Source organism: Neoarius graeffei, chromosome 8 (genome assembly GCF_027579695.1).
Source record: "Neoarius graeffei isolate fNeoGra1 chromosome 8, fNeoGra1.pri, whole genome shotgun sequence".
Lineage (NCBI taxonomy): Eukaryota > Metazoa > Chordata > Actinopteri > Siluriformes > Ariidae > Neoarius > Neoarius graeffei.
Window position 1 is genome coordinate 7,219 of NC_083576.1, and position 72,089 is coordinate 79,307.

Sequence of the window (72,089 nt, forward strand, 5' to 3'; positions counted from 1 at the left end):
TTGCCTGGCATCTGTGGGGCATCGGGGATGGGGCTTGGGAAGGACAGTGCACAACACGGCCTGGGCCTAGGCCAGGACGTGGATCTTTGTGGAAACCTAACCAGCCAGTGCCTCCCGGGTCCTGTCTGGATGTTGTGCGGTGCCAGTGCATATCCCCTGTTTGTGTTTCTCCTGATGGGCATAATAAACTACAAAAACTATACTAGGAAGAAATAAAAAAATCACTATTAGGCCTAAAGGGTGGAACAAAATTAAAAACATAAATGTCCAAGGGAAATAAAGATAAAGGGAAACAAGGGAAATATCCTGTCAAGGCAAAATGAGTCACAAAGTTAAGGGAAAGTAATTGCTTAGTCATCCCCCCAACAAGGAAGGGGAGGGGCCTCCTCAAGGAAAACAAGCCACAACAAGCCACAAGACCAGGGAGAGACACAAAATGCCAGCGGCCTCCAATGGATTTCAGGAACTACATGGTCAAGGGAAAACAAGCCACAGAGATTGACTACCTGCAGTAACGGCCGAGTATCCTGTGCTGTCTAAGCTACACAGTAAGTCAAGGCAAAACAAGCCACAAGTCAAGGGCAAACAAGCCATCAAGGCAAAACAAGCCACAAAGTCAAGGGCAAACAAGCCACAAAGACTGAAGTTGCAGCTTAAGGCTAAAAAACAGGACAGCCACTGAATAACTGTCTTCTCTTTGTTTCGAGGATGTGGTGCTGCAGTTTTTGGAGGTCCGTCTGACATATAATGACTTTCTGGTTCTGAGTGCTGTTGGCAGACTGGGGGAGCAGTAATTGGTAAGCCAAAAAAAGTCTGCTTCTAGACTGAAGAGAGCTTTGATTTATTGTTTTCAACAAAATCCAGCATTAATCTTCCAAAAGTCTATTTCTGGACTGTAGAGGGCTCATTGCCATCTTGTGGCCAAACCGTGTAATTGCATTTAAATACCATTTCTTTAAAAACGGAATATTGGCCACCAGCCTTTGTTTTCTAAAAGTCTATATTTAGACCAAATAAAACCCAAATACTTTAACCCTAACCTTAACCCTAATCCTAACCTCAACCCCAAATCCTAACCTCAATTTTAATTCTAGCCATAACCCCAATTCTAAATTTTAACCCCAACCCCAAATCATAACCCTAACCCATCCCCAAATCCTGGACTTGTGATTGGGCATGGGACACAAGCTCGGGTTTGATCACCCTGTGGCTGGCCGCCTTTGATGAGGGTGTCTGGTGTTGAAAGGCCGAAACACCCCATGATTCAAAGGAACACCACTGATGATGTGTCCTAAAATTGACGGAGATACAATCCCCACGCCACGCTTAACATCAAAGGAGAATGGAAGGATAGTCCAAATACACGTTGGGGTGCTTGCCTGGCATCTGTGGGGCATCGGGGATGGGGCTTGGGAAGGACAGTGCACAACACGGCCTGGGCCTAGGCCAGGACGTGGATCTTTGTGGAAACCTAACCAGCCAGTGCCTCCCGGGTCCTGTCTGGATGTTGTGCGGTGCCAGTGCATATCCCCTGTTTGTGTTTCTCCTGATGGGCATAATAAACTACAAAAACTATACTAGGAAGAAATAAAAAAATCACTATTAGGCCTAAAGGGTGGAACAAAATTAAAAACATAAATGTCCAAGGGAAATAAAGATAAAGGGAAACAAGGGAAATATCCTGTCAAGGCAAAATGAGTCACAAAGTTAAGGGAAAGTAATTGCTTAGTCATCCCCCCAACAAGGAAGGGGAGGGGCCTCCTCAAGGAAAACAAGCCACAACAAGCCACAAGACCAGGGAGAGACACAAAATGCCAGCGGCCTCCAATGGATTTCAGGAACTACATGGTCAAGGGAAAACAAGCCACAGAGATTGACTACCTGCAGTAACGGCCGAGTATCCTGTGCTGTCTAAGCTACACAGTAAGTCAAGGCAAAACAAGCCACAAGTCAAGGGCAAACAAGCCATCAAGGCAAAACAAGCCACAAAGTCAAGGGCAAACAAGCCACAAAGACTGAAGTTGCAGCTTAAGGCTAAAAAACAGGACAGCCACTGAATAACTGTCTTCTCTTTGTTTCGAGGATGTGGTGCTGCAGTTTTTGGAGGTCCGTCTGACATATAATGACTTTCTGGTTCTGAGTGCTGTTGGCAGACTGGGGGAGCAGTAATTGGTAAGCCAAAAAAAGTCTGCTTCTAGACTGAAGAGAGCTTTGATTTATTGTTTTCAACAAAATCCAGCATTAATCTTCCAAAAGTCTATTTCTGGACTGTAGAGGGCTCATTGCCATCTTGTGGCCAAACCGTGTAATTGCATTTAAATACCATTTCTTTAAAAACGGAATATTGGCCACCAGCCTTTGTTTTCTAAAAGTCTATATTTAGACCAAATAAAACCCAAATACTTTAACCCTAACCTTAACCCTAATCCTAACCTCAACCCCAAATCCTAACCTCAATTTTAATTCTAGCCATAACCCCAATTCTAAATTTTAACCCCAACCCCAAATCATAACCCTAACCCATCCCCAAATCCTGGACTTGTGATTGGGCATGGGACACAAGCTCGGGTTTGATCACCCTGTGGCTGGCCGCCTTTGATGAGGGTGTCTGGTGTTGAAAGGCCGAAACACCCCATGATTCAAAGGAACACCACTGATGATGTGTCCTAAAATTGACGGAGATACAATCCCCACGCCACGCTTAACATCAAAGGAGAATGGAAGGATAGTCCAAATACACGTTGGGGTGCTTGCCTGGCATCTGTGGGGCATCGGGGATGGGGCTTGGGAAGGACAGTGCACAACACGGCCTGGGCCTAGGCCAGGACGTGGATCTTTGTGGAAACCTAACCAGCCAGTGCCTCCCGGGTCCTGTCTGGATGTTGTGCGGTGCCAGTGCATATCCCCTGTTTGTGTTTCTCCTGATGGGCATAATAAACTACAAAAACTATACTAGGAAGAAATAAAAAAATCACTATTAGGCCTAAAGGGTGGAACAAAATTAAAAACATAAATGTCCAAGGGAAATAAAGATAAAGGGAAACAAGGGAAATATCCTGTCAAGGCAAAATGAGTCACAAAGTTAAGGGAAAGTAATTGCTTAGTCATCCCCCCAACAAGGAAGGGGAGGGGCCTCCTCAAGGAAAACAAGCCACAACAAGCCACAAGACCAGGGAGAGACACAAAATGCCAGCGGCCTCCAATGGATTTCAGGAACTACATGGTCAAGGGAAAACAAGCCACAGAGATTGACTACCTGCAGTAACGGCCGAGTATCCTGTGCTGTCTAAGCTACACAGTAAGTCAAGGCAAAACAAGCCACAAGTCAAGGGCAAACAAGCCATCAAGGCAAAACAAGCCACAAAGTCAAGGGCAAACAAGCCACAAAGACTGAAGTTGCAGCTTAAGGCTAAAAAACAGGACAGCCACTGAATAACTGTCTTCTCTTTGTTTCGAGGATGTGGTGCTGCAGTTTTTGGAGGTCCGTCTGACATATAATGACTTTCTGGTTCTGAGTGCTGTTGGCAGACTGGGGGAGCAGTAATTGGTAAGCCAAAAAAAGTCTGCTTCTAGACTGAAGAGAGCTTTGATTTATTGTTTTCAACAAAATCCAGCATTAATCTTCCAAAAGTCTATTTCTGGACTGTAGAGGGCTCATTGCCATCTTGTGGCCAAACCGTGTAATTGCATTTAAATACCATTTCTTTAAAAACGGAATATTGGCCACCAGCCTTTGTTTTCTAAAAGTCTATATTTAGACCAAATAAAACCCAAATACTTTAACCCTAACCTTAACCCTAATCCTAACCTCAACCCCAAATCCTAACCTCAATTTTAATTCTAGCCATAACCCCAATTCTAAATTTTAACCCCAACCCCAAATCATAACCCTAACCCATCCCCAAATCCTGGACTTGTGATTGGGCATGGGACACAAGCTCGGGTTTGATCACCCTGTGGCTGGCCGCCTTTGATGAGGGTGTCTGGTGTTGAAAGGCCGAAACACCCCATGATTCAAAGGAACACCACTGATGATGTGTCCTAAAATTGACGGAGATACAATCCCCACGCCACGCTTAACATCAAAGGAGAATGGAAGGATAGTCCAAATACACGTTGGGGTGCTTGCCTGGCATCTGTGGGGCATCGGGGATGGGGCTTGGGAAGGACAGTGCACAACACGGCCTGGGCCTAGGCCAGGACGTGGATCTTTGTGGAAACCTAACCAGCCAGTGCCTCCCGGGTCCTGTCTGGATGTTGTGCGGTGCCAGTGCATATCCCCTGTTTGTGTTTCTCCTGATGGGCATAATAAACTACAAAAACTATACTAGGAAGAAATAAAAAAATCACTATTAGGCCTAAAGGGTGGAACAAAATTAAAAACATAAATGTCCAAGGGAAATAAAGATAAAGGGAAACAAGGGAAATATCCTGTCAAGGCAAAATGAGTCACAAAGTTAAGGGAAAGTAATTGCTTAGTCATCCCCCCAACAAGGAAGGGGAGGGGCCTCCTCAAGGAAAACAAGCCACAACAAGCCACAAGACCAGGGAGAGACACAAAATGCCAGCGGCCTCCAATGGATTTCAGGAACTACATGGTCAAGGGAAAACAAGCCACAGAGATTGACTACCTGCAGTAACGGCCGAGTATCCTGTGCTGTCTAAGCTACACAGTAAGTCAAGGCAAAACAAGCCACAAGTCAAGGGCAAACAAGCCATCAAGGCAAAACAAGCCACAAAGTCAAGGGCAAACAAGCCACAAAGACTGAAGTTGCAGCTTAAGGCTAAAAAACAGGACAGCCACTGAATAACTGTCTTCTCTTTGTTTCGAGGATGTGGTGCTGCAGTTTTTGGAGGTCCGTCTGACATATAATGACTTTCTGGTTCTGAGTGCTGTTGGCAGACTGGGGGAGCAGTAATTGGTAAGCCAAAAAAAGTCTGCTTCTAGACTGAAGAGAGCTTTGATTTATTGTTTTCAACAAAATCCAGCATTAATCTTCCAAAAGTCTATTTCTGGACTGTAGAGGGCTCATTGCCATCTTGTGGCCAAACCGTGTAATTGCATTTAAATACCATTTCTTTAAAAACGGAATATTGGCCACCAGCCTTTGTTTTCTAAAAGTCTATATTTAGACCAAATAAAACCCAAATACTTTAACCCTAACCTTAACCCTAATCCTAACCTCAACCCCAAATCCTAACCTCAATTTTAATTCTAGCCATAACCCCAATTCTAAATTTTAACCCCAACCCCAAATCATAACCCTAACCCATCCCCAAATCCTGGACTTGTGATTGGGCATGGGACACAAGCTCGGGTTTGATCACCCTGTGGCTGGCCGCCTTTGATGAGGGTGTCTGGTGTTGAAAGGCCGAAACACCCCATGATTCAAAGGAACACCACTGATGATGTGTCCTAAAATTGACGGAGATACAATCCCCACGCCACGCTTAACATCAAAGGAGAATGGAAGGATAGTCCAAATACACGTTGGGGTGCTTGCCTGGCATCTGTGGGGCATCGGGGATGGGGCTTGGGAAGGACAGTGCACAACACGGCCTGGGCCTAGGCCAGGACGTGGATCTTTGTGGAAACCTAACCAGCCAGTGCCTCCCGGGTCCTGTCTGGATGTTGTGCGGTGCCAGTGCATATCCCCTGTTTGTGTTTCTCCTGATGGGCATAATAAACTACAAAAACTATACTAGGAAGAAATAAAAAAATCACTATTAGGCCTAAAGGGTGGAACAAAATTAAAAACATAAATGTCCAAGGGAAATAAAGATAAAGGGAAACAAGGGAAATATCCTGTCAAGGCAAAATGAGTCACAAAGTTAAGGGAAAGTAATTGCTTAGTCATCCCCCCAACAAGGAAGGGGAGGGGCCTCCTCAAGGAAAACAAGCCACAACAAGCCACAAGACCAGGGAGAGACACAAAATGCCAGCGGCCTCCAATGGATTTCAGGAACTACATGGTCAAGGGAAAACAAGCCACAGAGATTGACTACCTGCAGTAACGGCCGAGTATCCTGTGCTGTCTAAGCTACACAGTAAGTCAAGGCAAAACAAGCCACAAGTCAAGGGCAAACAAGCCATCAAGGCAAAACAAGCCACAAAGTCAAGGGCAAACAAGCCACAAAGACTGAAGTTGCAGCTTAAGGCTAAAAAACAGGACAGCCACTGAATAACTGTCTTCTCTTTGTTTCGAGGATGTGGTGCTGCAGTTTTTGGAGGTCCGTCTGACATATAATGACTTTCTGGTTCTGAGTGCTGTTGGCAGACTGGGGGAGCAGTAATTGGTAAGCCAAAAAAAGTCTGCTTCTAGACTGAAGAGAGCTTTGATTTATTGTTTTCAACAAAATCCAGCATTAATCTTCCAAAAGTCTATTTCTGGACTGTAGAGGGCTCATTGCCATCTTGTGGCCAAACCGTGTAATTGCATTTAAATACCATTTCTTTAAAAACGGAATATTGGCCACCAGCCTTTGTTTTCTAAAAGTCTATATTTAGACCAAATAAAACCCAAATACTTTAACCCTAACCTTAACCCTAATCCTAACCTCAACCCCAAATCCTAACCTCAATTTTAATTCTAGCCATAACCCCAATTCTAAATTTTAACCCCAACCCCAAATCATAACCCTAACCCATCCCCAAATCCTGGACTTGTGATTGGGCATGGGACACAAGCTCGGGTTTGATCACCCTGTGGCTGGCCGCCTTTGATGAGGGTGTCTGGTGTTGAAAGGCCGAAACACCCCATGATTCAAAGGAACACCACTGATGATGTGTCCTAAAATTGACGGAGATACAATCCCCACGCCACGCTTAACATCAAAGGAGAATGGAAGGATAGTCCAAATACACGTTGGGGTGCTTGCCTGGCATCTGTGGGGCATCGGGGATGGGGCTTGGGAAGGACAGTGCACAACACGGCCTGGGCCTAGGCCAGGACGTGGATCTTTGTGGAAACCTAACCAGCCAGTGCCTCCCGGGTCCTGTCTGGATGTTGTGCGGTGCCAGTGCATATCCCCTGTTTGTGTTTCTCCTGATGGGCATAATAAACTACAAAAACTATACTAGGAAGAAATAAAAAAATCACTATTAGGCCTAAAGGGTGGAACAAAATTAAAAACATAAATGTCCAAGGGAAATAAAGATAAAGGGAAACAAGGGAAATATCCTGTCAAGGCAAAATGAGTCACAAAGTTAAGGGAAAGTAATTGCTTAGTCATCCCCCCAACAAGGAAGGGGAGGGGCCTCCTCAAGGAAAACAAGCCACAACAAGCCACAAGACCAGGGAGAGACACAAAATGCCAGCGGCCTCCAATGGATTTCAGGAACTACATGGTCAAGGGAAAACAAGCCACAGAGATTGACTACCTGCAGTAACGGCCGAGTATCCTGTGCTGTCTAAGCTACACAGTAAGTCAAGGCAAAACAAGCCACAAGTCAAGGGCAAACAAGCCATCAAGGCAAAACAAGCCACAAAGTCAAGGGCAAACAAGCCACAAAGACTGAAGTTGCAGCTTAAGGCTAAAAAACAGGACAGCCACTGAATAACTGTCTTCTCTTTGTTTCGAGGATGTGGTGCTGCAGTTTTTGGAGGTCCGTCTGACATATAATGACTTTCTGGTTCTGAGTGCTGTTGGCAGACTGGGGGAGCAGTAATTGGTAAGCCAAAAAAAGTCTGCTTCTAGACTGAAGAGAGCTTTGATTTATTGTTTTCAACAAAATCCAGCATTAATCTTCCAAAAGTCTATTTCTGGACTGTAGAGGGCTCATTGCCATCTTGTGGCCAAACCGTGTAATTGCATTTAAATACCATTTCTTTAAAAACGGAATATTGGCCACCAGCCTTTGTTTTCTAAAAGTCTATATTTAGACCAAATAAAACCCAAATACTTTAACCCTAACCTTAACCCTAATCCTAACCTCAACCCCAAATCCTAACCTCAATTTTAATTCTAGCCATAACCCCAATTCTAAATTTTAACCCCAACCCCAAATCATAACCCTAACCCATCCCCAAATCCTGGACTTGTGATTGGGCATGGGACACAAGCTCGGGTTTGATCACCCTGTGGCTGGCCGCCTTTGATGAGGGTGTCTGGTGTTGAAAGGCCGAAACACCCCATGATTCAAAGGAACACCACTGATGATGTGTCCTAAAATTGACGGAGATACAATCCCCACGCCACGCTTAACATCAAAGGAGAATGGAAGGATAGTCCAAATACACGTTGGGGTGCTTGCCTGGCATCTGTGGGGCATCGGGGATGGGGCTTGGGAAGGACAGTGCACAACACGGCCTGGGCCTAGGCCAGGACGTGGATCTTTGTGGAAACCTAACCAGCCAGTGCCTCCCGGGTCCTGTCTGGATGTTGTGCGGTGCCAGTGCATATCCCCTGTTTGTGTTTCTCCTGATGGGCATAATAAACTACAAAAACTATACTAGGAAGAAATAAAAAAATCACTATTAGGCCTAAAGGGTGGAACAAAATTAAAAACATAAATGTCCAAGGGAAATAAAGATAAAGGGAAACAAGGGAAATATCCTGTCAAGGCAAAATGAGTCACAAAGTTAAGGGAAAGTAATTGCTTAGTCATCCCCCCAACAAGGAAGGGGAGGGGCCTCCTCAAGGAAAACAAGCCACAACAAGCCACAAGACCAGGGAGAGACACAAAATGCCAGCGGCCTCCAATGGATTTCAGGAACTACATGGTCAAGGGAAAACAAGCCACAGAGATTGACTACCTGCAGTAACGGCCGAGTATCCTGTGCTGTCTAAGCTACACAGTAAGTCAAGGGCAAACAAGCCATCAAGGCAAAACAAGCCACAAAGTCAAGGGCAAACAAGCCACAAAGACTGAAGTTGCAGCTTAAGGCTAAAAAACAGGACAGCCACTGAATAACTGTCTTCTCTTTGTTTCGAGGATGTGGTGCTGCAGTTTTTGGAGGTCCGTCTGACATATAATGACTTTCTGGTTCTGAGTGCTGTTGGCAGACTGGGGGAGCAGTAATTGGTAAGCCAAAAAAAGTCTGCTTCTAGACTGAAGAGAGCTTTGATTTATTGTTTTCAACAAAATCCAGCATTAATCTTCCAAAAGTCTATTTCTGGACTGTAGAGGGCTCATTGCCATCTTGTGGCCAAACCGTGTAATTGCATTTAAATACCATTTCTTTAAAAACGGAATATTGGCCACCAGCCTTTGTTTTCTAAAAGTCTATATTTAGACCAAATAAAACCCAAATACTTTAACCCTAACCTTAACCCTAATCCTAACCTCAACCCCAAATCCTAACCTCAATTTTAATTCTAGCCATAACCCCAATTCTAAATTTTAACCCCAACCCCAAATCATAACCCTAACCCATCCCCAAATCCTGGACTTGTGATTGGGCATGGGACACAAGCTCGGGTTTGATCACCCTGTGGCTGGCCGCCTTTGATGAGGGTGTCTGGTGTTGAAAGGCCGAAACACCCCATGATTCAAAGGAACACCACTGATGATGTGTCCTAAAATTGACGGAGATACAATCCCCACGCCACGCTTAACATCAAAGGAGAATGGAAGGATAGTCCAAATACACGTTGGGGTGCTTGCCTGGCATCTGTGGGGCATCGGGGATGGGGCTTGGGAAGGACAGTGCACAACACGGCCTGGGCCTAGGCCAGGACGTGGATCTTTGTGGAACCCTAACCCTAACCCTAACCCTAACCCTAACCCTAACCAGCCAGTGCCTCCCGGGTCCTGTCTGGACGTTGTGCGGTGCCAGCGTGTATCCTCTAGTGTTCCTCCTGATGGGCATGTGCTAGTTAAGGCAAAATAAGCCACAAAGTAAAGGGAAAACAAGAAATTGGCCGAGAAAGTCACTGGTATGCTTAAAGGGTGAAAGAAAATTAAAAACATAAATGTTCCTGGGAAATAAAAATAAGGAGAAAATGGTTATTACCTACTCATAAGAAAGTCCTAATTTGGGTTTATATTCATAAGAGAGTCCTAATATGGGAAAGTCCTAATTGGGGTTTAAAACCATAAATGTCTAAGGGAAATATCCTGTCAAGGCAAAACAAGCCACTAAGTTAAGGGAAAATAATTGCTTAGTCATTCCCCAACGAGGAAGCTACCCAGTAAAGGGGAGGGGCCTCCCTAAGGAAAACAAGCCACAAGGTTGCACAGTGGAGACTATACTAGGGAGAAGCAAAAATGTCAGCGGCCTCCAGCAGATTTCAGGAGCTACATGGTCAAGGGAAAGCAAGCCACACAGTAAGTCAAGGCAAAGACAAGCCACAGAGTCAAGGGTAAACAAGCCACAAAGACTGAGTGAAAGGAAAAAGAAGTCAAGGCAGGACAAGCCACAGAGTCAAAAGGAAAAAGAAGTCAAGGCAAAATAAGCCACAGAGTCAAAGGAAAAAGAAGTCAAGGCAAGACAAGCCACAGAGTCAAAAGGAAAAAGAAGTCAAGGCAAAATAAGCCACAGAGTCAAAGGAAAAAGAAGTCAAGGCAAGACAAGCCACAGAGTCAAAAGGAAAAAGAAGTCAAGGCAAAATAAGCCACAGAGTCAAAGGTAAAAGAAGTCAAGGCAAAACTAGCCACAAGACTGAGTAAAAGGAAAAAAGCTACACAGAAGCCAAGGCAAAACAAGCCATGAAGTCAAGGGTAAACAAGCCATTTCTAGCTTAAGGCTGAAAAACAGGACAGCCACTGAATAACTGTCTTTTCTTTGTTTCGAGGATGTGGTTCTGCAGCCTTTGGAGGTCGGTCTGACACATAATGACTTTTTGGTTCTGAGTGCTGTTTGCAGATTGGGGGAGCAGCAAGGGGTAAGCGATAAAAGTCTGTTTTTAGACTGAAAAGGGCTCACTGCCATCTTGTGGCCAAACCATGTAATTGCATTTAAATGTTATTATTTCTTTAAAAACAGAATATTGGCCATCAGCGTTTGTTTTCCAAAAGTCTACATCTAGACTAAACAAAACCCAAATATATGAACTCTAACCCTAACCCTAATTCTAACCTCAACCCCAAGAGGTACAAGCTGACTCCTAACCTTAATTCTAACCATAACCCCAATTCTAAATTCTAACCCCAAATCATAACCCTAACCCATCCCCAAATCCTGGACTTGTGATTGGGCATGGGACACAAGCTCGGGTTTGATCACCCTGTGGCTGGCCACCTTTGATGAGGGTGTCTAGTGTTGAAAGGCCGAAACACCCCATGATTCAAAGGAACACTACTGATGATGTGTCCTAAAATTGACTGAGATACAATCCCCACGCCACGTTTAACATCAAAGGAGAATGGAAGGATAGTCCAAATACACGTTGGGGTGCTTGCTTGGCATCTGTGGGGCGTCGGGGATGGGGCTTGGGAAGGACAGTGCACAACACGGCCTTGGCCTAGGCCAGGACGTGGATCTTTGTGGTAAACCTAACCAGCCAGTGCCTCCCGGGTCCTGTCTGGACGTTGTGCGGTGCCAGCGTGTATCCTCTAGTGTTCCTCCTGATGGGCATGTGCTAGTTAAGGCAAAATAAGCCACAAAGTAAAGGGAAAACAAGAAATTGGCCGAGAAAGTCACTGGTATGCTTAAAGGGTGAAAGAAAATTAAAAACATAAATGTTCCTGGGAAATAAAAATAAGGAGAAAATGGTTATTACCTACTCATAAGAAAGTCCTAATTTGGGTTTATATTCATAAGAGAGTCCTAATATGGGAAAGTCCTAATTGGGGTTTAAAACCATAAATGTCTAAGGGAAATATCCTGTCAAGGCAAAACAAGCCACTAAGTTAAGGGAAAATAATTGCTTAGTCATTCCCCAACGAGGAAGCTACCCAGTAAAGGGGAGGGGCCTCCCTAAGGAAAACAAGCCACAAGGTTGCACAGTGGAGACTATACTAGGGAGAAGCAAAAATGTCAGCGGCCTCCAGCAGATTTCAGGAGCTACATGGTCAAGGGAAAGCAAGCCACACAGTAAGTCAAGGCAAAGACAAGCCACAGAGTCAAGGGTAAACAAGCCACAAAGACTGAGTGAAAGGAAAAAGAAGTCAAGGCAGGACAAGCCACAGAGTCAAAAGGAAAAAGAAGTCAAGGCAAAATAAGCCACAGAGTCAAAGGAAAAAGAAGTCAAGGCAAGACAAGCCACAGAGTCAAAAGGAAAAAGAAGTCAAGGCAAAATAAGCCACAGAGTCAAAGGAAAAAGAAGTCAAGGCAAGACAAGCCACAGAGTCAAAAGGAAAAAGAAGTCAAGGCAAAATAAGCCACAGAGTCAAAGGTAAAAGAAGTCAAGGCAAAACTAGCCACAAGACTGAGTAAAAGGAAAAAAGCTACACAGAAGCCAAGGCAAAACAAGCCATGAAGTCAAGGGTAAACAAGCCATTTCTAGCTTAAGGCTGAAAAACAGGACAGCCACTGAATAACTGTCTTTTCTTTGTTTCGAGGATGTGGTTCTGCAGCCTTTGGAGGTCGGTCTGACACATAATGACTTTTTGGTTCTGAGTGCTGTTTGCAGATTGGGGGAGCAGCAAGGGGTAAGCGATAAAAGTCTGTTTTTAGACTGAAAAGGGCTCACTGCCATCTTGTGGCCAAACCATGTAATTGCATTTAAATGTTATTATTTCTTTAAAAACAGAATATTGGCCATCAGCGTTTGTTTTCCAAAAGTCTACATCTAGACTAAACAAAACCCAAATATATGAACTCTAACCCTAACCCTAATTCTAACCTCAACCCCAAGAGGTACAAGCTGACTCCTAACCTTAATTCTAACCATAACCCCAATTCTAAATTCTAACCCCAAATCATAACCCTAACCCATCCCCAAATCCTGGACTTGTGATTGGGCATGGGACACAAGCTCGGGTTTGATCACCCTGTGGCTGGCCACCTTTGATGAGGGTGTCTAGTGTTGAAAGGCCGAAACACCCCATGATTCAAAGGAACACTACTGATGATGTGTCCTAAAATTGACTGAGATACAATCCCCACGCCACGTTTAACATCAAAGGAGAATGGAAGGATAGTCCAAATACACGTTGGGGTGCTTGCTTGGCATCTGTGGGGCGTCGGGGATGGGGCTTGGGAAGGACAGTGCACAACACGGCCTTGGCCTAGGCCAGGACGTGGATCTTTGTGGTAAACCTAACCAGCCAGTGCCTCCCGGGTCCTGTCTGGACGTTGTGCGGTGCCAGCGTGTATCCTCTAGTGTTCCTCCTGATGGGCATGTGCTAGTTAAGGCAAAATAAGCCACAAAGTAAAGGGAAAACAAGAAATTGGCCGAGAAAGTCACTGGTATGCTTAAAGGGTGAAAGAAAATTAAAAACATAAATGTTCCTGGGAAATAAAAATAAGGAGAAAATGGTTATTACCTACTCATAAGAAAGTCCTAATTTGGGTTTATATTCATAAGAGAGTCCTAATATGGGAAAGTCCTAATTGGGGTTTAAAACCATAAATGTCTAAGGGAAATATCCTGTCAAGGCAAAACAAGCCACTAAGTTAAGGGAAAATAATTGCTTAGTCATTCCCCAACGAGGAAGCTACCCAGTAAAGGGGAGGGGCCTCCCTAAGGAAAACAAGCCACAAGGTTGCACAGTGGAGACTATACTAGGGAGAAGCAAAAATGTCAGCGGCCTCCAGCAGATTTCAGGAGCTACATGGTCAAGGGAAAGCAAGCCACACAGTAAGTCAAGGCAAAGACAAGCCACAGAGTCAAGGGTAAACAAGCCACAAAGACTGAGTGAAAGGAAAAAGAAGTCAAGGCAGGACAAGCCACAGAGTCAAAAGGAAAAAGAAGTCAAGGCAAAATAAGCCACAGAGTCAAAGGAAAAAGAAGTCAAGGCAAGACAAGCCACAGAGTCAAAAGGAAAAAGAAGTCAAGGCAAAATAAGCCACAGAGTCAAAGGAAAAAGAAGTCAAGGCAAGACAAGCCACAGAGTCAAAAGGAAAAAGAAGTCAAGGCAAAATAAGCCACAGAGTCAAAGGTAAAAGAAGTCAAGGCAAAACTAGCCACAAGACTGAGTAAAAGGAAAAAAGCTACACAGAAGCCAAGGCAAAACAAGCCATGAAGTCAAGGGTAAACAAGCCATTTCTAGCTTAAGGCTGAAAAACAGGACAGCCACTGAATAACTGTCTTTTCTTTGTTTCGAGGATGTGGTTCTGCAGCCTTTGGAGGTCGGTCTGACACATAATGACTTTTTGGTTCTGAGTGCTGTTTGCAGATTGGGGGAGCAGCAAGGGGTAAGCGATAAAAGTCTGTTTTTAGACTGAAAAGGGCTCACTGCCATCTTGTGGCCAAACCATGTAATTGCATTTAAATGTTATTATTTCTTTAACAGAATATTGGCCATCAGCGTTTGTTTTCCAAAAGTCTACATCTAGACTAAACAAAACCCAAATATATGAACTCTAACCCTAACCCTAATTCTAACCTCAACCCCAAGAGGTACAAGCTGACTCCTAACCTTAATTCTAACCATAACCCCAATTCTAAATTCTAACCCCAAATCATAACCCTAACCCATCCCCAAATCCTGGACTTGTGATTGGGCATGGGACACAAGCTCGGGTTTGATCACCCTGTGGCTGGCCACCTTTGATGAGGGTGTCTAGTGTTGAAAGGCCGAAACACCCCATGATTCAAAGGAACACTACTGATGATGTGTCCTAAAATTGACTGAGATACAATCCCCACGCCACGTTTAACATCAAAGGAGAATGGAAGGATAGTCCAAATACACGTTGGGGTGCTTGCTTGGCATCTGTGGGGCGTCGGGGATGGGGCTTGGGAAGGACAGTGCACAACACGGCCTTGGCCTAGGCCAGGACGTGGATCTTTGTGGTAACCCTAACCCTAACCCCTAACCCCTAACCCTAACCCTAACCTCAACCCCAAATCCTAACCTCAATTTTAATTATAGCCATAAGCCCAATTCTAAATTTTAACCCCAACCCCAAATCATAACCCTAACCCTAACCCATCCCCAAATCCTGGACTTGTGATTGGGCATGGGACACAAGCTCGGGTTTGATCACCCTGTGGCTGGCCGCCTTTGATGAGGGTGTCTGGTGTTGAAAGGCCGAAACACCCCATGATTCAAAGGAACACCACTGATGATGTGTCCTAAAATTGACGGAGATACAATCCCCACGCCACGCTTAACATCAAAGGAGAATGGAAGGATAGTCCAAATACACGTTGGGGTGCTTGCCTGGCATCTGTGGGGCATCGGGGATGGGGCTTGGGAAGGACAGTGCACAACACGGCCTGGGCCTAGGCCAGGACGTGGATCTTTGTGGAAACCTAACCAGCCAGTGCCTCCCGGGTCCTGTCTGGATGTTGTGCGGTGCCAGTGCATATCCCCTGTTTGTGTTTCTCCTGATGGGCATAATAAACTACAAAAACTATACTAGGAAGAAATAAAAAAATCACTATTAGGCCTAAAGGGTGGAACAAAATTAAAAACATAAATGTCCAAGGGAAATAAAGATAAAGGGAAACAAGGGAAATATCCTGTCAAGGCAAAATGAGTCACAAAGTTAAGGGAAAGTAATTGCTTAGTCATCCCCCCAACAAGGAAGGGGAGGGGCCTCCTCAAGGAAAACAAGCCACAACAAGCCACAAGACCAGGGAGAGACACAAAATGCCAGCGGCCTCCAATGGATTTCAGGAACTACATGGTCAAGGGAAAACAAGCCACAGAGATTGACTACCTGCAGTAACGGCCGAGTATCCTGTGCTGTCTAAGCTACACAGTAAGTCAAGGCAAAACGAGCCACAAGTCAAGGGCAAACAAGCCATCAAGGCAAAACAAGCCACAAAGTCAAGGGTAAACAAGCCACAAAGACTGAAGTTGCAGCTTAAGGCTAAAAAACAGGACAGCCACTGAATAACTGTCTTCTCTTTGTTTCGAGGATGTGGTTCTGCAGTTTTTGGAGGTCCGTCTGACATATAATGACTTTCTGGTTCTGAGTGCTGTTGGCAGATTGGGGGAGCAGTAATTGGTAAGCCAAAAAAAGTCTGCTTCTAGACTGAAGAGAGCTTTGATTTATTGTTTTCAACAAAATCCAGCATTAATCTTCCAAAAGTCTATTTCTGGACTGTAGAGGGCTCATTGCCATCTTGTGGCCAAACCGTGTAATTGCATTAAAATACTATTTCTTTAAAAACGGAATATTGGCCACCAGCTTTTGTTTTCTAAAAGTCTATATTTGGACCAAATAAAACCCAAATACTTTAACCCTAACCTTAACCCTAATCCTAACCTCAACCCCAAATCCTAACCTCAATTTTAATTATAGCCATAAGCCCAATTCTAAATTTTAACCCCAACCCCAAATCATAACCCTAACCCTAACCCATCCCCAAATCCTGGACTTGTGATTGGGCATGGGACACAAGCTCGGGTTTGATCACCCTGTGGCTGGCCGCCTTTGATGAGGGTGTCTGGTGTTGAAAGGCCGAAACACCCCATGATTCAAAGGAACACCACTGATGATGTGTCCTAAAATTGACGGAGATACAATCCCCACGCCACGCTTAACATCAAAGGAGAATGGAAGGATAGTTCAAATACACGTTGGGGTGCTTGCCTGGCATCTGTGGGGCATCGGGGATGGGGCTTGGGAAGGACAGTGCACAACACGGCCTTGGCCTAGGCCAGGACGTGGATCTTTGTGGAAACCTAACCAGCCAGTGCCTCCCGGGTCCTGTCTGGATGTTGTGCGGTGCCAGTGCATATCCCCTGTTTGTGTTTCTCCTGATGGGCATAATAAACTACAAAAACTATACTAGGAAGAAATAAAAAAATCACTATTAGGCCTAAAGGGTGGAACAAAATTAAAAACATAAATGTCCAAGTGAAATAAAGATAAAGGGAAACAAGGGAAATATCCTGTCAAGGCAAAATGAGTCACAAAGTTAAGGGAAAGTAATTGCTTAGTCATCCCCCAACAAGGAAGGGGAGGGGCCTCCTCAAGGAAAACAAGCCACAACAAGCCACAAGACCAGGGAGAGACACAAAATGCCAGCGGCCTCCAATGGATTTCAGGAACTACATGGTCAAGGGAAAACAAGCCACAGAGATTGACTACCTGCAGTAACGGCCGAGTATCCTGTGCTGTCTAAGCTACACAGTAAGTCAAGGCAAAACGAGCCACAAGTCAAGGGCAAACAAGCCATCAAGGCAAAACAAGCCACAAAGTCAAGGGTAAACAAGCCACAAAGACTGAAGTTGCAGCTTAAGGCTAAAAAACAGGACAGCCACTGAATAACTGTCTTCTCTTTGTTTCGAGGATGTGGTTCTGCAGTTTTTGGAGGTCCGTCTGACATATAATGACTTTCTGGTTCTGAGTGCTGTTGGCAGATTGGGGGAGCAGTAATTGGTAAGCCAAAAAAAGTCTGCTTCTAGACTGAAGAGAGCTTTGATTTATTGTTTTCAACAAAATCCAGCATTAATCTTCCAAAAGTCTATTTCTGGACTGTAGAGGGCTCATTGCCATCTTGTGGCCAAACCGTGTAATTGCATTAAAATACTATTTCTTTAAAAACGGAATATTGGCCACCAGCTTTTGTTTTCTAAAAGTCTATATTTGGACCAAATAAAACCCAAATACTTTAACCCTAACCTTAACCCTAATCCTAACCTCAACCCCAAATCCTAACCTCAATTTTAATTATAGCCATAAGCCCAATTCTAAATTTTAACCCCAACCCCAAATCATAACCCTAACCCATCCCCAAATCCTGGACTTGTGATTGGGCATGGGACACAAGCTCGGGTTTGATCACCCTGTGGCTGGCCGCCTTTGATGAGGGTGTCTGGTGTTGAAAGGCCGAAACACCCCATGATTCAAAGGAACACCACTGATGATGTGTCCTAAAATTGACGGAGATACAATCCCCACGCCACGCTTAACATCAAAGGAGAATGGAAGGATAGTCCAAATACACGTTGGGGTGCTTGCCTGGCATCTGTGGGGCATCGGGGATGGGGCTTGGGAAGGACAGTGCACAACACGGCCTTGGCCTAGGCCAGGACGTGGATCTTTGTGGAAACCTAACCAGCCAGTGCCTCCCGGGTCCTGTCTGGATGTTGTGCGGTGCCAGTGCATATCCCCTGTTTGTGTTTCTCCTGATGGGCATAATAAACTACAAAAACTATACTAGGAAGAAATAAAAAAATCACTATTAGGCCTAAAGGGTGGAACAAAATTAAAAACATAAATGTCCAAGTGAAATAAAGATAAAGGGAAACAAGGGAAATATCCTGTCAAGGCAAAATGAGTCACAAAGTTAAGGGAAAGTAATTGCTTAGTCATCCCCCAACAAGGAAGGGGAGGGGCCTCCTCAAGGAAAACAAGCCACAACAAGCCACAAGACCAGGGAGAGACACAAAATGCCAGCGGCCTCCAATGGATTTCAGGAACTACATGGTCAAGGGAAAACAAGCCACAGAGATTGACTACCTGCAGTAACGGCCGAGTATCCTGTGCTGTCTAAGCTACACAGTAAGTCAAGGCAAAACGAGCCACAAGTCAAGGGCAAACAAGCCATCAAGGCAAAACAAGCCACAAAGTCAAGGGTAAACAAGCCACAAAGACTGAAGTTGCAGCTTAAGGCTAAAAAACAGGACAGCCACTGAATAACTGTCTTCTCTTTGTTTCAAGGATGTGGTTCTGCAGTTTTTGGAGGTCCGTCTGACATATAATGACTTTCTGGTTCTGAGTGCTGTTGGCAGATTGGGGGAGCAGTAATTGGTAAGCCAAAAAAAGTCTGCTTCTAGACTGAAGAGAGCTTTGATTTATTGTTTTCAACAAAATCCAGCATTAATCTTCCAAAAGTCTATTTCTGGACTGTAGAGGGCTCATTGCCATCTTGTGGCCAAACCGTGTAATTGCATTAAAATACTATTTCTTTAAAAACGGAATATTGGCCACCAGCTTTTGTTTTCTAAAAGTCTATATTTGGACCAAATAAAACCCAAATACTTTAACCCTAACCTTAACCCTAATCCTAACCTCAACCCCAAATCCTAACCTCAATTTTAATTATAGCCATAAGCCCAATTCTAAATTTTAACCCCAACCCCAAATCATAACCCTAACCCTAACCCATCCCCAAATCCTGGACTTGTGATTGGGCATGGGACACAAGCTCGGGTTTGATCACCCTGTGGCTGGCCGCCTTTGATGAGGGTGTCTGGTGTTGAAAGGCCGAAACACCCCATGATTCAAAGGAACACCACTGATGATGTGTCCTAAAATTGACGGAGATACAATCCCCACGCCACGCTTAACATCAAAGGAGAATGGAAGGATAGTCCAAATACACGTTGGGGTGCTTGCCTGGCATCTGTGGGGCATCGGGGATGGGGCTTGGGAAGGACAGTGCACAACACGGCCTTGGCCTAGGCCAGGACGTGGATCTTTGTGGAAACCTAACCAGCCAGTGCCTCCCGGGTCCTGTCTGGATGTTGTGCGGTGCCAGTGCATATCCCCTGTTTGTGTTTCTCCTGATGGGCATAATAAACTACAAAAACTATACTAGGAAGAAATAAAAAAATCACTATTAGGCCTAAAGGGTGGAACAAAATTAAAAACATAAATGTCCAAGTGAAATAAAGATAAAGGGAAACAAGGGAAATATCCTGTCAAGGCAAAATGAGTCACAAAGTTAAGGGAAAGTAATTGCTTAGTCATCCCCCAACAAGGAAGGGGAGGGGCCTCCTCAAGGAAAACAAGCCACAACAAGCCACAAGACCAGGGAGAGACACAAAATGCCAGCGGCCTCCAATGGATTTCAGGAACTACATGGTCAAGGGAAAACAAGCCACAGAGATTGACTACCTGCAGTAACGGCCGAGTATCCTGTGCTGTCTAAGCTACACAGTAAGTCAAGGCAAAACGAGCCACAAGTCAAGGGCAAACAAGCCATCAAGGCAAAACAAGCCACAAAGTCAAGGGTAAACAAGCCACAAAGACTGAAGTTGCAGCTTAAGGCTAAAAAACAGGACAGCCACTGAATAACTGTCTTCTCTTTGTTTCGAGGATGTGGTTCTGCAGTTTTTGGAGGTCCGTCTGACATATAATGACTTTCTGGTTCTGAGTGCTGTTGGCAGATTGGGGGAGCAGTAATTGGTAAGCCAAAAAAAGTCTGCTTCTAGACTGAAGAGAGCTTTGATTTATTGTTTTCAACAAAATCCAGCATTAATCTTCCAAAAGTCTATTTCTGGACTGTAGAGGGCTCATTGCCATCTTGTGGCCAAACCGTGTAATTGCATTAAAATACTATTTCTTTAAAAACGGAATATTGGCCACCAGCTTTTGTTTTCTAAAAGTCTATATTTGGACCAAATAAAACCCAAATACTTTAACCCTAACCTTAACCCTAATCCTAACCTCAACCCCAAATCCTAACCTCAATTTTAATTATAGCCATAAGCCCAATTCTAAATTTTAACCCCAACCCCAAACCATAACCCTAACCCTAACCCATCCCCAAATCCTGGACTTGTGATTGGGCATGGGACACAAGCTCGGGTTTGATCACCCTGTGGCTGGCCGCCTTTGATGAGGGTGTCTGGTGTTGAAAGGCCGAAACACCCCATGATTCAAAGGAACACCACTGATGATGTGTCCTAAAATTGACGGAGATACAATCCCCACGCCACGCTTAACATCAAAGGAGAATGGAAGGATAGTCCAAATACACGTTGGGGTGCTTGCCTGGCATCTGTGGGGCATCGGGGATGGGGCTTGGGAAGGACAGTGCACAACACGGCCTTGGCCTAGGCCAGGACGTGGATCTTTGTGGAACCCTAACCCTAACCCTAACCCATCCCCAAATCCTGGACTTGTGATTGGGCATGGGACACAAGCTCGGGTTTGATCACCCTGTGGCTGGCCACCTTTGATGAGGGTGTCTAGTGTTGAAAGGCCGAAACACCCCATGATTCAAAGGAACACTACTGATGATGTGTCCTAAAATTGACTGAGATACAATCCCCACGCCACGTTTAACATCAAAGGAGAATGGAAGGATAGTCCAAATACACGTCGGGGTGCTTGCTTGGCATCTGTGGAGCGTCGGGGATGGGGCTTGGGAAGGACAGTGCACAACACGGCCTTGGCCTAGGCCAGGACGTGGATCTTTGTGGTAACCCTAACCCTAGGTACCAAACGACTCCAAATGGCCTGAAACGTGCTCCTAACAATGTCCCCCAGAAAGTTTTTTGGCTGTGGGACTTTATAAAATTTTCACTCCATGTAAGTCTATGGGAAAACGTTTTTTGTTGAATATCTCCGGAACGGAAGGGGGTGCCAAACCTCGCTTTTATCCACTTACCCTAACAAATTTTAAGGTAATTTGTATAGTTTTTACTCTGTTCATGCTGATGCTAACATGTGAGCATACTGACCTGATAGCATGCTAACTTCCTGTTAGCATGCTAACATATTTTAATGTAATCTTTATTGTAATCTGTTAGGATAGGCTAAGATAGGCTAGGCTAAATGGGTTACCGATTTAGGCAAGTTAGCATGCTATCATAGTAATTTGCATAGTTTGCATAAATAAGCACTAATAATAATAATAATCATAGACAATAAGTAATATAATAATAATAAATATAATAACACAACAATAAAACTACAACTGGATAGTTTGGAAAAATAAGGTAAGGAAGCAACAGTCTTTCTTTTCACTTTTTTTAGGCAGAGGCAACTGAGACCTTTGAAGCGGTGGCTCAACAAAACACCCAGAGCCTTCTGGAATCCTTCAATAACTATAGTGATGTTGAAGACTTCCTCATGGATGAAGACCTGAGGGTCCCTTTGTTTTCCTCCACAATGGATATCCACAGTGAAGACATAAAACTCATGTACGACATTGACGGAGTGACCATCCAGCTGGATAAGTCCTCTGGGATCAAGCCTCACCTGCACTATTTGAAGTTCCCCCCGCCCACCACCACCAATGTTACAAAGCACTACCACCTACTCAAGAAACACTTTCCTCTCACTGAGTGCAGCAAGGAATTCCGTGCAGACCTCATGAACATCCGAGGAATGACGCTTGGAATGATCTCAACTGGGCACTTTTTCAACCTGACAGTTATTCCGCGCGACCCCAAGGGCTCGAGGTGTGTACATTTTGAGGAAAAAGTTGCACTCAAACTCACCGTCGATAAGCTCACCGAGGTAAGGAATTACTTTGTGGAGCTACTGCGGACCTCTGATGACCATGACATGTCCAGATCATCCATGAAGAAGAACTCCCTGTCCAACCCGTCGATGTTCGACATGATCTGGGAAGATCAGGAGTTTGTCTTGGATTTACTGGACCAGGCAAAAGACAAGGCAGACAAGAAGGAGCATGCCACATTTCTGTACACTTTGACCCAGTTTGGCCAGAAACACCGAGACACCCTGGACATCAGCAAGCTGGTCCACACTAGCCATATAAACAGCGCCTCTCTGCACTTCGCAGTGGAAATACTTCCAAGGGACCATGGCACTCAAATATTCTGGTCAAGGAATGGTGTGGAAGAATGGGTGGGGCAGAGGGGCACCGTCTTCCCATCCGTCGGGATGTCCGAGACCTCTAACTTCCAGAGCTCCATTGGTGCCGAGATTGATGTGTCTGCAGGATTGATGGATGTTCTCGGGTGTCAGGGGTACTGGGATGGCCACCTCAATTTCCTTCAGCTCTATGCAGACTCTCCCCACACCCACATCAGAAAATGGTACAAACACCCAGTCAGCGGGGTCGTGACCTGTTGTGGACTGCTCCACTGGAACTTGTTGAAGATCATGCACAACAGGGCACAGGACTACTTGGCGCACATGCTGGACACCGCCACAAAGTTCCGGGGCTTCTTTGGATTACGTATCGAGCAGGTGAGGCTCTTCAAGGGAAATTGCCTAGCCGAGGAATTCCAGGCCGAGGACAGATTTGTTACCTCGAAGCTCAGGGAAGAACTCCTCAACAAGGCACTCATCTTGCCCTTTGCAAATGTGCGTACCAGTGGGCTTAAGACAGTGCTGGCGCAAATCCTAGATTTCCACCTGGTGAGGCTGCATGACATCTTTGCCACTCGAGGAGGAAAGGGAGGCTTTGCAGAGGCATGGAAAGCTTATCAGAGTGAGCTTGCTCTTGAGGAGCTTTTCTATGGCCACCCTCTCGCTCCTGGGGACAGACAGCTCACACAGATACTTGGCACCTCTGCATCCGGTGAAAAGTCCGTCACCAGGCTCCGGGGGTTCCCCGCCCTCGCCCCACACAATTCCGCAACATCAGAGGTGAGCCCACCGCCGCTCACCAACTGGACACAGGACACCAGGAGCAGGGACAGGATCCGGCGCATGTTCAAGTTCATTGAGAGCCTGAAGGCAGCGCCCCCGGTGCTCGGGGCAGAGCTCTGGAACCTGCTCCTGGCAGACCTGAAAAGCACCAGCAGGCTCCACATTGACGATTTCAAGGGGGAGAAATCGCCTGGCTTGACAAAGATTGTTGGGGCACAGCAGCCAGAGGAGTTAATACAGCTCCTCACCATTAGGAACGCATTCCCTTTCCCCATGTTATTTCAGAAGGCACAGGACCTCGTGGAGAAGTCTGGAGGAAATTTGAAGGAGTGCCTCACCCTTGGCCTGAAAGACCTCAATCTGACCTGGTTCCCAAAAATACAAATTTGGGAAACCAAAAACCCCACGGCATCATGGAACCAGAGGTCAGTGGTTCAACTCTATGGACAGGACAAGCCACTCCAGATGGAGACCAGGGCTGCAAGAGTGGAGGAGAAGGTCATCACTGAGATGGAGAGGCGGGGACTTGTCTTCTCAAGGAAACTGGAGCGCTACCAGGAGCATGGCATGCCCTGGGTGGCACTGTGTATGAAGAGGATGGCAAGGGCTAATCCAAGATTGGATGACAGCAACTCCCTCCGCATTATTACATTTCTGTCCTGCATAGCACTGATAGAAAATAACGACTATGTGGACTTCAGGCGTATGCAGGAACTCATCAGGGAGCTGCCGTTGACAATGAATCAACTGCAGCAACTCCTTCTCCTCTCCAAGTTCACCCTGCCCCACAAGACCCCGTTCCAGCTCTGGAAACTTCATGAATCTATTCCCACCCGTCTTCCCCCAAGAGGTTCTGCTCCACCAAAAAAGGCACGGCAGGAGGAAGTGCAGCCTGAACAGCCTGTGGAGGAGGAGGATGTACAGAGGGTAGAGGAAGTAGAGGAAGAAGGTTCAGTGAGGAAAGGGCTGGTTCGGTTTTATCCATCGAACAGCAAGGTGCGTTGGAAGTCAGAGGAGATGTCCTTGGTGTCTCTGGATCCAAAACTGACCCACCGACAGGCATACGACCAATATATAAAGGAGGTGGAGAAGTGTAGCCTGCCAGCCAGGACATTCATATCATTCTGGCACACGAGGAAGAAGATGTCGAAATCGACTTAAGGATCAACCATTATTGTATATAGTGTAAATAGTTTGTGTGCAAGACAAAAAAAAAAAAACAAAAACACCATTTGTGGACCAAAAACAACAAAAAAACAAAAAACCTTTGTGGACCAGTGTCCCAGCCACACAAACTCCAAAACACCTTGTACAGCTCGCACGCTTGAACACCTCATCAGTTGACACAGATTATATGAAAGAGGAAGATTTGCATTGTACAGCACATGTTCACCAAGGGCAAGATGTAGAGTTTGAAAAGACTTGGTTTGCAGACCCCCACACGTGTGAAAGATTGACCCTCAAAACTACATATTGGTCTAAACATTATTGTGCTGTGCAGGTCCATTTTACTCGTTGTCCAAACAGCTGCATCAATGCTAATCGCAGTGTTCTCAAACATGTTATGCACGGCCTCAGAACAGAGGACTCTGAGGTTGACTGCTGCCAACATGATTTCTTTGACATCATTGATTCTATACCCCATGTCTCATTAGCAAAACCGCGAGCCGCCCATTGGAAAGACGTGGGGAAGTGGGTCAAGAAGTGTGCAGCCAATGACAATGAATGGTCCCGAACAGAGGACCCTAGTGTGTTGTTTTGTCAAAGGCTTGGGGTCTACAAGCAAAGTCAGGCTGTGTGTGTGCATGTTAAGCGCAGCGTAATACTAGCCACTGATGACCAGGGTCCTGGAGACCCCAGCCGTAGTGGCCTGTTTGTCTCTGTTTCCACAGGCATAACTCCAGCAGAGGTGCACCCCAAATTGGCGGGAGTTCCAAATTCCGTTTGGGCAAAGGGTAAACATGATGTGGGCCTAATAAAGAATGCTGAACCAGTGGTGATCACCCCCAAATCGGATTTCAGGCCTAGGCAGACCCAGTATCCACTCAAACCAGAAGCAATTGCAGGTATAAAACCAGTCTTTGATTCGTTGCTGAAGGCAGGTGTAATTGTCCCTTGCCCGGACTCTCCAGTGCGCACTCCTATTTTTCCAGTTAAGAAGGCAAGAAAATCGTCTCAGCCCGATGAGTGGAGGTTTGTCCAAGATCTGCAAGCAGTCAATGCTGCGGTTGTTCCGCGCACACCTGACGTCCCTAACCCATACACCATTTTGGGCCAGGTGCCCGCTGACAGTAAGTGGTTTTCAGTGGTGGATCTAGCAAATGCGTTCTTTTCTATTCCTATACATAAAGACAGCCAGTATTGGTTTGCCTTTATGTATGATGGTCGTCCATACACTTTCACTCGTTTGTGCCAGGGTTACTGTGAGTCCCCAACCATATACAACCAGTGCCTTAGAGACAGCCTCGCTTCGTTAACTTTGTCACCGAGATCAGCTTTGCTGCAGTATGTTGACGATTTAATGATTTGTGCCCCAACTAAAGCTCAATGTGAGGATGACACCATAACGCTACTGCGACACCTCGCTAAGGAAGGTCATAAGGCTAGCCTCACAAAATTACAGTTTGCAAAACAGAAGGTGCATTTCTTGGGGCATGATATCACAGGGGAGGGAAAAACGCTGTCTGCGGACAGAGTCTCAGCTATTCAGAAAATTCCCAAGCCGATCACTGTGAAACAAGTTTTGTCATTTTTGGGTATGTGTTCCTATTGCAGAGCATTCATTCCGAATTATTCCATCCTGGAAAGTCCAGTGAGAGAGCTCGTGCACGGTTCGTCCCTCACTGCTTCATCACCTGTCGTATGGACACCAGAAGCTGAAGAAGCATTCCTGGCCCTAAAAGGCGCCCTACAGACCACACCCACACTGGGACTGCCTGATCCCAATAAACCATTTGTTCAAACTGTAGATGAAAAGAAGGGTTTTATGACCTCTGTTCTTTTGCAGAAACACGGGGATAGATTGAGACCTGTAGCTTACTTCTCCAGCAGGCTGGATCCAGTGGCGGCTGGACTTCCTGTTTGCCTGCGTGCAGTTGCTGCAGCTGAAAAGGCGGTAACTGCCTCCAGAAATATTGTGGGGTATTCTAACCTCACCCTTTTGGTCCCACATGCTGTCTCCCTGCTTCTGTTGGAGAAAAAGACATCACATTTGTCAGCACAGAGATGGTTGAAGTATAACACAGTCATACTTGATATGCCTAACATCACTGTGAAACGTTGTACTGTTCTGAATCCTGCCTCTCTTCTCCCTACAGAGGACGATGGAGAGCCACATGACTGTGTTGCTCTCACTAACGATTTTTGTTCCCCCAGGGCAGACTTAAAGAGCGACCCTTTGGAAAATCCAGACATGATCCTCTATGTGGATGGTTCAGCCTCCAGAGACGGGAAAGAACAAAGTAGGTTTTGCCGTAGTCTCAGATCACGAGGTCCTCAAGGTGTCACGTCTGCCCTCGAACCTGTCGGCGCAGGCTGCAGAGCTCTGTGCCCTCATTGAGGCATGCAAATTGGCGGCAGGGCAATCTGTCAATATTTTTACGGACAGTAGGTATGCATTTGGCGTTGTGCACGATTTTGGCACCATTTGGAAACATAGAAATTTTCTCACTAGCACAGGATCTCCCATTGCACATCATAAATTGGTCTCTGAGTTGTTGGATGCTGTTCTACTCCCTAGAGCTATTGCTGTGTGTAAGTGTGCTGCCCATACTAACAATACTGATCTTGTGTCTCAAGGGAATGACAGGGCAGACGCGGCAGCTAAGTGTGCAGCCTCGGCTTCCAGTTCACCCTCTAACCTTGCCTTTCCTCAGGTTTCTACCCCTTGTTTACAGCTAGCGGACCTTCAGAGCACTGCCACCCAGGACAAGAGACGAGTCTGGAAACAGGCAGGCTGTATCCTTGCAAACTCGGTCTGGGTTTGTCCCTCGGGCCGTCCCTGTCTACCAAAATACATGTTCCCTTTCTATGCAAAATTGGCACATGGGCTCACCCATGTGTCAAAAGGGGGGATGGTAGCAGAAGTAACAAAGAGATGGTTCACAAAGGGGTTTTCAAATTATGCTGCAAAATTTTGCAAGCAATGCTTGATATGTGCACAACATAATGCAGGTCAAGGTATCAGACTAACTCAAGCAGCACACCCAATACCAGACAAACCATTTGATCACCTCCAAATGGACTTTATTGAACTGACACCTAGTGAAGGGAAAAAGGTACTGCCTGGTAATAGTTGACATGTTTTCAAAATGGGTAGAAGTATTCCCCACAGCTAAACAAGACTCAGAGGCAGTAGTCAAAGCACTCCTGAGAGATGTAATTCCTAGGTGGGGTATACCTAGCAAAATCTCAAGTGACAATGGAACACCCTTTGTTAATGCAGCCCTAAAGAAAATAGGAGCATTCCTAGGGATAGACCTGAAACAACATTGTGCCTATCATCCTGCCAGTGCAGGAGCAGTAGAGAGGGAAAATGGGTCACTTAAAAATAAACTAAGCAAAGCTTGTGCAGAAACAGGGCTAGGATGGACAAAGGTCCTCCCTGTAGCACTCACACAAATGAGGATGCAAACTAGGCCTAAACATGGGTTAAGCCCATTCGAAATTCTGTTTGGACGAGTACCCAACACGGGGATAGGGCTAGCTCAAGGAACACTGCCGGACACCACACTGTGTGATGATGCAATGTTGAATTACTGTGCAACATTGTCCTCTGCTTTGAAATCTATCCACAAACAGGTAAAAGAAGCACTTCCCAAACCCGCTGAGGGACCTCTGCACGATCTACAACCAGGGGATTGGATCGTGGTGAAGGATTTCCGACGAACCAAGTGGAACAAGCCACGGTGGAACGGCCCATTCCAGGTCCTGCTCACGACCCCAACGGCAGTGAAAGTCCCAGGCAGAGTGACGTGGATCCACGCTAGCCACTGCAGGAGGGTTCCTGAACCGGCTAAGCAGGAGGGAAAAGAAGGCCTAAGTGACCCAGATGCTGACTAAAGCTCGAGGAGAAAGAAGTGTTAATTAAGTACATCTGAGGACAGAACCCCAACCATAAGGTGGGACAAGTGGTAACCCGAGACTCAGGAGGAGAGGTAAGCGATTATCATTCAGAAGGTGCCCTACATGACCGCTTTCCTGCTTTGATCTAAACCACGTGGCGAGCAAGTTCCACGGGACTGAGCGTGACAGCACAGTTACGCTGTTGCACCCTCAATAGAGAAGAGTATTTAGTATCTAGTCAGTAAAACTCGTTTCAGAAGTCCCGAGTTTCTCCAAGCTCCGGTGAGGTGGGACGAGGGCTGATAGGGCATGCTCGCCCTCTGAGCACCAATACACGTCAAGAAGGGCAAGGGTTAACTCGGAGACCTAGTTAACACAAAATGAAGGGGGTAAATCATTATAAACTAGGTCCAGTCGTGGGCCTGAGTATCTTGATCCTAATGGGGCTCATGGGAGGATTCGTGTGGTGGTCGATACAGGGAACCCAGACGGACACAGAATCAAGACGAGGGAGACATCCAACTCATAATTTGTATTGGCAGTATGCTAATTTTACAGCTAAACAAGCTAACAGGTCAAATTGTCTAGTTTGCTCAACTCTGCCACACACCGTTACACAACCATTCGTGTTCGAGATCGCCAACACAACGGATGAAGACACTGCGCAAGCATGGCGAGCTGTGATGGAAGCTGTCTGCAATGATGTAGAAGACTGTAGTGTCATGTATCAAGGTGGGGGAGACGACCCAAGGGTAGAAATTAGTGTAAATGAATTAGGAAAGGGGATAAATTATACCTTATGCGCAGGGCGAAAGGGTGATCCAAACTCAAACCTCGTAGGGAAGGTCAAGGAAACCAGGTGTTCAACCATTTGCACTGTGCAGGGTTCAGTCCCAAATCCAAATGTGACTTGCACGGGACGAAGTGGCACTCTGTACAAGCAAGGCAGAAAAGCGATAACAGGAAGTGACTTAGGACCAGGAGGGAATCTAACTCAGTTAGCGGGTCCAACCTTCTATTACCCAGGCTGGCAGTGGAAGTGTGGTCACTATGTGTATAACTTTCTTCCGGTAGATTGGAAAGGCACGTGTGCTCTGATCCAATTAGATGCCCACCTAATAATAGCAACCCCTGAGACGAGTGGCAGACGACGCAGAAGTGTCGGCGATTATTTTCCTCCTCCGGAACATCAGCTGTAACCCAAGGTGAAGAAATTCTTTCAGGCACTGTTTCCACAGTACGGGATAACACAACTCTGGAATGAACTTGAGGTGGTGCATTATAGGCTGGCGCAGTTTGTGAATTCAACCATAGAGGCCATGGAGGGCGTGAGAACTGAATTGACCGCACTCAGATTAATGACGACACAGAATCGCATGGCCCTCGACATCCTTTTGGCAAAGGAAGGTGGAGTGTGTGTCATGATAGGAGAACACTGTTGTACGTACATTCCTGAAAACGACGGAAATCATGGTAACATCACTGAGGCACTGAACAAGATGCGCAAGGTTGCTGAACAATTACGAGCAGACGAACATGGAGGAGACAAAGACAGCTGGTGGCATTGGTTTAGTGGATGGAAGACTCTAATTCTATCCACCATACCGGTCCTGGGCTTAGTGATTGTGATGCTATGTTTGCTCCCTGTTCTCTGTCAATGTTGTATGTCTGTGTTTCAGAGGCAGCTGACAAATATCGGTTACCAGATGGTGAAAATAGACTCCGATGACTTGCCTGACTGGCCTCCAAACTCACACGAAGACTATAACCCACCGTTCCATGACATCAGCACAGTTGAAATGAAATTGGTCCTGACTTAAAACACTTTCATTATGATTGTTTCCTGTTCTATTATTCCTGATCTATGTATATGGCTTGCTAGCATTTATTTAAGATGTCTATGTCTTATAAAAACAGCCTTAGCATTATCCCTGTACACTCAATGACGTGTTAAGTCGAATCTCTCTGAGAACTCTTATCACTGAAACTGTGTACAGTTCTTTTCTTTCCTTTAGCAATTTATCCTATAGGATAAAAAGGGGGGAATGTGAGGGAAATTTTAATGGATGAACATTATTATTCTCTGTGTTTCTGTATGTTGAGCTCAAGTGGCCTATACTGAGAAAGATGTTTTTTCCTATGTTGTAATCGCTTTTCTGTGGCCTTCGTGGTAATGAGCAGGGTGCTTGAGTTCAACCTAGCTTGCATCTTCTCATGATGTAACCACCTTTCCTGACCTTGGGGGTGATAAGCAGGGTGCCCGAGTTCTGATAACTACGCATCCGCCCGAACGCCAGGTGCACGCTCTAACAAAGCTTCATAGAAAATCTTGAGCCAATCACGTGAAGATGCAAGCAGTAAGCAAATGCCTTTAGAGTATAATAGATAGCAGCCACTAAAACACAACTCAGAGAGCGCGCGCGTACTCTCACATCACTAGAGGTGATGCTTTAATTTTCTTTCTTTCTTATATACCTTTGTATGATTTACTTTAATAAATGACTGAAAAGACGACTGTTAAGCGTTCTGAAGTGTTTATTAGAAATTTCCATTACACTCTCACACACACACAGACAGAAGGGACGGGCTGGTCGCGGGCTTCAGTCTGATTGACGTGTCAGTATCCAATCATTTTGAGGTGGTACCTCGACATGACTGGATGGCGTTTTTCCTTTATTTTACACTGTAGACTGGATTAAAATATTTCGGTTTTTGGGTCAAACCTTCTATTGTACTGCTTGCAACATGGGTGTGCATTTCATCCATTGATGGTATGGCTGATGGCTTTCAAAACATCTCTGAATGAAGCAACAGGTATATTACATAAAAATGGATAATGGTAATGGTGAAAATGATAAGTTGGCCTTATATATGCCAACAGATATTCAAGGTATAAGTAGATGAAACGAACATAAAAGGGGTCTTATTTTCAGCTAGTGTACTGCAGATGTAGTGAGTTGAAACATTTTCTGAATGAGCTAGTTGGCCCCTTTTAAATAAACAGGTATCTATTCATACAGTGAGATCGCCAAAGTTTAATAAACTGAAAACGCAACAACTAATTTTGAAGTAGATGATATATTGGACATGTGTCACTTGTGTTTTGTGACTTATTGTAAAAATGATATAAAGGGTCCAAAATCATATAGTTACAAATATAATAGCAACTTCATATGATAATATTAACCACTGGTTATTTCAGAGGAGAAAAAAATGGGGACACTATTGCTTCTATTCGGGACAATACAACACAGAATTCGGGACCACTGGGGGACACAAAGAAAAAAAGTTAATTTCGAGCCCTGATCATGTCTCCAAAATAGGTACCAAACGACTCCAAATGGCCTGAAACGTGCTCCTAACAATGTCCCCCCGGAGGTTTTTTGGCTGTGGGACTTAATAAAATTTTCACTCCATGTAAGTCTATGGGAAAACGGTTTTCGTTGAATATCTCCGGAACGGAAGGTCGTAGAGATTCGGGGGTGGGTGGCATCCCACATAATTCGAGGTCTCTGAACACGCCAGAAGTGGTCTCGTGTCTCTACGACCTTCCGTTCCGGAGATATCGCCAAAATAAAATAACCCTTTTTTCGGCTCTGGCTCCGCCCCCCGATGTCGCAGCGTAACGGTTCCGGTATCAGTGGATAGCCCTGGTCCAGCTGAATCCATAGAGGGGTGGAACATCGCTGTAGGACCTTCAGAACCGACTACAGAGCCAAAACGGAGGATGGCAGGGGGTGCCAAACCTCGCTTTTATCCCCTTACCTCACCCTAACCTTAACCCTAACCCCAACCCCAATAAACTCCAACTGGGGCTCGGAATAATAACCCAAATACACATGGAAGTACTTACCTGGCATCTGTGGGGCATCGGGGATGGGACTCGGGAAGGACAGTGCACAACACGGCCTTGGCCTAGGCTAGGACGTGGATCTTTGTGGAAATCCTAACCAGCCAGTGCCTCCCGGGTCCTGTCTGGATGTTAAGCGGTGCCAGCACGTATCCCCTGTCCATGTTTCTCCTGATGGGCATGTGCAATTGGCCGAGAAAATCACTGGTATGCCTAAAAGGTGAAAGAAAATTTAAAAGGAAAACAATAAACACTCAAAAAAGGAAAATAAAGGGAAAGTGGTTATTACCTACTCATAAGAAAGTCCTGATTGGGGTTAAAAACCATAAATGTCAAATGGAATTATTTAAATATTTGGTACAATTCTAAAGATTAACTGCAACCTATTCACTCCAATACAAAAAGAAAAAGGAAAAAACTCTAAGGGTACATATGGAAAATTGAAAATAGATTCGATAGAAAATTGCTAATGGCATTTAAGAAACATGTAAAAGTATTCAAATGATTAAATTTAATAATTTTAGTTAGTTTTTATAACCAATTTTAGCCCATTCAAACTTGATGGAAAATGGAATTTGCTTAGTCATTCTCTAACAAGGAAGGGGAGGGGCCTTCCTAAGAGTATAAATAGAACACAGGCTCAAACACAGGCACACATGCACTGATTCTCCTGCTATCCAGCGTTTATCTCCCAAAAGTCTATTTCTAGACTGACGAAAGCTCTGTCCAGCGTTTATCTCCCAAAAGTCTATTTCTAGACTGAAGGAAGCTCTAATTTTTATGTTTTGTTTTAAGCAAAATCCAGCATTTATCTTCCAAAAGTCTATTTCTAGACTGAAGAAGGCTCTGTTTTTTTTTGATTAAACAAAATCCAGCATTTATCTTCCAAAAGTCTATTTCTAGACTAAACAGAACACTACCTATTCAAAAGTTTGTGGTCTTTCACTGACATCTTGTGGCCAAACCGTGTAATTGCATCGAAATATCATCAAACCCAAATACATTTAAAACGTACTGTTTATTTATTTATTTATATTTATTTATTTTTGTCTCTAGCAAGCCAACGCCCGAAGAAGGTACATACTGTACCGAAACGTCGTGACTGGCTTCCCCCCCCTTTTCCCCCCCTTGTTTTAAACAAAGTTTATTTCCTTCTATTTCCCCCTTCTTCTGTCTTCTTTTTCACAATATGAGTGAGTGGACGGTGGTACAACGGGGCAGGTCCCGTCGAGGCCTTATGCATTTAGCACAATGGTACCATAACCCACGTATTATTGAATATAGACCCCCATTCAACAAAAAGGAACAGAAGAGTCGTAACCCTTATTATTCAGATAATAGGTTTGCGGTCTTAGCTGATAAAGGGAACCACTCACGGAGTGTCTTTAGGGGCAGAACTCAAAATCGAGACACCTCTAATCAAAGGACTAAGGTGAGATGGGCAGCAACAACCCCTACTAAAAACAGCACACAAAACAATACACCAATCACTGACCGGGACAGGCAGAACATCAAATCGATGTATAGCCTCATCCGTTCGATTCATCACTTAAGCAAGGTTTCAACCTCTTTGAGCCCCACACGGCAACCGCCATCTTTACAAAGGCTCACTGAAACCTTGTGCACGATCATAAAGCCGGCCTCTCCTTCAGAGCGCACTCAATTACTGTTAGAGGGTAATGCGAGGAACTGGCTCTATAACACCAATTTGATTTTGGAAGAACATTATAAACAAAATATAGACTCTCTCTTGGAGAAATTAAAGAGTGAGATCAGGGGCAATTGGCACCCTCTGTTTGATACGGCCACTAGGTGGGCTACTCGCAATTATGGCAAAAAGCTTCAAAGAGCCACCCTTGACCAGGCCCAAGCAGAACTGGCCTCCGCACTGGACGATCGTGCAAATGAGGACAAGACGTCCAGTCGACCTAGAGGGGCTGAACGGGGCGCGTGCAAAACAACATCTGTCACGGAAGTGACATTGAGCCAGTTCTCGGAGGAGGACTTTCCTGGCTGTGGGACTTAATAAAATTTTCACTCCATGTAAGTCTATGGGAAAACGTTTTTTGTTGAATATCTCCGGAACGGAAGGTCGTAGAGATTCGGGGGTGGGTGGTGTCCCACATAATTCGAGGTCTCTGAACACACCAGAAGTGGTCCCGTGTCTCTACGACCTTCCGTTCCGGAGATATCGCCAAAATAAAATAAAATAACCCTTTTTTCGGCTCTGGCTCCACCCCCCAATGTAGCAGCGTAACAGTTCCATTATCAGTGGATAGCCCTGGTCCAGCTGAATCCATAGAGGGGTGTAACATCACTGTAGGACCTTCAGAACCGACTCCAGAGCCAAAAAGGAAGATGGCAGGGGGTGCCAAACCTCGCTTTTATCCCCTAACCCAGCCCCTAGGCCCCCAAAAAAGAATGGAATAATAACCCAAATACAACATGGGGGTACTTGCCAGGCATCAGTGGAGCATCGGGGATGGGACTCGGGAAGGACAGTACACAACACGGCCTTGGCCTAGGCCAGGACGTGGATCTTTGTGGAAACCCTAACCCTAACCTAACCCTTTGGAACGGGCATCAAAAATCATGTCACATTCAATTTTCAAGTCTCTAGGACCTTCTTGTCAACTGCTATCAGAGGATCGCGACATGTCGCGATCAGTCTCTCCTGGCCTATCCTAACCCCTAACCCTAAACCTTGGGAGCCCCGTGGTGTAATGGTACACACAATTGACTACAATGGTGAAAGTCTGGGGTTCGTATCCTGGGTCGGCATATCTCCAGAACCGTAGGTCATAGAGACCTGAAAGTGGGTGGCGTCCTACATAATTTGAGGGTGCTGAGCACACCAGAAGTGTCCCCAACTCTCTACGACCTACGGTTCCGGAGATATGCGTTAGCCCTAGCCTTAGCCCCTAGGCCCCAAAAAAGAATGGAATAATAACCCTAATACAACATGGGGATACTTACCAGGCATCTGTGGAGCATCGGGGATGGGACTCGGGAAGGACGGTGCATAACACGGCCTTGCCCTATGCCAGAACGTGGTTCTTTTTGGAAAGCCTAACCCTAACCTAACCTACCCTAACCCTAGGCCAGGACGTGGATCTTTGTGGAAACCCTAACCCATCCCTAACCTACCCTAACATGGAATAATATCCCAAATACAACATGGGGGTACTTACCAGGCACCTGTGGAGCATCAGGGATGGGACACGGGAAGGACAGTGCACAACACGGCTCTGGTCTAGGCCAGGACATGGATCTTTGCGGAAACCCTAACTTACCCTAACCTCAACCACTGAAATCAAATCTTGGATCTTGACCTTCCCCTCATCCCATTCCCAAACCCTGGTTGAGGACCATCTGACTGATCACCAACCCCTTCGTACCAATATCCAAGATTAAGGTTGAGAAAGAATATGTTTGCTGGGGAACATGGTGTCTAGGCTGTGGGGGAGTAAATGGACTTTGGACAGGCCCATGCATAATGCACGCCCCAGCTTTTGCTGGGGTGATGGAAATCCTTCACCCTAAGTTTTAAAACTTTCAAAACCATTTTATTTGTGACTGAAAATCATCTTAGCAGAGTTGCAGGTATACGTGTAGAACACAACTACAACTGATATATGGTAATATTGATGAAAAGTTGCATTGTCATATAATGCATTACCACATGACAGTGCAATGTAGTACACTGACCACAACACACCTACTATCAATAAATTATTACTGTTTTAGTAACTGCAGTCTGAGCTCACTGGGGAATTTTAAGCAGACTGGCACAGGACAGAAAAGTCTGAAATGTTATCTGTCCATCCAAATTTCAGCCTGTCCGAATGACGGGCCGGTCTTTAGATACCTGGAGATGGCTTCTCAGCTATTTCCAGGTACATTTTTGTGATCTTCAAAGGCCAAATTACCCTAGACATTAGTTGCTAATTACATTACAAACTGAATATAATTTACAAGAAAAACCTGCTTAGAGTTCTACCCAGGAAAACAGTAACACACACAGGTCAGTTCCATGTCTAGAAAAAAGTATGATGGGGGCAAGGATGTTCCAGTTGGTTCCAACTTCCTGGGACTTACTAGGTACTATAATAGCACTCGTGAAACATTCTGTCAACAATGACTATTTTATACTATGTTTATAAGAAGTGTATAAGAAATTTAGTAATTAGCACACCTATTACATAAAAGTTAAAATTTTGAGTATGAGATTCCAAGTAACTTTGGAGCAAAATAACTTTTAAAGTGACCCAAAACTAGACACGGTAATACCATTTGGCATTCAGAGTAAAATCTGCTGGACTCGAACTTAGAAAATAGAAGAAAACACTGCAAAAGAGAAACCAAAAGGAGTGAAAGTGATTAACATGCTGTTACCATAGATATAGTCTTTTATGAATGCAGAAGTGGGAGCTCAGTGCTCCGACTCAGGTGTGACTGAATTAGGGGATATGCTTCATCTAATTTAGATAATTTAAAAAATATATTTGTCAGTGGGCACACAGGAAAGTGTAAAGTATAACGCTTCTGTCAGTATGTTTGTTGGAGCCATTTTTGCCATTTTGTTGTTTCATTTTGTTAGTATGAATATAAGAAGTTAAATATTATTATTGATTATGCTGATGTAGTCAGTCTGTGTCACAGGGTGTTTGGGCAATAATGGGCACAGATTTAGATCCACGTTAGATACTACATGGCCCCACCTCCTTTCACCTTACGCACACAGGTGATTTTGAATCAGCTGGCGGGAGTAGGAAGGGGACACGGTTTTTTGACCATGGCAAACAGAAATGTAAAAGGATTTAAAAAAATAAACTAGTGCTGTCAAGCGATTAAAATATTTAATCGCGATTAATGTCGCGACTGTCATAGTTAACTCGCGATTAATCGCAATTTAAATCGCACATTTTTGTCACATGAAAAACCACTGTAATTCTCTTATCAGCATAAAAAAGTGAATGGGCTTGCTCACCGTTCGAACTACGGGGGTACACGGGGGATCCGAGATCCCCTGAAACAGACATGAGATCCCTTGAAAACATGACTTGGGAAATGTTGGGGGGGTCTCTAAAATATTGTCAAAATGATGTTTATTGACATAGCAATCATGTGTAATGGGAAGCATTTGCATATCCGAGGTGAGCGCGCGATGGAGAGCCGCGCTCTGAGACAAGCGCAAGCACCCCCCCAAGGGAATAAAGGGACCCCCCGAAAATATCGGCATAGTTCGAACACTGGTTGTACCGATTTTTTTTTTTTATTGTAGAGCATAACACGCCTTGTCACAGCCACTGCAAAGTGGGGCTGGAGCCACCGATGGGAAAACGAAACCTAAGCCGAGCACCGTGGCTCTTCGGGGGAGGGCAGAGGACTCTGGCTGTGCGGGGCGTGGCATCATGTCACAGAGCGTTAATCTCGCGATAAAAAAATTATCGCCGTTAAAATTGAGTCAAGTTAATGCGTTAATAACGCGACATTTTTGACAGCACTAAAATAAACGTTTAAGTTAAGAAAGTAACCTGCGTGTCATTAATCTCACTGGCTGCTCCCGTCAGAGCGTCTCCACGCAAATTTTGAACCGCGCCGGAGGCCGCAACATTAAGTCAAAAAACTCCCTTGGATTAAAGTTTTGGAGCTTTTCATGGACTATGGACTGTTGGCTTTGAAACTTCATGACGAAGACAAAGCATTGGAAGGATTATTGGATGTAACGTTGTCTTACAAGTCTCCGGTCCATGAGTAAAAGTTTATTTCCTGAAGCGCTTTGGATTCTCAAGTTTCCTGTTTAGAACGAGAACAAAGGGATGGCCTAAAACAAAACATTACAAAGGTGATCATTTCTAAACAAGTGGACTTTAAATGCTGAACACAGATTGTGAAAGTGACTGTAAACAATAACTAAGTGGAGTGTATTTAAATCGCACAGTGTATGCCCAAATAATTAGATGCTGAAACAATGATTGAACAAAGCTTGAAAGTTCTAACCGCGACTTGCGGTGGGAAACTGGGGGTTTGTACAAGAAAAATGAATGAAGCAAGGGCTTTGTCTGATGCTCATGCAAGTGTTGAAATGACTGACAAAAGCGTTGCCGCATTAAGAACTGCAATGAATGAACTGTCCAAAGCGCATTTATCTGTTCAAGCGTTGCTGTCTGACGAAGATAAGGGAAAAGATCGCACTGAGTGGTATGAGCCTAAAGTGGCCGTGTTTGAGAGCTTTTTACACATTCCTTGGACACCGATTCCTGCATTGCTGCTCTTCAGAGATTCATGTGCAGGAGGGGTCAGGTCAAAGAGATGTTCTCTGACAACGGCACAAACTTTGTGGGGGCAGAACGTGAATTGAGAAACTCACTAGCACTTCTGAATCACAGCAAGATCCAGCAAGCCCTATCAACTGAGGGAATAAAATGGACTTTTAATCCTCCCTTCGGCTCACACTATGGAGGCTCATGGGAGAGACTCATCCAAAACATCAAAAAGGTCCTCTACTCCATTGTTAGGCAGCAAGTCTTGAATGAAGAAAGCCTGCAGACGGTTCTCTGTGAAGTAGAGACTATCTTGAATGATAGACTCATCACTGTAGTTTCTGATGATGTGCGTGATCCAGAACCCCTCACACCAAACCATCTACTTCTGTTGAAAGGACAACCCCTGCTGTCACCAGGAGTGTTTAAGAAGGATGACTGCTATGCCAGACGGAGATGGAGACAGGTGCAGTATATCGCTGACCTGTTTTGGAAGTGCTGGGTCAGAGAATATCTTCCTCTGATGCAGGAAAGGCAAAAGTGGAATGTGGTGAGAAAGAACCTTAAACCAGACGACATCGTCTTGATCATGGATGAAACATCACCACGTAACTTATGGTTAATGGGAAGAATAATAGAGACCATTCCAGACAGCAGAGGACATATTCGACGGGTCAAGATTCGGACCAGAAGCAACATTCTGGAGCGACCCCTCACTAAGCTGTGCCTTCTTCTGGAGGCTTGACATGACTCTGACCTTACTGATTTATCTCTCTTTCCCTTTTTCTTTGTACTTTGAAGATTTTTTTTCCCTTTTGAAGATGATTTTTTCATTCTTTCCACTGAATAGAACTGTTATAAATTTGCTGATATATAATGTATATGGCCTCTAACACAAACAAATTAACTATACTTGATGGTTCCATGTTTATTACTGTAATTGTCAGAATACTGTAGACAATTAGGGGCCGGGATGCTGGAGCCATTTTTGCTATTTTGTTGTTTCATTTTGTTAGTATGAATATAAGAAGTTAAATATTATTATTGATTATGCTGATGTAGTTAGTCTGTGTCACAGGGTGTTTGGGCAATAATGGGCACAGATTTAGATCTACGTTAAATACTACATGGCCCCACCTCCTTTCACCTTACGCACACAGGTGACACAGGTGATTTTGAATCAGCTGGCGGGAGTAGGAAGGGGACACAGTTTTTTGACCGTGGCAAACAGAAATATAAAAGGATTTAAAACAAACATTTAAGTTAAGAAAGTAACCCGCGTGTCATTAATCTCACTGGCTGCTCCCGTCAGAGCATCTCCACGCAAATTTTGAACTGCGCCGGAGGCCGCAACAATGTTTGTCATGCTTGTATGATAAAAACTTGAAGATATTTATCTAAATACATAACCTACTCATTCTAACCCTACCAAGCTTCACCAGAGAAGCTCTCGACCCCAGAGGGTTAAACTACGATGGGGGAGGAAAAAAAAAACCAAACACTTTGCTAGGGTCCAAAACCTGTAGTAGTCCATTTTCTTTTAACATTAGTGGTAAACCTACCCAGCTGATAACAACGTCATGTGGTGTCATACCAGAATGCACTCCTACTCGCTGATGAGAGGGGACATCATCGAGAGCATCTGCGATCAGCAAATCAAAGGCTGTGCCACCACAATGTATTCGCTCAGTGTAACATTTGGAAAGAAATTAGAAGTATATTAGATCCATATCTTTACCATTTTTCATGGATCATTTGATTTGATGCTTTTGAAATACAGACAGACAAATGCGAAAATTACCGGTCAATGTCCTTTTATCGATCCGGTCTTATTTCCCACACTTTTATTATGTCAATGCATGAAGTTCCCAGGCCCTGTTAAAATCTAACAGGACTCGCCCAACTCGCTTTTCATTGCATTCGTGTCACGAGCAAAAAAACCTACAGGACCTACTATTAAATATACATTTATAGCATAAACTCCTCACCTCAAGCCCATATAATGATTTATTTTGTTTATTTTTTTTTAAAACCTGATTAATTAAATAAAAACGGTGGGCATATCTCGCCATCTGCAATACTAAAACTTTTTTTTTTTGGGGGGGGGGGGGGGGGGGGGGCAGTAGCACCCCCCTTAAAGCCACACCAGGTATTTCACTTGGTAAATCATAGTGATGGTTAAAATTACAAACGTGCTGCTCTGCTTCTTAGTCGCCATTTCTAGCCATGTGAGAGTGCAGCTCAATCGCAGTACATGAAACATTGGCCGACAAGGTGCTGACAATCAGATTACATCTTAGTTACAGCACACGGCAGCATGATGGCTGCCTCTATTTCCTACGGACGTGTTTGTATCTGACCATTATTTAGTTGAATAAAACTTAGTTTCACATTGCACACTACTCAGTTTTGTACAGATATAAAAACAAAAATATATTTTGTTCAGGGTTCGAATTATAAATTTGACCCTATGGGGGTCTCTATTTAAAAAAAAAAAAAAAGCAATGCATACTCGCTCTCCTGGACCAGTGCACAGCTTTCACACAGGTGCGCACATGCACGCACACACGGTGCTGCATGCATATATATATATATATATATATATATATATATATATATATATATATATATAAACAAATTATATATAAGATTATATATATTGTTAAACAAAGGAAGATCGTTGTGAGATAGAGGACAAGTCTTCTTCGGACTTAACTTCACATTCGATTTCGCAGGCTGCAAATTTCAGTTTGCACACATAGTGGTGTGGTGGTGAAGTACAGCCGTACATGTTGCGGTTTAATAGCACGTTTGATACAAAGTTATGGCTGCATATGAAACGAGTTTTATTTATGAAACGAGTTTTATTTATATTTATATGGTGATATAGGCTATTCAAGCTTATTATGGTGATATATGACGTATTTGAGAGACTTCCACAGAAAATTAAGTTTGCTTCTTTCATGGGAGCCTGAGGGAATGGGAGCTCAGCTCCCATTGGCTCCCACGTAATTAGGGGCCAAGCAGCGAAGCTGGCGAAGGCCCCTAATGAGTTTGTCGGTTTTCTTATTATTATTATTATTAGGGGCCAAGCAGCGAAGCTGGCGAAGGCCCCTAATGTGTTTGTCGGTTTTCTTATTATTATTATTATTATTATTATTATTCAACTTTCTTCTCCTATGGGAAGTCAATGGCAGCCCATAGAGCCACACATAGGAAAATGCTCAAATTTGGCACACACATTCTAGACAGTCTCAGCATTCCCCACAACAATTTTTAGGTCCCCACCCCCAACCCTCTAGCGCCACCAGCAGGTCAAAGTTGCAGGTACATTTCTGCTTGTAACTTTTGAACCGTTGGTCCGATTTTCAAAAACTTGGTATCCCTGGAATCCTTGGGTCAAGACGAATCCAAAGCACCCCATGACGTCATTTTCCGCCCATATAGTTTTCCCGCCATTTTGAATTTTGTGAAAATCACTTAAAATGCTTCTCCTCCCTCAATTCTTGAGCAATTTCTCCCAAACTTGGTAGATGGCAAATGTGCACTAAGCTGCACAAGAAACTTACCCGGATTTTAGAATTTCATAAGCGTTTGGCCGTGGCAGCCAATCAAATTTGGCTGCGCAGATGCCAAACAGGAAGTGTGCTCATATTTCAGCCGCCCTTTGGCGTATCTTAACGAAACTTGGTGAGATTATGCCCCACCCCTCCCGGAAGGAATACAAAAAAATTGGCACAAATTGGCTGCTAGGGGGCGCTATAACTAGGAAAAATGTCTTTTGGCTCATATCTCATGATGCGTTTGGGGCAGAAACAAAATTCCACTATCTCTGGAATCCTTGGGTCAAGACGAATCTATCGCACCCTATGACGTCATATTCTGCCTTGAGGATTTTCCGCCATTTTGAATTTTGTTAAAATCAATGAAATTCTATGGCAACCCATAGAACCGTCAGACGAGAGGTATTCAAATTTGGCACACTGATTCTAGGCTGTCTCAAGGTTCTTGTCACCAAATTTCAACTCACCACATCAAACTCTCTAGCGCCACCAACGGGTCAAAGTCGCAGGTACATTTCTGCTTGTTACTTTTGAACCATAGGTCTGATCGTCAAAAGCTTAGTATCGCTGGAATCCTTCCTTCAGTCCGAATCCAACGCTCCCTGTCTCGTCATATTCCACCTGGTAGATTTTCCGCCATTTTGAATTTTGTGAAAATCAATTAAAATGCTTCTCCTCCCTCAATTTTTGACCAATTTTTCCCAAACTTGGTACATGGCAAGGATGGACGAAGCTGCACAAGAAACTTACCCGGTTTTTAGAATTTCTTATGCGTTTGGCCGTGGCATCCAATCAAAATTGGATGCGCAGACGCCAATCAGGAAGTGTGCTCATATCTCGGCCGTCCTTTGGCGTATCTTAACGAAACTTGGTGGCTTTATGCCCCACGCCACCCCAAAGGAAAACAAAACATTTGGACCAAATAGGCCGCTAGGGGGCGCTATAACTAGGAAAAATGATTTTTGGCTCATATCTCATGATGCGTTTTGGGCAGAAACAAAATTCCACTATCTCTGGAATCCTTCCGTCAAAACGAATCCAACACGCCCTATGGCGTCATATTCCACCAGGTAGATTTTCCAAAATTTTGAAATTTGTGAAAATCTATTAAAATCCTTCTCCTCCCTCAATTTTTGACCAATTTCTCCCAAACTTGGTACATAGTAACTTTAGACTAACTGTCTGCCTGGTCAGTTCTTTCTGTTGCCATGGCAACTTAGGCTGGGTCACACTGCTTGGCCCCGCATTGCTGCTTGCAGCTATATTTATTATTATTATTATTCAACTTTCTTCTCCTATGGGATGTCAATGGCAGCCCATAGAACCACACATAGGAAAATGCTCAAATTTGGCACACACATTCTAGACAGTCTCAGCATTCCCCACAACAATTTTTAGGTCCCCACCCCCAACCCTCTAGCGCCACCAGCAGGTCAAAGTTGCAGGTACATTTCTGCTTGTAACTTTTGAACCGTTGGTCCGATTTTCAAAAACTTGGTATCCCTGGAATCCTTGGGTCAAGACGAATCCAAAGCACCCCATGACGTCATTTTCCGCCCATATAGTTTTCCCGCCATTTTGAATTTTGTGAAAATCAATTAAAATGCTTCTCCTCCCTCAATTTTGGACCAATTTCTCCCAAACTTGGTAGATGGCAACTTTGGACTAAGCTCCACAAGAAACTTACCCGGTTTTTAGAATTTCATAAGCGTTTGGCCGTGGCAGCCAATCAAAATTGGAGGCGCAGACGCCAAACAGGAAGTGTGCTCATATTTCGGCCGGCCTTTGGCGTATCTTAACGAAACTTGGTGGGTTTATGCCCCACCCCTCCATGAAGGACCCCAAAGAATTTGGAACATATTGGCTGCTAGGGGGCGCTATAACTAGGAAAAATGTCTTTTGGCTCATATCTCATGATGCGTTTTGGCTAGAAACAAAATTCCACTGCCTATGGAATCCTTGGGTCAAGACGAATCTATCGGACCCTATGACGTCATATTCTGCCTTGAGGATTTTCCGCCATTTTGAATTTTGTTAAAATCAATGAAATTCTATGGAAACCCATAGAACCGTCTGACGACAGGTTTTCAAATTTGGCACACTGATTCTAGGCTGGCTCAAGGTTCTTGTCAGCAAATTTCAACTCACCACCTCAAACTCTCTAGCGCCAACAACAGGCCAAAGTTGCATGTACATTTCTGCTTGTTACTTTTGAAACGTATGTCTGATCGTCAAAATCTGTGTATCGCTGGAATCCTTGGGTCAAAACGAATCCAATGCATCCTATGCCGTCATATTCCGCCTTGTATATTTTCCGCCATTTTGAATTATGTGAAAATCAATTAAAATGCTTCTCCTCCCTCAATTTTTGACCAATTCCTTCCAAACTTGGTAGATGGCAACGTTGCACTAAGCTGCACAAAAAACTTACCCGGTTTTTAGAATTTCCTAAGCGTTTGGCCGTCGCTGCCAATCAAACTTGGATGTGCAGACGCGAAACAGGACGTGTGCTCATTTCTCGGCAGCCCTTTGATCTTTCTTAACCAAACTTGGTGGGATTATGCCCCACCCCTCCATAAGTGCCCATACCACATTTGGTGCACTTTGGCCATTAGGGGGCGCTATAACTTTCCAAAATGTGTTTTGGCTCATATATAATTGAGCTCATATCTCAGCAGTCTTTTAGCACACACACACACACACACACACACACGCACACACACACCTAGTACACTTGAAGTAATTTCAGCCATCACAGTCAATCGAATTTGACGGTGAAGCCGTGCATGCCTCTAACCATCTGGTTGGAGGTACATTTCTGCTTGTAAACACTTCCTGTGCGTGCCTATGACCGTCTGCCTGGTCAGTTCTTTCTGTTGCCATGGCAACTTAGGCTGGGTCACACTGCTTGGCCCCGCATTGCTGCTTGCAGCTATATTTCGAACTATGATTTTGTTACTCAGTGAAAAATAGGCGGCAGCAAATCCTACTACAGACAGCGATTTCCTGCCACTGACCGGCTACTTATAAGACCTCTGCATCCAGATGATGTCTTTTTCAGGGATGTCCCTGCTTATGTTACACTTACAAGAATGACGCTGTGGCTTTGTATAGCGTATTAAAATTTTATTCCTGAAGGAACACTAACAAAAACACATAGCAGTCCTTAGCAGCCGTGCTGCTCTGCATTACTCGTACTGTCTGACATCTCACTCTACTAGTGACTGGCATATTTCAAAACACATATTACACACTAAATAAATAAAAAACATTCAAATTACACTCCTGTAATCATGTAACAAACACCTTTTTAACTTCCTAACTTACTGTTCTTAAAATCATCAGTATTTATTATTGCCTTTGTCCTACTCAGTGTTCACCAAAAATAAGAATAAACTTTAATACTGAAATCATGCCTTTCATACAAAAACTTATTTTGAAATGTAAAAGGAAAACCCATATTAAATATATATCTTTTGCACTCTTATTCTGAGAAACCCACAGAAAACCGCCTACTGTCTTCCTCCATTATAACTGGTCAGAGCCGTAATAAACGCGGGCTTTATTACGGTTAGCATTTGTATCATTAGCCTTCGCTTATTCACACAGGCACAAAGACTTTTTAAACCTTTCACGTCATACATTAGCAACAGCTAGCTTCAAACTATCATCACCGCTTGTGGTTTTGGTTACTGTTGCGCACTTCTCACTTTAGAAAACAGTTTCATAGCTCATTTTTAATATCATTAGCATCTCCCGCCATGTTGGATGACTATACCTTACTATGGACTCACTCATCTCCATTCAAAGTCACGTTCAAAATCACTCCATATCTCAGTCTAAGGCTTTTACACGTTATATTACTTTCATATTTCATTGTGGTTATGATTTCTGAGCAGCTTACCTGAAGGAACAGTAGCAGAAACACATATCAGTCTTTAGCGTCTGTGCTGCTCTGCATTACTCGAACTGTCTAACGTCTCACTCTACTAGTGACTGGCGTCAGCTACTGACACCTTATGCGCACAGCGCCCTCTGCTGACCAGGTGCTCCAACCATGTAAAACATTACCAGACCTGCTAGGAAAATGAATGAAATCACACAGAAAATATCAGTACAGTAATTTAAACATGTTTTAAGTCCTTAGCTAATGAGTCCAAGTTTTAAATGGGGACAAGATATTTTAATCAAGTCTTTTTAATGTTAATGTATCCGAAAACACTTTTAATGTCTTTGAAAGCACGCAGTGCCACACTTATTCCAGCAAGACAATACCAAGCCACATTCCGCACATTACAACAGCGTGGTTATGCAGTACAAGAGCGCAGGTTCTTAACTTAGCTTCCTACCTCCCACTGAGTATGTGTGTGGTGCATTATGAAGAGCAAAATATGACAACGGAGACCTCAAACTGTTGAGCAACTGAAGTCATATATTAAGCAAGAACGGGAGGGAATTTCACATTCAAAACTTCAACAATTTGTGTCTTCAGCTCCCAGACACTTACTGAGTGTTGTTAAAAGAAAAGGTTACACACACTCTTGTACCATCTTGCAGGCATATACTTAATCTTTTGTAACATTTGCTATATGCAGCATGTGGGAGAAACCAAAAACATCATTAAATGATTGATCCAACACAAATACAGTGGTGCTTGAAAGTTTGTGAACCCTTTAGAATTTTCTATATCTGCATAAATATGACCTAAAACATCATCAGATTTTCACACAAGTCACAAAAGTAGATAAAGAGAACCCAGTTAAACAAATGAGACAAAGATATTATAATTGGTCATTTATTTATTAAGTAAAATGATCCAATATTACACCCCCCCCATTGCCATGATTAGTATGACTAAAAGGCAATTAACATGTTTAAAAAGATTACTTCCTTCCACAATTAGAGGCTGGTGTGTTGAAGCCATTATTTTTCTATGTACACTTATTTTGAAATGCTTGTTTCACACACCTTTAGCTTGAAGTGATCACATTTAGCATCTTTTGCGCCATGGGGTAGGTGGAATTGGATATGTTTTGGATCTAGACAATTTAAATTTTTTATAAAATCACAGGGCGGAACGGTGGTGTAATGGTTAGCGCTGTCGCCTCACAGCAAGAAGGTCTGGGTTCGAGCCCCGTGTCCGGCGAGGGCCTTTCTGTGCGGCGTTTGCATGTTCTCCCCGTGTCCGCATGGGTTTCCTCTGGGTGCTCCGGTTTCCCCCACAGTCCAAAGACATGCAGGTTAGGTTAACTGGTGACTCTAAATTGACCGTAGGTGTGAATGGTTGTCTGTGTCTATGTGTCCAGGGTGTACCCCGCCTTTTGCCCATAGTCAGCTGGGATAGGATCCAGCTTGCCTGCGACCCTGTAGAACAGGATAAAGCGGCTAGAGATAATGAGATGAGATAAAAATCACAAAACTCAACACTGCTCAATCTCTTCTGGAATTATCTTAATGGATGGATCAAAAATTACCAATCAAATAGGCGCTCACACCTATGGGCAATTTAGAGTAGACAGTTAACCTAATCCACATATCCTTGGGCTATGGAAGGAAACTGGAACACCGTGCAAGCTTCACACAGAAAGGCACTAATCAACTGCAAGGTACAAACCCAGGACCTTCTTGCTGTGAGGTGACGGTTCCAACCATTGCACAACTGTGCTGCCCAACCATAATAATACACAACATAAAATGGAACATTAAATTCTGCATTATGAAAAAAAGTTATAAAATAATTATTATAGGCTTTACTGAGCCTGTAATTTATTCTGCACAAGGTGTTCTTCCTCTTGTATATTATTTCAGTATACAAATAATAAAATACTGACTCTACCCCACACATTACTATTGGTTTACAAAGTGTATGGAAAAAATATATTTCTCGATATTTAACAAATAAACTTCATGTACACAGGCTTGAAATGTAATAGAAGTGATTACTTTCAGTTGTGTCACAGTTTTATCTGACAGTTCTTACTTAAAGAAGTAAATGAAAGACAAATGAGAATCTTGTCTCTGGAGCTAAATTGTGTCTTTCTGGATTTGTTTACAGCCTGAAATGTCTGGCTGGAAGGCTGTGTAGATAATCATCCTGGGAAATAAAAGCACATTCTCTCATCACATGTGAGGACTTGTTCAAATCACATTAGACATCTAAAGTAATTGTTCATGCTATTACTGGACGTGTCACTGATAAATACATTAATATAGCTTCATTCAGCACACAAACACCATTTCCCATTACTTAGTTGAAACAAAACCCACCTTCCTAATTTTGCAGACTGCTAAAAAGCAATTATAAATGAAACCCGGTGGTGTCTTGGTGCTATTGGCGAGGCAGCTTAGATTTGATGGGAATGGAAAGCAGTGATGAGGAGTGGCAGCATTGGGATTCTGCAGTGACAACATAGCAAAGCAGAAGGATTGAGACACATTATTCACAATCCTCTGAGACACAAAAATGAAGCATGAGATGAGATTCAATCTTGTTCCTTTCTCCTTTTTACCCATACCTTGTCCTTCGTTCTGAATGACACCCTTCTCAAAGGAAAAGAATGTGCATGCCACCTCACAGAAACTCAGAATTATCAACAGACTTTGTGCTATTTTTAAATAGAATGAATTAATAAAATATCGAATGCAATCTATCTCACAAACAAAATGTATACATTTAATATCACACACACACACTACCAGTCAAAAGCTTGGACACACCTACTTATTCATACATTTTTCTGGATTTAGACCATTTTCTACATTGAAAAATAGAACAATACTGAAGACATCAAACCTATTATATAATATATGGAATGATGTGGTAAACAAAGTGTTAAAATGTTTCATATTTTAGATTATTCAGAGTATCCAGCGTTTATCTTGATGTCACTTTGCACACTATTGTCATTATCTTAACCAACTTCATGATGTAGTCACCTGGAATGCTTTTCAATTAACAGGTGTGCATCATCAAAAGGTAATTAGTGGAATTTCTTGCCTTCTTGATGTGTTTGAGATCATAATTTGCATTGTGTCAAGATAGAGTACAGTAAATAGCCCTCTTTCACAACTGCAGTCATCCATATTATGTCAAGAACCGAACAACTCAATAAAGTGAAATGACAGTCAACATCCCCATCTTTTAGGCTACGTTCACACTGCAGGCTGAAGTGACTCAAATCCGATCTTTTCGCCCATATGTGACCTGTATCCGATCTTTTATTGACAATATGAACGACACAGATCCGATTTTTTCAAATCCGACCCAGGCCGTTTGGATATGTGGTCCTAATTCCGATTCCTATCCGTTCTTTTCATATGCGACTTCAGTCTGAACCGCCAGGTCACATTCATCCGACTTACACGTCATCAACAAGCCACAAACATCACTATTCTGCGCTGAAGTAGGCGGCGGGTCTCTCAAAAAAAGTTACAACAACATGGCGCATAATCACGGGCGCAGATAGAGGGTGGGACGGGTGGGATTCGTCCCACCCAGATTTAAATTCACTTCGTTTGGTCCCCCCCACTTTGCATAAGGCAAACCTCATGGAAAAATCAAAAGACTAATTACCATTCGGTTTACTGAGGTGCACGGCAGTGTATACATAGTTGCAACAACTCACATAAAACAAAACAAAGACTGATATTCAGTTGGTTGAGCTGTGCAGACTGCACAGGTTGCGAGCTCGAGCTTGGTTGCTATGGTAACCCACAACAAGTTTGACAGGCATATCGGGGTTGGGGTTGGTTTGCTGGCAGCTTTGTCCCCCCCAGTTTTTTGTCCCCCCCAGTTCAAAAAACGTATCTGTGCCCCTGCGCATGACATCAATGCGAGGGACGCTTCGGGCTGTGAAGGTTCTGAATCTTCTCAATGGAAGGATGCAGAGGTTAGGGAGCTGATTTCCATTTGGGGGGATGCAGCTATTCAAGCTAGATTGGATGGGTCATACCGCAACCGGGCGGTTTTACTTCCGTAAACACTGGCCATGCTCACTGCGTGTGATGTCGTCGTATCCTGCAATGCGCATGCGGAACACTTTTAGGTCGCTTTTCGTTCATACTGAGGATCACATACAAGTCGCATATATTTGTTAATGTGAACGACCTCACAAAAAAATCGGATTTCACAAAAAAATCGGAATTGAGCATTAAGCCTTGCAGTGTGAACGTAGCATTAGTGAGATTTTGAATGAAATAAATGAATCACTTTGATTTAAACAAACATTTCTTATCTTAATGTTTATTATTATTATTATTATTATTATTATTATTATTATTATTATTATTCCAGTAGAGAATGTAGTCCAATGTTATTTTCCACTTTCAGTGCACCTGATTCATCCTGGAATCTGAACATGCCACTTGTAGCATAGAATATCCCAGCCAGGTTAAAGCTAAGTTATTTATGGTTTTGTTTTTTTGTTTTTTTTTTCTTTTACATTCGTTAGTCCAGGGGTGTCAGGCAGACAATACTGCTGATTTTTAAATCTGCTACAGCAGTTCAAACTCATCAAGAAAAACAGCAACACTAGTTTTAAATGGAAAAGTCCATATATTGGGGCTGTAGAATGAAGTTAATAATTATTATAAACTGGGATTTGCACATGATTTCATACCAAGGGAAGGCCGTGGGTTGTTGATGCCGATACCATTTCAAAAACGCAAGCAATAGAAAAAACAGAACATCAATCATAACAACATAAACTGGGGCTTAATGTTTGGGAGTAAGAGGTTTAAATGAACTGAGGAGTTGTATGCAGATAAGCTGGTGGAATGAAGGGAATTGCAAGGGAAAGAGATAACTTTGGGGAAGAAGAGGTTTAGGGCAATTTGGCCAGTGGGAATAGTAAGAAAAAAATGCTTTTCCAACCCATCTGTCCAGCGCTGATTTTCTTCCCATCACCATCCCCTTCTGCTTCCCAAGAAACCTGCAGTTCGGTAGCAATAAAATCCACACTCCGATTGCAGTTGTAGTCGGTTGCAGTGTCCTCCCAGGGAAAATCCAACAGTAACTGGGCTCCAGAGGCTACTACACTTGACTTATTGATTTTCAGGACTACCGCTGCACGGTCATCCACCATCGCCTTCCTACCGCTATGCTTTCTACTCATTCATAAAAACCTCCTCATCAGGATGTCACCAGGCTAGCCTACTATAATTACTGTGGTAGACAGTCCAATCCCTGTGACAATGAAGAAAGAGGGTAAACAAACTGTACAGGATTTATACGAACATTGCAGCCACCCGCAACAATCCCCCCCCCCCCAAAAGACAACCCAAGTTTGGAGTAAGTGACTAATCAGGGAAACCAGGGAAGTCTTCATCATTGGATTCCTCGAATAAAATGTCAATGATGGACTGTTTCTCCCATGTATCAACTTTGGCGGCAGTTGGGTAACATGGCTTAAGATTATTTACATGGACAGTGCACATGTCCTTGCCACTGTCTTCTCTGACAACTTGATAATTCACTGGGCCTAATTGTTGCAAGACACGGTACGGTCCTTTCCATTTAGGAGCTAATTTTAGAGAAAAGTGTTTTGTTGTAGAAGACTGAGGATGGTTACAGACCCACACCCAATCTTTTGGATGGTAAGTCATATCCCTCTTATTTTTATTGTAGTTTTTGAGTTGTCTGGACTTTGATTTTCTGCTACTGTCTTTTGCTTTATTTTGAAAGTCCTTGAATTGATGCACCACTTAATAGTAGGAGGCATCAGGAGAGAGGTCCCTTCTGTGTAAGAGTTTGTCCATGGGACTTCTAAATTTTCGTCCTAGATGCAATTCAGCAGGGGATAAACCTGTTGTTTCATGCATAGAGGAATTTAGTGCAAACTGGAATTCTGGTAAGTACTGATCCCATTTGCAGTGGTTGTCTTGTACAAATGAAGAGATCATGCACCTGATATTTCTGTTTACATGCTCAGTCATATTGGTTTGGGGGTGATAAGATGTTGTAAGCTTAGGAACCATTGACCATTTCTCACAGAGTTCTCTGAACAAAGATGAAGCAAACTGAGAACCTCTGTCCGACAACAGGAATTCTGGCACTCCCCAGCGGGTGAGAAATTCCTTGTGGGATACAAGCAATGATTGGTGACATTGCTGGACACATGGGGAATAACTCAACCCATCGTATGTAATAATCCACAAAGACAAGTAAGTATTCATTATGGTCCAGGCTATGGGGCAAAGGTCCCGTGATATCTACACCCATCATTTTGTTTGGCTGTTTCACCTCAGTTTGCTGGATTTTGCCACAGGGTCTTTTGTTATCTGCTTTCCAGGTCTGACACTTCATGCACGATTGGACAAAATCCTTCACATCACTCCACATCTTTGGCCAAAATACTACATCAGGGAGGCATTTGTAGGCTTTAAAAATGCCTTGATGGCCACACAGAGGGGAATCATGATATGCTTTCAGAACAGAGGGAATTAGAGACTTTGGTATCCACAGGCAGTAGTGGTATTTATTACGGTATCTGAAAGGTGAGCTTTCCGGTAAACCATATCATCCATAATTGTATAGTTTATCTCTGTATCCTTACATCCCTCAGCTAAGGCCTTGATGGTTTTCTGTACCAATGGATCTTTGTGCTGCTCTTCCCACAGGATGGAAACTGAGAATGGCAGATCTTCTGACTCCTTCTGACTTGAAGTCATCATGCAGGTAGGTCCGACTGGACTCCCAGATAGGGTGTCAGGTGCTACATTGAGTTTGCCCTTATGATATTGAATAATGCAATTTCTGAAGCCGGAGTGCCCACCGAATGAGGCAGCTGGAGGTTTTGGTGCTATTCATGACTCACATACATATTTAGGCACTTCCTAAAAGCAGAGCTCCCAATGAGTGTAAAATGTGTTCGTAAATAATCCTATGTTTTTTTTTTTTAAGAAGCAAATTTAAAATAAGTGTGGGATAAAACCCCATCTATCTTATGTAATTAAAAAGAGACAAATTTCATTAAGGTTAGAGGCCAAGTGTTTATGAGATATGTTGGCTTGTACTTATGATCAGGTTCCCTACAGTCACAAAAGACATCAAAAATTTAGTTGATGCTTCACCATATTCTCTTAAGTATGGAGCGTCGCTTCACACACACAGGGGGACCTCAGCTATGAATTTAACTGTATCTGCTGTACAAGGTATCCAAACTTCAAAATGTATTATTCAGGATAAAAAGTTTGTCCTTTAAAAAGAAAGAAAAAAAGCTTCTATGTAAACATCTGACTGGGTCTATTAACATTCCTCAGAGCTTTGTGTGTAAAAAACAAAGTTCCTCTCCAACCTCCTCTTTCCCAACTAACTCGTCTTCATCCCCATCATACAAGACATGTGCTGTGTCCGAAATCACTCACTATAGAGTGGACTATATTGTGAGTTCACCATTTTGTAGTGCTGTCCGAATGTACGGGTATATTACAGCCTATGTAGTGGACTCATAGGCAGTGGCAAAGAAGAAAGTATTCAGCCTTAATTTAAAGGAACTGAAAGAGGCAGCAGACACAAAGTACTTTGTATTTATTTATGTGGGAAACACACTCAATATAATATGTATTTATCACAAAAAACACATGCATTAATTTATTATTTTGAAAACCTACCAGCTAAATGATCCAGCAAATTTTAATTGTGCAACAGTAATGATGTAAATAATGGCGTGACAGAGTAGTGTCACAAAGTGTTTTTTTTTTTTCATTTTACCAATGAGCTCACTATATAATCCTCGATATAGAATTCCCTAGATAGTGAGTAGGGAGTAATGAATGAGTGAGTGATTTCAGACACAGCTCACAGCTCATGTTCTGTCATGAAAACATGTTCTGTTGGCACGCTTTTCAGGCAGGGGTCCCCCAATCTACATCATTTCCAGTTTGGTCCATTCTTGGTGGAAGGGAAGGGAATTCCAGGCATCGCTTCATGATGGGAGATTTAAATGTTTTATTTTGTTGAGTTTTCATCTCCACACTTTGCCATTACATCAAAAATTAAAAGTTTGTGTAAAAATCTATAAAATAACACTAAGAAGACATGTTTGTGTCAGCATCACTTTAAGGAAAGCTCAGATAGAATGATGTCATATGATTGGTCTTCCACATTATTCTGGTAAGAAGCACACAAAGTTAAGATAAGTGCAAGAAGAAGTCTTCATTATGAGTTAAAGGCTGGAGCTACAAACTCTATAATCTCACCCATGTCCCAATACGCGCACACACACACACACACACAGTAATGGAATGAGAGCCATTTAACTGAGGTGGTGTTTACATTAGACCATATCAGCGTATCATCAGATTAACATTTTTAAAACAATTCGCGTGCACACAGCAACGCCAATACAAGATTCGCGTGCACACAGCAACGCCAATACACGGATACGCTAATCACATGACTAATTAGACGGCACGTAAATTGAAATGTGTCAGTGCGGCTCAGCGCTTCCTCCTCAGCGGCTGCGCTCCAAATCACTCCGCCCTGAACAGTGAGTGCCCTCTGGAGGGTGCGCACTCCGGCCCTGCGCAGCTCACAGAGCGCGCGAGTGAAGGGCACGAGCAATGATTTGGGACTGAGCCGCTGTGTGTGTGACCCCAGTGCATATCGGGCATGTGCAAGTCACTCACCACTTGCAAGTGGAAGGATGGCAAGCCTAAAGACAATCATAACTACACAATGGGCAGTATTTGCATCTTACCATGAACAACATTAAGAATGACAAAGCAAAGCATTATATTCGTACTTTTATACTCTTTAATGAAAAACAAAAAGGTGATACAAGGCGGAAACAATAGCAGGAAGTGAAGTCCGCACCATTTTTCAGCAGTCGCGTCACATGACCAACGTGGCATGAACAACGCCAGCGAATCAGGAAGGTGGATGTCACAGTGACGTTGTCCAATGATGACGTCAGCTAGAGCTCAGCACTGTGTTTCCTCGTATCTCAATGTTTACACAGCACCGGATCAGATACGAACTGGGTTGAATACGTGGGCCCTGGCGGATTCAAGTTGTTCCGCCTGTGGAGTTGTTTCCCGGCGTTTTAATGTGAACGGACAGTGCATCCGCGACAAAAACGAGACGGATACGGTCTAATGTAAACACCACCTGAGTTTTCATTCCCTGTCCATGAATGAAAGCCATGCAAGTAATCAGCCCATCAGAGCGTAGTGGGATGCAACAAAGAAAAAAAAGTTAGAGCTGAACGCAGATGGCTATGGAGAGGAACTGTTAAGCTTGAAGTTATATTATAGGAAGTTAGCAAGTTGTTACCTGTTCTTGTGTGCGTTCATGACAGAAAAGTAAGTACATTTGTTTATCAGGTTTTCCAGTATTGTATAATCTAAGCTTGTATCATTGTTATCCATGTTTATTCATATTTACTGCAAAGCAAAACAGATTAGTTCTTTGGAGTTGTTTGTAATTAGCAGAAAACTTATGGTATTGTTTAGGGGTTTGCTGTAGTATTTCGTGGTTAGTGTAGTGGTTAGTGCTGTTGCCTCACAGCAAGAAGGTTCTGGGTTTGAACCTCACGGTCAGTGATGGGGCCTTTCTGTGTGGAATTTGCATGTTCTCCCCGTGTCTGTGTGGGTTTTCCTCCAGGTGCTCTGGTTTCCCCCAAAGGCATGGAGTTAGGTTAATTTGCTGCTCTAAATTGTCCATGGGGTGAATGTGTGCATGAATGGTACAGCCTGGGTGGTCACCTCAGTCGTCTCAGCTTGCTGAGCCACTGTGGACAGGACAGGCCCCTGGGCCTAAAGAGTGGGGTTGGCTTGCATGCGCTGACTCTCACTTCAAAAACATGTATTGAAGGTGGGAAGTTGTTACCTTCCCATTGATCTTCAAAATCAAATAAAACTGCCACACATAAATAATATTATTTATGCCTTCTTGTCCAGACCACACACATACCTGCAACTGCACAGCATTCCTCTAAATGATCAGATGTACCTTGTCTCCTTGTCTTCTGGCCAACACCTATGTTGATGGCCAACCCCCACCTGTGAACCATCTCACAATCTCAGGGTCACACACCTTTATGTAAGTTATTTCTTTAATAAAACAATGCAACTTTAGTTTAACAGTCCATCATTGGTGTCTCTATGGCATTTAAACTTGGCGGGGCCCATCCCTCTCCAAGCTTGATCAATGGACAATTTAAAGTAGCCAGTTAGCCTAACTACATGTCTTTGGACTGTAGGGGAAACCAGAGCAAACCCACACAGCCATAGGGAGAACATGCAAACTCCACACAGAAAGGAGTTTCTGAGTTGGCCACTGCACTCAAACCCAGAACCTTCTTGCTGTGAAGTGACAGTGTTAACCACTACACCACCATGCTGTAGACTGTTAAAATGTCATCATTGGTGCTCCTATGGCCCTTGCCAGCTATGGGATGAAGAAGAAGAAGAACTTTAGCTTACTTGCCTCTTGTATCCAAATACATCTGTAAACAACAAAATATTGTCAACTTGGACACATTCATAAACAACAAACACATCAGGTAAAGGCATATCACTCTCTGCTTATCAAACAATAGCTAAATTGAAATATAGATAGCAAGCACTTAATGTACTTGATAGAATATAGGATAGTTATGATATTGCCTTTGGTCTTCTTGACAATAGGCAATCAAAAACTTTTTGCCAAACATTTCAACCTTGAAATTAATATGGACTGACTTTTTATGGCCTTTAATAATTTTTTTTCCCCCAGAGTGACTTTTTAGAAGTGCTTTGTTATCCACCTGGAAAACAAAATAAAGACACTGGTTTTTAAGAAACCTAAAAGCAGTCAAAATAAAGATGTTAAACATGCAAGTAAATCTGTAATCTATCTGAGCCAAGACAACATACTGTTTGATATCTTTATCTTGAATGATTTCTATACTGTTTGTGTCTTTTGTACTAATCATCTACAGAAAGGTGATAAGTTAGAGAACCTGGGCCCTGTACTACGAACGGAGGTTAACCTACCCAGAAGTAACCCAGGGTTCCCCCGCTAAACCGGGGTTGACAAAACCTGGTTATCTTGTTTGGGGTTAAACGGTACTACGACGCCAGTTATGAAGTTGATTTGTTGAACCTGGTTTAACCTAATCAGGGTTAATGCACATTCACATTAAAGGGGAGGTTATCAGCGCAAATCACCACTGTTCACAATGGCACAGTCGCCGTACTTCATGGAGGAAGAATGCGCTGTCATAATGCAAAGCTACGAGGAGTTCAAAACAACATTAAGAGCAAAATCTAACACAGCGGCTGCCAATAAGGAGCGGCAAGCATGTTGGCAACGAATTGCCGATCGGGTAAATGCGCAAGTACATTCTCCCTTCTACATGTTCCAGAACAGAAGTATAGGATGAGAGAAGCTTCATGATCAATCACAAGTCACAGAAAATGGTCCTTCGACGTGGCCCCAGTCATATATAGCTTGTTTAATGTCCGAAAAATCCTGAATAAAATTTGGTATGGTAAATTCATGGAGTAGCCTACTTAAGCTGATATGTCCACAGAGTCACATGAATTAGGATGACTGACTGTTCAGTCCCTTTGACTAAGTTGGTGTATGTCCTGTGAACATTTCAGAGGCAACAGCAGTGCCAAACGCACATGGCAACAGGTGAAAATGAAATATAAAAACATCATTCATAATGGTAAGTGTGTGTGCGCGTGCAAGCAAGCATTCATTTGCCTTTTATTTATTCAAGTTTTATCTGTTTGCCTAATAGTTCAAATTGTTTTGTATATAGTTTATAATGTTGTTGTGTGATATTAATGATAATATTGTGGGAAAACTACTTTGCACGGACGTTCATTTAATTTATTCTATCGTCATTTTGTTTGTTCTATTTTTGTGTATTTTATTTATTTATCTGTTTGTCTAGTTGTATCTATTTTTCTAATAATAATATTTTTTGCATTAATAGTTTGTTTTTTTCCTATTAAAATAATCTTGTGTTCTTGTTATAACTTTATCTATTTATCTGACTGTTTAGTTGTATCTATTTTTGTTACAATTTCAATATTTTTAATATAGAAAGTTTGTTTTTTTCTATTGAAATGTTCTTGTGTGATAACTAGTTCTTGTGTTATATTTATTGTAGTTGTATCTATTTTGTATCTCAGACTTAAATATTTTTGTAAAACAAGTGTTTTTTATAAAATATTCTTGCGTTCTTGGTAACTATGTTCTTGAAAAAAAACTTGAAAAGTGGGTTCTTTTTTTTTTTACAGAAAAGCCGTTCTGTATGGACATTCATTGAAGCCCTCATTGTTTTTTAATGGTTATTTATGAGCGTTTAGGGGTTACAATAATGTAAGTCTAGGTTGCTTTATATAAAAGGTATGTCCAGAAATATTGATGTCACTGTCTAAGCAGAGGGATCTGGCTTCTTTAGACGCTGTCTTCTTAAAACTGAATAAATATTTACAAAGAGCCAAATGAGCCAGTCTTTTGAACGGCACTTTTCAAAGAACGGATCACAAAGATGCGGATCCCATCAAAGAGCCATAAATCCCATCTCTAATCTGCGCTCTGATATCGCACAGGTCATCCAGGTACGCTGGCATTGTCTCTAGAGGAAATGTCGGTGGAGAGGTGGTGTTTAAAAAGGGTGTGGTTAATCGGAAACCTCGGGTTAACCAAGAACATAACCTGAGACGAGCAGGTTTGAGATGCAGCATAAGTTGCCATGGCAGCATACCTCGGTTTGAACATAGCCAACTTTCATAGTATGGGTTAATCGGGAAGTTACGCTGCACGTGATCAAGTTACTCTCGAAGTTACCCTGGTAAGCCAGAAAACCCGCTTCATAGTACAGGGCCCTGGTGCCTTTCTTATGTGGGGATGTTTATTTATGTCACTGTCATGGTTTGACTGCACTGATGCCTTTTAAATTTGGAGCATCATTGCAAATCACTCCTGAAGATCCTCTGCATTCCCCTTATGGTCATGACAGAAGATGTCATGTGGTCTACCACATGAAAGCCCACTGGTTTAATGAGAATGACTATTGCCTTCATATTCACCACATCTCAACTCAACTGAACACCAGAGCAACACTGAAGACGGTATTTTCCATCACCATCACAACACACACAGGATTAAAAGTGAATTTATAAATAGGTGTGATATATTGCAGAGCCAACAGATGGCAGTAATGAAATAGGTTCAGATCAGTTTTACTCTTTTTTTTTAAATAACAGAGGCATTTTCAAGAGTCTTTATACTACTTGTAACTGTTCAACATTTAAAAGATTTGTGGTTGAATGAATATATATATATATATATATATATATATATATATATATATATATATATATATATATATATATATATTCTATCCACATTCACTGGACATGAGCAATCGCGCCTCGTCAGCTATCAGTTCATGTATGACTCGATTTCGTGGAATAACTGTTTATATATTTAAATTATATATATATATATATATATATATATATATATATATATATATATATATATATATATATATATATATATCACTGTATATTTGTACCGTAAATTTTCCTTCATCACCACTGAAATGAGAGAGCAGCTGCTTTAGGAAATAACAGATAGCAGAAATTCAACTGAAGAGCAGTGAGGAAACAAAAGGGTTCAAATAGAACTGAAGCAGCAGGCAGTGATAAGAGACAAAAGAGGGAGATGAAGAGAGAGAGAGAGAGCACAGAACAAGTGTAAAGCCTGAGGAGGCGTCTTTTGCATAATGACATGTTGCTTGTCGTTCAGTGCTTCTCTGGCCGAGACTCAAAAAAAGCTCCATCTGTTTACAAGCATGCTGAGTGCCCATCCACTCGGTATTGATGAGAGATCTTTTAAGGGTTTCCAGCTGGAAAACCATGAGGGAAATATAAAAACCACCACAACAACATCGTTGCATACACCTATTATTCACAGTTGCTTTTCAATCTGGATTGAGAGAAAGAAATGCAAACAGCAGCTTGACAGAAACAAACTTCTGTTTCAGGCATGTATCAGATTTGAGATTTGGTTTTAATACTTCAGTGATTCTGCATGATCAGCATCAGTTTGTCAAATTAATGTTGGATTTTCTTTGTTTTATTCCCAGTGTTTTATGGGTGAGCAGGCATTTTATAGCACTCTGTGATAATGCCCAAAAAAAGGTCATTCACAAGTGAACTCATAAAAACTACAACCAGGTCTATAAACCACCCAGTGGTTGTGAGCCTAACTGTGCATGTGTGTTTTCTGCATGACTCTTAATTATCTATTGTGTGTAAGCATACATGACAATTTATATGCCCTAGCTCAAGATGACGCTGACTTTAATAGGTTTGACACGATATGTTGTCTAATTTAATAGCCTATAACTAAATAATCTCACAGTATGATTTTATGAGCAAAACCAACCACCTGATGGCAGTCATGTACAATGTTTAATAATGAAATGTCACTGGCACAAAATGGACTTGGCTTCATTTGTCATTCGGAGTGACAGGCACAGGAGAGAAGAGCTTTTCACTGAATCCATAATGTATGTGATTGCTAATGCCATTACAATGCATTCCTGTGAGATTACACTGCCAGTGTATGGCCAACCACAATCTATGGCATTAATGCTATCCATCACACCAAATGACAGGAAACAATCAAACCAAAGCCAATGAGATGCTAAAAGCTAATGTGAGCATCAGGCCACATATAATGGCTCATCAGCTAATAGAGTGAGTAAGAGGTTATAAACTGTAATGCAAGTGTATCTGGTGTAGACATTTATTCAAGCCGTCTTCAGGCCAAATCAAGGTACAAACACATCCTCATCTCATCTCATTATCTCTAGCCGCTTTATCCTTCTACAGGGTCGCAGGCAAGCTGGAGCCTATCCCAGCTGACTACGGGTGAAAGGCGGGGTACACCCTGGACAAGTCGCCAGGTCATCACAGGGCTACAAACACATCCTATTGTCATAATTTCCAAATACAACCCCAATTCCAAAAAAGTTGGGACAAAGTACAAATTGTAAATAAAAACGGAATGCAATGATGTGGAAGTTTCAAAATTCCATATTTTATTCAGAATAGAACATAGATGACATATCAAATGTTTAAACTGAGAAAATGTACAATTTAAAGAGAAAAAATAGGTGATTTTAAATTTCATGACAACACATCTCAAAAAAGTTGGGACAAGGCCATGTTTACCACTGTGAGACATCCCCTTTTCTCTTTACAACAGTCTGTAAACATCTGGGGACTGAGGAGACAAGTTGCTCAAGTTAAGGGATAGGAATGTTAACCCATTCTTGTCTAATGTAGGATTCTAGTTGCTCAACTGTCTTAGGTCTTTTCTGTCATATCTTCCGTTTTATGATGCGCCACATGTTTTCTATGGGTGAAAGATCTGGACTGCAGGCTGGCCAGTTCAGTACCCAGACCCTTCTTCTACGCAGCCATGATGCTGTAATTGATGCAGTATGTGGTTTGGCATTGTCATGTTGGAAAATGCAAGGTCTTCCCTGAAAGAGACATCGTCTGGATGGGAGCATAATTATGTTGCTCTAGAACCTGGATATACCTTTCAGCATTGATGGCATCTTTCCAGATGTGTAAGCTGCCCATGCCACATGCACTGATGCAACCCCATACCATCAGAGATGCAGGCTTCTGAACTAAGCGCTGATAACAACTTGGGTCGTCCTTCTCCTCTTTAGTCCGAATGACACAGCGTCCTTGATTTCCATAAAGAACTTCACATTTTGATTCGTCTGACCACAGAACAGTTTTCCACTTTGCCACAGTCCATTTTAAATGAGCCTTGGCCCAGAGAAGACGTCTGTGCTTCTGGATCATGTTTAGAGACGGCTTCTTCTTTGAACTACAGAGTTTTAGCTGGCAACGGTGGATGGCACGGTGAATTGTGTTCACAGATAATGTTCTCTGGAAATATTCCTGAGCCCATTTTGTGATTTCCAATACAGAAGCATGCCTGTATGTGATGCAGTGCCGTCTAAGGGCCCGAGGATCACGGGCACCCAGTATGGTTTTCCGGCCTTGACCCTTACGCACAGAGATTCTTCCAGATTCTCTGAATCTTTTGATGATATTATGCACTGGAGATGATGATATGTTCAAACTCTTTGCAATTTTACACTGTCGAACTCCTTTCTGATATTGCTCCACTATTTGTCGGCGCAGAATTAGGGGGATTGGTGATCCTCTTCCCATCTTTACTTCTGAGAGCCGCTGCCACTCCAAGATGCTCTTTTTATACCCAGTCATGTTAATGACCTATTGCCAATTGACCTAATGAGTTGCAATTTGGTCCTCCAGCTGTTCCTTTTTTGTACCTTTAACTTTTCCAGCCTCTTATTGCCCCTGTCCCAACTTTTTTGAGATGTGTTGCTGTCATGAAATTTCAAATGAGTCAAAATTTGGCATGAAATTTCAAAATGTCTCACTTTTGACATTTGATATGTTGTCTATTTTCTATTGTGAATATGAGTTTTTGAGATTTGTAAATTATTGCATTCTGTTTTTATTTACAATTTGTACTTTGTCCCAACTTTTTTGGAATCGGGGTTGTAGTCTGAAACTGATTATAATATATTACTTTCATGATAATGTTTGTATCATTCTTTAATATAGTTGGAAAGAAAAATTAAAAGCACTGCTTTTAAGAGATAAAATAGCTGAAAATGTTTTGCATATTTTCCTTTTTTGTTTGTCAGAGAAGGTTCCTGCCACTGAATCCACTTTTATTCTGTGTTGTCTGTAATTTTCACTCTGACTATGAACTGATGGTCATTGGCTGTATTCTTTTATCAGCCCTCTTGCTCCCCTCCTTGAATATGCATTAAAATTAATGGAACTGAATCTTAGTAGTGTTCTGAAAATTCAGTTATATAAAAGCTTTGGAAACAATAGGACAGCAGTAAATATAAACAAAAAGTATAACCTCTAAAATGTAGCATAGACTTCACAATGAAATGATTTTCCTTCACATCCAGATGACTGCATTAATTCTTTCAACAAACAGGTTTAAGTTTTTCAACTCCAAATCCCAAAATATGTTCTTGCTCTGTCTGCCTGAGGGATGATATCATGTCAAAAAGATCGTTGATTCAGAACCCTAGACCTCCTTGTTAGCTTATGAAGAGTTGATTGGAGTTAAAACTACAGTACCCTTGCCAACTGGACATGACACTTAGCCTTTAGTTGCCCTAGAAGTTGCTTTTAATTTGCTTTGGTCATGGAACATGACCTGAGATAAAAGACAAGATGAAAGAAGAGGAGGACAGGAAACAGTGTTTCATGTTCATACCGGTATTATTCTGCAGTTTTGTTTATAGGTTGCAAAAATAACCCTAAAAGTAAAACTCATAACCTTACAACAGTGTTTGTGTACATGAGTTATATAGAGCACTGACAATGAAACCCACTTGACTGGACTGAACAGTGGGTGGATCACCATAGTAGTAATAAATTATAACAAATGTTTGTTTATTGCCACAGAAAACCCTTCAATCAGCATCAATTAAATTATGAAAATGTCAGTGAAAATTATGCATAATTATTGAAGAAATGCAGCTCCAATAGGCTAAGTTAGGACTATTAAAGCATTCTGTTGTGCTTTTCCCCCCCCGTTTTTTGTCACAGGCTAATTCCGTGACAGCTTAAATATTTCAAATAATATTTAACAAATCTAACTATATAAAACAAATTTAACTATTACTTTATGCCCAACTAATATGTTTCAGCAAATTAGCCATAGCCCTTACAGAATACCTGTATACTGTGCAGAAACAAGGGCACACAGGACAGGACAGGTTGCTTCTTTTTTTTTTCTTCATTTACCTGTTACTTACAGCAAAGCTATATACAACTTTCTCCAAATTTAATTTGGGATGTCCCTCATACCTGAATACCAAATTGATGAAGCTTTGAAGAAGAAGCTGTGAAACGAATCTGTGGAAAGAAGCTGTGAAAGAAGCTGTGCTACAAGCCTGAGAAAGCATCACAAAAGAAAACTGCACGTTTGGTGTCAGTGGATTGCTGATGTGATGCAGTTATTGCAAGCAAAATATTACTTATTTACTTCAACTTACTTAAAGGTTTTTTGTTATAATACATTTGATCACATAAAATTGTCTGGTTTGCCATCAAAGGCGGCATGTTCTAAGGTGTTTAACACATCTAGATGTAAATATTAGGAAATGAATGCTGAAATTCTGCTCTCTGGACTTGCCTGATCCATCACTTCTGATTGGAGTTCTCGTTACCTCGCTTCTGCTGAAGATGGCTCCATATTTACAGCTTATGGCTTTGGACTGCAATTGATACAAACAGTTTTGCTATGATGGTATAGGACTACAATTGCCATGATTACATTACATTAATGGCATTTAGCAGACGCTCTTATTCAGAGCAATGTACAACATACCCAGAGCAGCCTGGGGAGCATTTGGAGGTTAAGTGTCTTGCTCAAGGGCACTTCAGCCAGCATGCTGGTCCAGGTAATCGAACCAGCAACCTTTTGGTCCCAAAGCTGCTTCTCTAACCATTAAGCTATGGCTTCCCCAATGACAACGATAGGACTACAGTTGCCATGAACAGTTTTGCACTCAAGTCTCTATCAGTGAACAGTTGATAACTTCAACAAAATAGACTTCATATTAAAACTATAATTAATTTCCTAGTTACACAATTGCACTATTTGACTACATAGCACACAGTTATGGTATACAAACAAATTATTTATAATCACTATCCGTTGTCACCCAGATGAGGATGGGTTCCTTTTTGAGACTGATTCCTTTCAAGATTTATTCTTCATGCTGTCCCAGGGAGGGTTTTTTTCCCCTTGCCACCATCACCTAGGGCTTGCTAATTAAGGATAAATCTATAAATTCATATATTTAAAATTTATATCCGGCATTTATGTTTCTGTTAAGTTGCTTTGTGATAATACACATTGTTAAAAGCTCTATACAAATAAAATTTAATTGAAATTTTGATCTATCATGTCATTCATCTTTTGATCTCAAACCCAAATGGCTTCAGTGTATAGCAAAAACAAAAGAATTGGCATTGCTGTTCCAATACTTTCAGAGGTGACTTTATGAGAGAATTCATGAGCCATTAGGGAGAGGAAAACCAAATGTGAAGATAAAGTCTGTCTCCAGATCACTCAAAATGAAGAATGAAATTGTCAATGTTGACCAGTTTTCTACTGGTTTTCTGGTGCAGTCTGAACAACTTGAAGCTGAATATGTTCAAGACTATGGAGATGACAGGGGACTTTAGGAGACAGCTCTCACCACTACTCCCCTCACAATATCCAACAGTCCTGTGTCAACCGTGGAGACCTTCAAGTTTCTGGGAACTACCATTTCTTCAAACCTAACATGGGAGACCAACATCACTTCCATCCTCAAAAAAGTCAAGCAAAGGACGTATGGCAACTGAGGAAATAGGATTTGCCATAGGAGCTGTTGAGCTAGTTCTGCACTGCAGTCATGGAATCTGTCCTGTGCACATCCATCATGGTCTGGTTTGGAGCAGCCACAAAACAGGATAGGAACAGACTGCAGTGAACAGTAAGGTCTGCAGAAAAAAAAAATCATTATTGCTCCCCTTTCCAACCTCCAGAACTTGTACTCTTCAAGAACCAGGAAATAGGCATGGAAAATCATTTCAGATTCCTCACACCCTGAACACAACCATTTTCAACTCCTCCCCTGTGGCAGGAATGACAGAACACTGTATAACAAAACCAGCAGACACAGGAACAGTTTCTTTACTCATGCCATCACCCTCATTAATAGCTGACTGGTCTCATCTGCTATGCCATAGCTACTCTTGTTTCTTCAGATAGTTTTACACCCTGCTTCACGTCTACAAATACTGTACTGTACAAATAATCATACATCAAAATTCCATGTATTTATTACCATATGTGAGGCACATCAATGGTGTTTGCACGACTACACACATTTCAACTTTATGTATATTGTTTGTCTTTTATATAATTGGTATATTGCTTGTATATTGTGTATCATCTGTAAATAATATGTATATTGTCGGTATTGCTTGAGAGTCACCAACAGCCAGAACCAAATTCCTCATGCGTGTTAAAATACGAAGCCAATAAATCTGATTTTGATTCTGATGTGTAACTGCCTTTCATGCTTTTGTGTGTCACATAAGCCATAGCATAAAGGTTAGAGAAGCAGCTTTGGGACCAAAAGCTTGCTGGTTTTATTCTCTGGACCAGCAGGAATAGCTGAAGGGCCCTTGAGCAAGGCACCTAACCCCCAACTGCTCCCTGGGCTGCTTTGGGTATATTGTATATCACTCTAGATAAGAGCATCTGCTAAATGCTTGTAATGTAATGCACAAACAAATGTTTTGTTCCTGTTGTGGAATTACTATTCACTGATTAATAATGCTCAGCTGCATTTGAGTCAACATGGCAGATCCAGTAGGAAAACTAAAAAACATAGACATGAATGTCTCAACATAGTGCTGTCTTAAAGAAGCACTAGGTTGGATTTTACCTTCAAATATCAGTTTCAAAATCATTTTGATGGTACATCGTATATTGACTTGTAATAGGGAGAGTGGATTGTCTTCCATCCTGATTCTGCACACAGTTCACTAGTTATAGCACTATGTAACTGGTGAGCATTCCAGAGAGAGCTCTTGTGAGAACTACATTTTACGGCACCACAAAACACACCAAAACTATGGAGTATTCAGCTAGCTAATAACTATAAATAGAAGCTAAGCATCATGGCAAAAGAGAGAGTGGCTGAGCAAGAGGCTGGACAAGAGTAAATCTTGGAAAGGCTTTTACTTGTTGGTGAGGGCGAAGAGAGATAAAAGGCTGCAAGACAAATGCCCAGCTGGGCTTCTTTCTGTTGGACAAGGAAGTAATATAAATGTTAGCTGCCTTGTTATGTCTTGTTGTTGTACTTGTGCTGTTAGCAAAGTAGTTGACTCACTAGTTTTTTTTTTTTTTAATCATAAGCCAAATCAGGCAATTTTGACAGAGGTTTAGCCACTAGCTACATCTTGAGGTGATGTTAGCAAACTTGCTAGATAACACTCAGACACTGGTACTGTGAAAAAGTGCTCTTGTGTCAGTTACTGTCTTGCATTGTTGGTTAGCTTGCCAAGACACATGAAAGCTGTGATTAAATGTCAGAGTTATTACTCCAGGTACTGATGTCTGAACTCATCCTAAGTTCAAACATTAGTATTGTGTTTAAAATTGAACATGATCTTGATTTCTATGCATTATTCAAGGTCTGAACACAGTTCATCTTTTTTGTTATTTTGACCAGTTGTCGTTTTCTCCATTTAAATGCTCTAAGTGACAATATTTTTTATGTGGAATTTAGGGGAAATGTTGTCAGTAGTTTATGGAATAAAACAAAAATATTCATGTTCTTCAAGCACAAATTTATAAATAGTAAAACCAGAGAAACTGACAATTTTGCAGTGGTCTCTTAATTTTTTTCTGCATATTAAGCTGCATATAAAACAACAAACTTTGTCTGGTTAAGGCAGGTTAGTTTAGACTAATTAGATTAGTTTACACTAAGTTTACAGATTAGTTTAGACTAAGAAATAATTATTTTTCATAAAATCACCTGTTCCACAATGATTTGCACCCATAACAATTCCTAGAAAATAAATGTAGTTTATAAAGTTGATCAGAGTATCTAGGAACCTTTAATTAGTAATTCATCACATCCTGTTTCCTTGGGGTATAAATATGATGTGACACAGAGGCCTATTTCTCTTATCCACTCTTCAACATGGGAAAGACAAGAGAACACACCATTCAAGTAAGGCAGATGTGTGTCGACCTTCATAAGTCAGGCAATGGCGACAAGAAAATAGCCGCTCGCCTACACCGGCCCATATCTACAGCCAGAGGATTCATCAAGAAGTTTAAAACAACTGGAACAGTGGCAAACAAGCCTGGACAAAGATGCAAGTTTATCTTGCCACCATGCACAGTCAGGAGGATGGTAAGAGAAGTAAAAAGTTCTCCAAAGCTCACTGTTAGAGAATTGCATCAAAGAGTAGCATCTTGGGGTCACAAAGTCTCCATAACAACCATTAGGTGCTATCTACATGCCAACAAGCTGTTTGGGAGGCATGCACGGAAAAAGCCTTTTCTCACTTACAAACATAAACATAAATGTCTGGATTTCGCTAAGTGGTACTGGAACTTCAACTGGGACCGTGTGCTTTGGTCAGATGAGACTAAGATAGAGCTTTTTGGCAACAAACACTCTGATACATCACAAAAGATGAGTATGCAGAAAAGCACCTCATGCCCACTGTGAAGTATGGGAGAGGATCACTGATGCTGTGGGCCTGTTTCTCTTCCAAAGTCCCCGGGAACCTTGTTAGGGTGCATGGCATCATGAACTCTTTGAAATACCAGGACATTTTAAATCAAAATCTAGTGGCCTCTGCCTGAAAGCTGAAGATGGGTCATCACTGGGTCTTTCAGCAAGATAATGACCCTAAACATGTGGCCAAACCTACACAAAAATGGTTCACCGGACACAAACTCAAGCTCCTCCCATGGTCATCTCAGTCCCCAGACCTCAACCCAATCGAAAACCTGTGGGGTAAGCTGAAGAGGAGAGTGCATACTGTAGGAGATGACCCAGGACTCTGAATGATTTAGAGAGATTGTGCAAAGAGGAATGGTCGAATATCCCTCTCTCTGTATTCTCTTATCTTGTGAAATGTTATAGGAGAATATTAAGTGCTGTCTTGTTGGCAAAAGGGAGTTGTACAAAGTATTAACATCAGGGGTGCCAATAATTGTGGCACACATGAGTTCATGTAAAATAATTATTTCTTAATGTGGGATTTTTTTCTCACTGAATAAAAGCACTTGAATTAAAGGTTGGATTTTTCTCTTTTTTTGCATTGTTGTCCTATATTATTTAAAAAAAAAACGAATTTATTAGAAGCCTAAGAAGGGCAACACGGTGGTGTAGTGGTTAGCGCTGTCGCCTCACAGCAAGAAGGTCTGGGTTCGAGCCCCGTGGCCGGTGAGGGCCTTTCTGTGTGGAGTTTGCATGTTCTCCCCGTGTCCGCGTGGGTTTCCTCCGGGTGCTCCGGTTTCCCCCACAGTCCAAAGACATGCAGGTTAGGTTAACTGGTGACTCTAAATTGAGCGTAGGTGTCAATGTGAGTGTGAATGGTTGTCTGTGTCTATGTGTCAGCCCTGTGATGACCTGGCGACTTGTCCAGGGTGTACCCCACCTTTCGCCTGTAGTCAGCTGGGATAGGCTCCAGCTTGCCTGCGACCCTGTATAAGGATAAAGCGGCTACAGATAATGAGATGAGATGAGAAGCCTAAGAACATATCTTAATGAGGGGTGCCAATAATTGTGGAGGGCGCTGTATACACAGACATACACACAGGGTGTTTCAAAAAAACTGATATCATTTCGCAATCTAATAACTTTGCCAATTCTCATTCAGTTGACCTCAGATTTTAACAGCATGTGTGGAAACAGGTCAAAATTTTATGTCAATTGTTTTATTTTTATCTTTTTAGGTATAGAAATGCCATTCACTGGAAAAGAAAAAGGCGTTTTCTGTGTTAGAGTACGCATGAACACAGTCGAACAAGACTGTGCAGCATGCATTTATGAGAGAATTATCTAAAAATGCACTAACTGCAATGCAGATTTGGACATGGCACAAAAAGTTCAAAGAGGAAGGGTGTCTGTGTGTCTGTGTCTCAGGCAGCACGCATATTGAAAATTTGTGAAATCATTCATTGAATCCACATACCTTTGAATTTCTCATTCAAATTTTGAGGAATAAATATTATATTACTCAACATTAAGCCTGTTCCGTTTAATTTGCCTAGACTATGTAGTTTCTGGGATATTTACATCTCAAATAATATCATTTTTTTAAAACACCCTGTATATATTTTACTCAGTTGATAGCCTTTTGTCATTTTGGGGATTTCGCTCTCTCCCTCTCTCTCTCTCTCTCTCTCTCTCTCACACACACACACACACACACACACACACACACCAGATGGTTTGTCTCACACAGATATTTTTTTTTTTTTTGTGTGTGTGTGTGTGTGTGTAAAGCTCTTGGTGTGATTGACATGGACCAGCATCTTGGTGCAAAGCCAGTGAGTAGACATGCCACTCAAACACTGATAAACCCAATAACCTGCTCCATTGTTATCTTCCCTTTAATTCCACACTTGCTGTCCAAAGGCATTCAGTGTGTCCCTTAATCCCCACTTCTTATTTTCTCTCCTTTCACGAGTCAGTGTCTGTTTCTATTCCCTTCCACTGATCATTCTCAACTAGCTTCTCAAATATCTTTCAAGACTAAAAGGATCAAAGCCAATGCAATGTGTTTCAGATGAGCTTCAGGTTCTTTACCCTGAACTTTTACAGTATTTACAACTTCTCCCAATGATTGACCTTAAACATCATACATATTATACACATTATACATATTTTAAAACCAGCTTAAAACCAGCAGAGCTATGCTAGCAGGGGTCTTGTACCCCTGGTAGCTTCAAGCAAGCCAGACAGGTTGAAGGTGAGGGATCAGATGAAATCCAGTCCACCATGTCAGCCCAGCAGCAGGGGTCAGCATGCTGTGCATCAGGTCACTGAGTTTGCTGTTTCAGCATCTGTGTCGGCCTGACTCAGCTGCCGAGTGAGCAGAGGAGCACTAAGCTTATGATCACCGGGCAACAGACCTAGTTAGCGGGTCACTGCATGGCAACTCAGAACTACACTAGCCGTCACACACTCGTGTTCCATTGGATCCTGTAGTACTGAGTCCAGAGGTGAAAGTTTGTCCTGGGTGCCCATGCTTTCAATAATTTCTGCTCCAGCGCTCCCCATTATGAGCATCTCTCCCTTATGATGACAAACACTCAGCTTCCACAAATGGCAATTTGGGAGCACTCTGCCCCTCAGAGTGCTGTTGTTGTTCAGCAAGGTTTGCGTGTACAGCAGGCACGGCCAGGTCGTCATCCTGCGACTGCCATATATACCTCTATTGCATGTTGGAATGTGCATTCCCTTGGAGACAACTCTGATATTGACCACCCATTACCATGAAAATCTGCAATGACTGATGCAGAACTATGGTATCCCTCCTCCATGTCTCTGTTGCTGCTCTGAATGAAACTTGGTTGACTGGCATTGGTTCTGTCCAGGAAAGAAACTACACCCTTTTCTAGAATGGCTATCCTGACAGTGAGAGACCAATACATGGAGTTGAATTTGTAGTTCATGACAAGCTGTTACTCTCTGTGGAACAGCCTGTCCCTATCTCCTCATGCCTCTCCTCACTTTGTCTGCATATGGACTGTGGCCCAATCATCACTGCTTATGTCCCTACACTAACCATCAGCGATGATGCAAAGGATGTGTTCTATGATCAACTGAGCTCCTTCATTCATAATGTCTCTGGAGGTGAGTGTCTGATGATCCTTGGCAAATTCAATGCCCGTGTGGGCTTAAACACAACGGCATGGCCTGAAATGCTGGGTGTTCACATTCATGGCAATATGAATGACAATGGTCAATGTAGGGATCCCTTCCTCATTCCTCATTCATCCAGGGCACCAACTCCTCTAAAGTCACCTGGTGCCACCCACATTCCAAGCACTGGCAGCAACTTGACCATGTGCTGGTGAAATATGAGTACCTGAAGGAAATCACACATTGTCAATCCCCACACTCAGTGGATTGTGATACTGATTATGCCCTTGTTTGTTGCAAATTTAGACCAGTCACTCTTAGCTCTCACCAACAAGTAAAATCCAGTCTCAGACTGACTCTTATCCACTCTCTTGCTAGGTCTCTCTCTCTCCTTTTCTCTTCATGGCTTCCTTCAACAGCATCTCCTTTTGTCTCTTCACCTTGACTGTCATGACATCCAAACTCAGAATACTGATTTAGGTTATTTTTAAGGGTACTGTTGCTGACTTTTTTTTCCAAGCTGGCCGGGGTGCTGTAAAGCATTA

The 72,089-nt window shown here is 42.8% G+C and overlaps 1 protein-coding gene across 1 annotated transcript; it reads left to right on the forward strand.

The window, feature by feature from the left end:
• The first annotated feature begins 24,602 nt into the window (after positions 1-24,602).
• LOC132890318 (uncharacterized) lies at positions 24,603-39,231 on the forward strand. The gene is made up of 3 exons (XM_060927128.1): positions 24,603-25,372; positions 25,460-26,262; positions 38,503-39,231. The coding sequence occupies exons 1-3, from the start codon at positions 24,661-24,663 to the stop codon at positions 39,229-39,231; spliced, it is 2,244 nt and encodes a 747-aa protein (XP_060783111.1). The 5' UTR covers positions 24,603-24,660.
• Positions 39,232-72,089: the final 32,858 nt, after the last annotated feature.

Coding starts and splice junctions, on each gene's coding strand:
- LOC132890318 (XM_060927128.1), top strand. CDS start 24,661: ATGAAAGAGGAAGATTTGCATTGTACAGCACATGTTCACCAAGGGCAA. Junction 25,373..25,459: donor CAAACCAGAAGCAATTGCAG/GTATAAAACCAG, acceptor CTATTTTTCCAG/TTAAGAAGGCAAGAAAATCG. Junction 26,263..38,502: donor CTGATCCCAATAAACCATTT/GTTCAAACTGTA, acceptor GCTGCTCTTCAG/AGATTCATGTGCAGGAGGGG.